The sequence below is a fragment of the Trichogramma pretiosum genome, unplaced genomic scaffold (genome assembly GCF_000599845.2).
Source record: "Trichogramma pretiosum strain Unisexual culture from Peru unplaced genomic scaffold, Tpre_2.0 scaffold48, whole genome shotgun sequence".
Classification (NCBI taxonomy): Eukaryota; Metazoa; Arthropoda; class Insecta; order Hymenoptera; family Trichogrammatidae; genus Trichogramma; species Trichogramma pretiosum.
In genome coordinates, this window is record NW_019641228.1 from 41,352 (window position 1) to 113,440 (window position 72,089).

Here is a 72,089-nt window from a genome sequence, read left to right on the forward strand (position 1 = left end):
TATGAATTCTATTCGCATCTGCAATGATTGGTCTAGCGTACACAATTAAATGCACGGAAACGATAGGCTAGAGTGTTGTTATCGTGCCCGTAACATTTAGAGATATCATGAAATTTAATTCAATTAGATGCAGGAATTTCGAATCCTGGCTTATTTTAACATCTAAAACGTATTTAATGTTTTAAAAGTGTTATACTTACCAAAAATTCATAATGCCATTAGTTAAAATTTGTTATGCCAAATAATAGCTATAAATGTTGGTACTTCGTAAAAAAATATATTTTGGTGCATTCAAACATATAATGTATTCAGTTAGCGAGTCAAACTTTCTTTTGAATTCATTGCGTAAACAGAAGAAATGAAAAGCGCGTCATCTGGCAAGCGTGTCGACAGCATTGAGTGATGCATTCGATCATCACATTGTATAAAAGCGGGCCTCTGCTTTTATATATAACATAATTTATAATTACCTTATAATCATTTTTCTCTAATTTACATACTCTTGTCAGTTACTACTGGTTTCTTCTTTAAGTCAATCGTAACATGAATTGATGAATGGACAGTGTGAAGCGTGGAATACAATCGTTGTACCCCAGTGAAAGATTTGATAATTTGATAATAAACTAAAAATGTGATTATAACATAGTAATCGCTCTGTGTATGCTAAGTTTTCTATTGTTGCAATTATTGTCGCGTATGTCAACATAGAAAACCCCTAATTAATATATTCACTTGTGTTTACATTTTCATGTGTCTGAAGTTTTGCGTTGCAAAGTTGTTTGCTCTTTAAAAATGACATATGAGAAATTATTTATAAGATTTATAAATACGGAAGACTTGAATGAACGTTTTATTCTAATTAATTTAAACTGATAACAATTTAAAATTTTCTCATAACAATTTTGGAATATTATATTGTTCTTCGCAATTTCTCATTCATAACTTGGCTATATGTAAGGAGAATAGTTAAAAGTACACTTGATTCTTGTGTATTTCTACAAAAATGAGTTCCAATTAAATACTTGGCTTTTAATATTTTGTACATAAATCTGAATGGATTAAAATTGAAATCTAATTGTTTTTCTTGAATTAAAATGTTAATATTGCGTATGTAAACTGCATTTATGAATCACTTGGTATTAGCGAAAAAACGCTTTTCAATTATCGTACATCTTATTATACATGTAACTGATTATTTCAAATACTCATGAAATTGGAAACAATCCAGAAATTGTTTTTTCGAGCTGAGGTTCGCTGCTACTTTTTCGGTTACTTCGATTGAAACATCACTGAAACCAATATCCTTTTTCCTATAATAATGTTTTGACTACTCTAATGAATTCGACGATTTATCTTTCTAACAACCTCAATAATAATTTACAAGCATGATCAATTTTGTCAGTTTTTAATACACAAAACCACACACTCGAGTTAACAATAGTGCATCTATGCCACTGTTTTATAAGTTTTCTGAGGACACCATGAATCATTTTTTAATTGTCCACGAGGAGCTACATCAAATAAATATCAAGTCATATAGGGTGACGGCACCAATAAATGAATGACCCCCCAATGAATGAATGACCAAGAAAAGATTAAAATTAAAATATGAAAGGAAATTTTCACCCATGTCAAAAAATTATTTTTATTTTATTGATGCTTGAAGTTTGAAATACTATGATCAGTTTTAGTTAAACTAGCTTCACTTTTTCACAAAAATTCATATAGAGTCGATAGTGAATGAATATATTCATTTACTGGGATAAAGCGACTTGGCATGGCGCGATACCAGTAAATGAAAAGACAATGTTTTTGCCGTCCCGCCAACGTTTGGGGTTAGGTCGCAGACGATGCATGCATGGCGCAGTGCGTACATCGTTTAGATTTACGTTAATTATAGGCTAATTTTAACTTAATTTAAACTAGTTATTAACGATGGCTACAACCGAAACGAACAAAGATGCTAAACGTAAAATAAAAACTGTGAAAAAAACTGGACATAATGTCGATAAAATTTCCAACCTCTCAATGCTCTCTCATGATATAATTCATTCATTCACTGGGTCCAGAGTATTCATTGATTGGTTCTTTACCATTCATTCACTGGGGTACTCCATTTTATTGAGTTATATCATTTATAACTTTATGAAATATTATTTTTTATGTATTTCAATTTTTTTATTTATGAAATAAGTCCCAACGAACACAAATTTGAATGCACGCTTGGAATTAATGCAAATTTAGATTTTAAATCAATTGATCATAAGCATAATTTTGTGAATCCATTCATTCACTGGTGCCACCACCCTATACGAGTACGTTAAAGGTACGTATCCTGCGAAAGATGCGAGAGGCGTGACGACCTTTTACTTATTAAAACGACAGAGCAAAAAGGCGTGTGTAGACGAGCGCGCACTTATGGATTATCCAGCTTGTCCCATCGGGAATCCGATTGTAGTACTAGCCTTTCTCCATGCGAGCTGCAGCGGAGCTACCTGTACTTTACCTGTCTCGAGCTTCTCGCTTTTGTGAGTGCCTAACGCTCCGTGAATGCTTTGGGCTTTTTAACTATTTACCTTAACTTGAGACGTACATATACTTTCTTGGCTGCAAAGTTTTCGACGGCGGAGAAGATCGTCTACTGATGCTGCTGCTGCTGAAACGTCGTTTAAGCGCCTTTTGCGGTCAATTAACGTCCACGTGTTTGGTGTCGTTTTCCCTAAAAGGTAAGGAGAAGAGGCGGATTTAAAGCAGTTCAAGCCGCTTCGTCGCTTATAAAGTGAAAATCGTCAGTTGAATCAACTTGTGAACAACCATGTTTCAACAACTTCGACACATGAATTATGACAATAATCGTGTACCGTTTTGTTTTAAAATAGTCGGAAAGTTGAGGTGCTCAAGGTACAGACTTCTTATCAAATTCCATCAAATTCAATCCCATGAGATAAAGATCTGTTCTTTCCATCAAATCTCATGATTCCCCAATAGCGCAATACTATCGTTTATACAGATCAATTGCATTCCATTTTTATTAATAATAAGCCACGAATTTATGAAGAAAATTCTTTAATGATTCGGTTTCACATTTTAGATCTTATCATCAATTAGGCGCGTGCGTGAGCTTTACTTTTATTTTAATTTACCTTTTCGACGCATACAACACATGTTAGAATTTTTCATTTAAATTTAACGCGTATGGCTTATAGTCTTTTACATATATAAATTTCTCATGAGGATAGCATAGAGCCATGTTTTTCTGACCCCTTTCTCTCAATTATACGAACTACATCAATCCACGTAAAAGAAAGATCGTTACGCGACGAAGCATGAAAATTGCCAATGCCTATGTGGACTTCACCCAGTACAAAGCTTTGACTGTGCTCATGAGCAGTGTGAGTATGTGTCGATTCACAACGGTCTGCTGAGCATAGGCCATAAAAAACATACATACTATACACTTGAAGGCGTGAATGTCGTCGATGCGTATATTGACTGTGATTAGGGTCGAATTCACGCCCAGGCTCACTGAATTCTCTCAGTGCACCAAATTACATGAAACTGATTCATTGTCTTCAAGGCTGACATAGTTATTACTTTGATCGATTGGACTGGGTCTTTGACCAGGTAAAATGACAAAAGTTTTTGAGTGTAACTTTCTTTTTAATTAATAATTTTTATGATTGATCGTATTGCAATTGCAGTATTAATTTTCTTAATTCTTCACCGATGCGTTCAATCGAAATGAAGAATTTCATTTCCCAATGAGACTTCCATTTTATACTGCTGCTGTATATTTTTCTCATTTTCAATTTATTTTTCATCTTTTTTCTGTTTAAAAGAAGAGAAGAATGAATGAAGTCACGCGTCGTCCGCTGACACCTTTGCTGAAAGTTGGAGCTTGTAAATCTCGGTGTTATATGCGCGCACGCCGAGCAAAATTTGGCCATTGTGACCGCGAGTATTATATACCACCTCCACAGCGAAGCTTCAACAGAAATGGATCCATTCGACGTTTCATTGTGGAAGATGCAGCACCAAATACAAATCCTGTAAATAATCGTACTTTTTTGAGGACCTGAACGAAATGAAGGAAGGCTCTGTTGCTGGCGACCACTGCCGTTTCTTGGCTGCTCCTACGTGCGCTGCCGTTCCTTGGACACATCTTTCATTCCCCTCGTTATGATATGTTTTATTCCTTTTTCTCTTCTCACCTCAGATTGTGCGTGTGTGTGTGTGTACATGTGTAATAATTCTTGGCACTTTTGTGGGTGCAGATGCCAAAACAAAAAAAAAAACGGAAGAAAGAAAAAACGGCGAGAGTCTCATGGGACATTTCAGCTTCTCGTGCGTACATGTACGAGTTTGTATGTTTTTACAACGATTCATCTCGGCTACTCGTACGTGTATGCAGTGCGCTTGATTCATTTGCTGATGTGCGTAAATAATTTTCTTCCCGAGAGCCTTTCGTTCTGCTGCTATTGCCTACCTGCCTAACGGCCTTATGGCCCGACGAGCGAACCACTGAGGTGTTGCACCGATGATCTCTAGTGTTTGTCGATATGCGCGCCCGAAGGAAATATTTACGCTCCTCGAGTAGGCGCGCGCGTTAACTCTTTTATAAGGGCCTTTTCTCACGCGAGTCGCTGCGCTGAGAAAATTTTTTCGCACCCGTGTAGTGTTTGCTCAGTAATTCGATTCTGCACGACAGCCTCGCGCCTAAACTTAAATTTTAACTCTCTTATAACGAATATCAAGCACGTTCCTGATGATCATTGAAATTTCGAATAATTTTGATCGATCGCTCATCGGTGAGCTGTAACGTGTGCCGCGTCAAATTGTCGTCGGTTATTCATCACATTGTATTGACACTATTAGAAAAAGCCGCAAAGAGCAATTAGAAATTGGTAACACCTCGGTTCATTGTTTCCCACAAACCAATATGTGGTTGCGAGCATTCAGTTGACTTTCCATTTGAAAACCTATGAAAAATTTTATTGAAAAGCCTTTTACCTGAATAGGATTATGCTCGCTTAGCTGTACACACACACGTGCCCCGATCATCTTGTTTAGCAAACTCATACACCTCTGACGAGCATGCGTGTATATGGGCGTATGCATTCATTCATGCCTCGAACATTTACATATAATATAATATGCATAAAAGCGTTAAAAACGATCGCTCGAGCCGTGAAAGGTGCTTCTGGCCAGCGTACATAAATAACGTCTCATTTTCTCCAGAAAGAGAGTTGAAAAAAAAGTAATCCAAAAACGCTTGCACATGATTCCGCCATATATAAGCTCACCTTTAATACCTACACATTTTCACACTCAGGTGTGCACGTTTATGAGCGGCTCAAATCGACATCAATAGATCATACGTCACAAAGCTTATGCGCGCGAGAGTAAAAGAGAGAAAAATCCGACGATTTTCACGCATTTCTCTGTGGCAGTCACGCCAGCATCCATATTGCTAGCATACAAAGCTATTGTATACATATTTATTAAAGAAGCCTCGTCCCATTCAAATCCATCATCGGATGATTATCTTTCGCATTCGAGTACGAGCGCGTATAGCTACTATGGAAGGAAAAATCCTCGTTGTGACGCAACGCTACTTCATACCCGTATACGTGTATAGCCAGCTATAAGTGTGTGTATGTGTGTGTATGTGTGTAAGACCTGTTGACTATAAGCGAACACTAAATCTGTCAATCAAAGGTGTGTATGAGCCGTGCTTAATCGCATTATCATTTCTCGAGCTTATATTATATTGCGCGGCTGTTCTTGCTCCTGCGCTGCCTACGCTACCAAGTTAAGAAATTGCTTGTGTTATACTGCTGCTTTTGCTGCTATTGACTTGAAAATTCGCACTCGAGTTAGGCTTTGCGGTGCGCGAGCGATGAGTTATTACGATCTCTATACGAAAAATTTGTTTCGATCGATGTTTCAATTGGTCGCGCCATGTACATGATATACGTATTAATTGCTGCGCGAATTGCTGCGATTACAATGAACCAATCAACGATTCCTCAAAGTTTCGTCTAAGACTCGTGCCGGCTAATATAATCTATAATGGGGTAACTGCTTTCATAACTCGTTGAAAAGTCGATTGTCATTCTTGTTGGTATTCAACTTCATCGAAATCGATCCTATATGTACCGTCGAGAATCCGATGATCAGCGCAGAAATTATTTGAAAGTCCGCTCCGAAGTTGGCTCAATTGGAGCATTGAGAAACGAAGGTGTGAATAAACTCGTCGATGCTCATTAATATAACCTTTACATAGGTGTTCGTACATAACAATAATAATCATTATTATTATTATTATCCGACGAGGATGAAACTCGAGTGGTCTCACGCAGGTGTCGAAAAATATACACGCCAGTGAGTGTAATATTGTTTATCGAAGCCGTTATACGCGATAGACACGATCTTGGCTCGCGTATAACTTCAATTGAGATCATTTCGTGGAAATATTCTCCAAAGTAAACGGGCCCGAGCGATCAAGCCCAGAAGAAAAAAAAACATAAATAAATTTTAATTAACCGCTATATAAGATGAGTACCGCGTAGGTAATTGATATTGAACGCGCGCGCAGATGCTTCTTCGTTCTTTCACTTTTTTCGCGCACCTCGATATTGCATAACGCCTCGTATAGTACAAGGGATAATAATCATAAAAAAAGGGAAAAAATTACAATCACTAGTAGTTTCGCGTAATATCACACGTAGGCTCGTAAAAGACGATTCGACTCGCGCTTTAATTGGCTTCTTCGAGCGCGCGGTACGATTGTCTATATAATTTTCATCTGCGAAACGCACTGCAATGTTTAAAAAAAAAAGAAAAAGTAATATCACGGTCGTTGTGAAAATCGCCACCCACAGTGCGATCCGGCATGGCAGTGCAAAGACGCGTATATAATACCCATACACACACACGCGCACGCACACAGAGTTGGTATTATGGCTGGAAAGGCTGCGGCGGGGGCTGGCTTCGGTAGCTGCAACGAGGAGCGTTTCGTTTCGCTTCGTTTCGCTCCTTTTCCCTCGCGCGCGCGCGCGCGCGTGAGCAACATCATCTCTTTCTCTCTAATACCTCGAGGCGCTCTTCGTCGTCTTGGTCTTGGTCGCGCGCGTACATACGCTACTCGCATCCTCTCGCCTTACCACTTTATTCGCACCATACGCGCATATATATACAGCTCCGAGTGCATCTTGTCTGTAGGTATATATAAGTATGCTCATTCGCGCTTCTCTGGGTGCAAACCGCGCCACACACGTACCCGCAGCTTCACGCTTATACACACATACACACGGCTCTCCCTTCCTCCGTCTCTCTCTCTCTCTTTTCTCTCTTTCTCACTTGGTCACTTCTCGCTACTTACTGATATTTATTGCCCGCGAGAGCGAGAGAAGAGTCCCTTCATAAATCTCTGGCATTCACACGCGCCACAGCGTAGCCTCTAATTTACATATTCGCCTGGCTCTGGCTGGCAGCAGCGCGTTCTAGCTGAGCGCGCGACGAGTTTCAGGATATTTTTTCACTGGCTACCGCTGCTACCCCTGCGCTGCTTATATATGCCTACATGCGTGCTGTGCCGTGCGCGCACCTCAGCTGCCTTCCACGCACACATAATGCGAGTATGTATTTGAATTTCTATTTCTACGAGTCAAAAGAATTGCAGCCACCGCGAGAGAGCTGCGAGCTGGGATCGGGTGGCATTTTGATATAATATCCGTCGGTGTAAAGATGAGATATTTCCCTTTCGCGTATGGTAGCAGCAGAAGCTTATATGGCTCTATAAGTTTGAGACTCAAGGCTTCGCGCTGACTATGTACGATATAAATTTTAGCCCAAGTTTCGACATTTTTTGCATAGCACCTGCACACGTTAGTATAAACGTGTATAACATATTTTTGACTTTATGAAAAGTGGTCGCGACACCGTCAACTTTAAGGCGCGCTGTATATATGTGCGATAAGTCGCCGCGGTAGGTCGAAAAAACATATCATCGCAATTGCTCATGCGACGTCTCGAGTGCAACGTACATATTATCATACTTACATATTGAATGGACACTAATTTTTCAAGTTGAAAAAATGATTGCTTTTACGGCAATCTAGAACACGATGAAAAAATTTATTTCAATATTAATTTTTAAAAATAAAAAAAAAACAATTTAGTACATTGTTAAACATTGAATGCTAATCACACTTTTTACCCTTGCAAGGTTTTTTACAAAATGAATATAAGCTGATTCAACTTATTTATTGTATTCAACTGTTAATTATTGATATTGATGCATTGCGGAAAAAATCCGTAAATTTTTATTAACATTCATGAAAAAAGTCACAAAACTTTACAATAATTATAGTAAGTTTAAAAATCTACGTTCAATATTACTCTCTGAATAGAAGCTGGCATAGTTGATACTTCATTTTTAGGCTATAAAATATATTTCGCGATAACAGCCCATATATAGATGAAACCCTCGACGCTCATATAGCCACGCGATGTTTTTGCTCGCTACCGAGAGAGTTTCTCCTTTTCGCGAACGCTATACACATACTCGAGGCTCTAGCGTATATATTCATTATAATACGCCACTCGCGCACTCGAAAGTCGGAGTGTATCCTTGCAATAATAACACGTACGGCGCGGCTGCTGATATATCCGCTTACACGCGCGTACACACATACACAGGCCCAAGCGTTTCTCTAATTCGAGTGATGCGAGACCGAGAGATATACCTAGAGGGAGAGGAAGAAATTACGAGCTTCTCCGTATTCGCTTGTATTTCTGCACATCGGTGCATGACTGCGCGCGTCATTTCTTCGCGATTTAATTAATCGACGCATCGATGTTGCCTTTTAATGATATACGTGTAAGGGCACATTGACATGTGCTGTGTGATAACAATTTATTCAACTTGTTGCGGATTGCAAAAATTATCAGAAACTGTTAGAAGCTACATAGTCTAAATCTATACGATCGGAAGCCTGAGAAATCGCTTCATAAATTTATCAACATCTCTGCCGAAGAAAGCTGCTTCATAACTCGAGAGCTTAGCATAGGTTGTGGATCAAAGAAAATTACGAAGCTCGCACGAGTGTACTAAATTGAACAAGTGCATTATGAACGTCCAAGCGAAGTACACATTTTACACGCGGGAAGGTCACGCGCGTGTCTTAAACATGTTTTAATTTTTCTCGGAGAAGCCCGTACGCAGGTAATAATTTTTTCACCGGCAGCAGTAGAAGCCGCAGTTGGGGCCTGAAAATCAAAAGTACGGTACACGCCTGTATAATGCGCCGAAAGGGGGCAAGAGTAAGGTTTCGCTTACGTACTTTTGGATTGAGTAACTCGCCGAACCCCCGACTTTTTCGGTTGATTTTTTTCTCTCTCTCTCTCGACACAATCAGGCCTCAGAAAAATAATTTCATCGTCGCGAGGCGATAAATTCAATCAGGATGAAATTTGTCTCGACGTATACATACGATAAAATCGACTTGCCAAGCGATTCATATCGCTATTCAGGCTATCTCTGCGAGAACGTGAAACTATTCACATTTTCCAAGTCGCTCGATCTTTGGCACGATCCCACGCAGAGCACAATCGGATTTTCTCGATTCGAAAGGCATAAGTACATTCGAGTGCGTATTTAATCGACTAGAGCGCGTCGTCGCTCGAGTGCGTCGATCTCGAGGAAAGTACATTTTCACCTGCCAGAAATAAATCAGTCGGTTCTGTCGGTCAGGCTGAGGCCAGCAGCTCCGGGAGGCATTCCTCGGTCGTGTGCGTGGCCGCATTTAATATGTTATGATTTATCGGGCTTTGACGCGCTCAGCTCGTCCCAGTCCTTTAGCTATGCAATAATTTGTATAAAAGCCTCGGCTATATATCGGTAGGTCGGTAAGAGGTTGCTGCTCGTACGCATTCCCTTGGACGAGACTACACCCAAAGGAGCTTACGCACGTCCCATTATAAGACCGTAATACGTCTCGGCTCGTTCGCGCTTGCGGAAAGAATAAAGAGTAAAAAAGGCGTGAGCGAGAGCGAGAGAGGGGCATGCTATGCATGAGATATCGTGTGTGTAACGCACATGTAACTCTGCTCGTCGCTCGCAGAGACTGCAACTGCACATCGGTGTCGGAGAAAGAAAGAACCCATTCACGCGTATAGCGCGGGACAGGTCGTCGTCGTCGTCGTCGGCGTCGGCAGCGGCGTACGCGTCCTCGTAAAATGGAAATCAATTACATGTGCACTTAAACTGGTTTCGCCACGCTGCCCGAAACGTTGCCGTTCATATATATATATATACGTGTAGTACAGGCGTGGAGTATATAAGAAGAAGTTGAAGGAAAAAAAGGGACAAAAAAGGAGCCGAGCTGCTCGTCGGATCCTCTTGGCTGCGGAGCTCGGGCGCGCGCGCATTTCAGTGAGTACTGCTGGAGGCGCTCACGGCGGTTCTCTCACTCGCTCGCCGTAGCAGATCATTCGTATCAACATAATTACAAGCCGCGGAAGCCGCCACAAGCCGCCGATTGCGTGCGCGCGTTATATTATGTATCGGCTGTAAGCGCGAAAAGCTGCACGCGCGTAAGTGTGTAAGTGCTATATGTGCTATATACACGAGCGGAGATCGAATACCCGCGTGCATACACCTACAGTCGATATAACGTATCCGTGTGAGTGAGCGTGTTGGGGGGGTAACACCCCACTTTCGTACCATACACCACGACGACGACGACGACGACGATGATGATGATGGTGATGATGATGATACGCGCGGCCCTGCGCGCAAAGTGCATAGGGAAGGGACAGCGAGCCCGCATATAGTATATGTAGAAAGAATAAGAAGAAAAGACGATTTCTTTTGAAGCATGCCGGCGTTGAAGCGTATGTTGTGCTACACCTATACCTATACCTGCCTCTATATAAGATGCATGAAACCGGAGGGAGAGAGCGAGCGCGAGAGAAGATTTCTTAATAGGGGCACATAAGTGATGGTCTTTTGTTTTAAATGCGGAGCAATTCACTGGTGAGAAAATTTGCAGTGGGAGTCGAGCTGGGCTCAGGGATACGCTAGGGCAACGACGCTTTACTTCTTTTCTTCGCGTACTTTTTGTTTTTCGAACGCTGCTGCAGCGGACCGGGTCCAATTTTTTTCTCGATTCGATATGATGATAGGTACGACTTTTTCGGGGATCGCGCTGTAACACATGTATAACACTTCGGCGCGATCATTTTCTAAAGATTTCTAAATACATTCCGTCGAAGCTTTGGGAACTATAATATCCTGGCGGCTCGGAGAAATTCGGACAATTTTTGCGCGAAAATTATATACGCGCTAAGCGAAATTTGCACCTCGATCCTCTCATACGACGACGACGAAGACTGTTATAGCCATAGGCTATAAATCGATACCTAGACGATCGACTATGAATGATAAACGCCGCATTAATTTAGTCCGTATATTAACGTCCTCCCTCATTTGCTCGCTTGTCTATGCTCGAGCTAGATTGATTAGACATGCTCCGAATCACATATGTATATGTACACGAGGGCACGTATGAATGTACGATTGCTCATTATTAATTCGACGTAATGTAGAGTTGGCTTCAAATGTGGATAATGCAAGGGAGACATTTCTTTGAAAAGAATAACACTATTTCCAAAATGTATATCACTTACAAGTATATTCAATAAATTTTTAATTTGGCAAAGCTATATAATTTTATTTGAGCTGAGCCTGACGAGTTTCAATTGTGCCGTTGCTTCCAATTTTCGATTATTGCATGATATTTTGAAATAAAATTGTCGCGTGCCACCTTCAACTTTCAATATAAATCCAAGTTAATAAATTTGAGATAGCCTCGCGTGGTTGAAGCTCATTCTGTTGAATCATAAAATCGATCCTTTCATGAATTGGTTCGATCAGACAGACCGGCTAATTACCACCCATATACACGCGAAAGCATCATACATAGACATAATCGAATTAATTCAGAGATTTGCGCGACGTATTATCAGACATTTGCACTTTAAAGCTTAATGGAATATAAAAGTATCTCGCCGACTTTGACGCTCGTTTTACATAATTAAGGCCCTTTAATCTTCAATCAGTGCGCGCGAGAAGCTTAGACTTCTAGCTCTCTCAACACCCTCGCATCATCGCAGCCTCTCACAGCGTATTGACGAGCCAATGAGCTTGTGTTAGATCGACAAAAGAGACGTCGTTCAGAAAATCATCGAGTCGTGCCGGAAAGAGATTAACTTCCAATTTCTCCGTCCTCACCTTGCGAACACGTTATTCTGTTTTTATTTCAATATTTTTAATATTTCAGCTCCAGCCGAGGCCGAGTATCCGGCCTATGTTTCTTTTTTCGTCGTTTCTTCTTTATTTCCAAGCTATCGCGTAATCGCTCGTGTCGATGGACGAAAGAGAAGAAAAAAAATCCTTGCGTAATCGAGCGGAATAATGCATCGGGTTAATGCACGCAAATATAAATATAAGAAGGAAATTCGGACGAGACTAAATACATCAACACTCGGTACCAGTCGCAGCTCGAAGGGATCATGAGATCTCGCGCTATGGGAGCCCATACGCGAAACTATATACGATAAATCACGAGCGAATCATCGTATCACGCGCATGAATAGCTTGCGGTACGCACGCGTGTATGTTACCTTTAAATCACAGACATCATAAAAAAACGTAATTATTCGCCGCGCAGTTCCTTGTGCGAGCGTCGGGCGCTTTAACCGCATGCCGCCGCCGCCACTGCCGACGTCAATCCTTTTCAATTGAAATGCGCGCGGGCCCCAACGCATATGTAGGCAATGTAGAGCTGTACATACATTAAATAATTCGCGTCGACGCGTGGATGATCCTCTGCTTCGTTGCATGTGTATATCTGTGAGTGTGTCTGGCTATATATAACTGAAACCACAAGCAGCAACAACAACAGAGCCGTACAGTAACAAAACGTATCAAGAAAAACGAGGTTATATCTTGAAAGCTAATGACCCGTCGGAAATTGACGTTGCAAAGCTTTGCCATGCCATGTATATCATAAGTATATGCGTATCTCTCGCTCGCCTTTGCGGTGAATTTAACTTGGAGCACGTGCCCAGATCTCCAGCTTGGTAATAGTTGTAGAATTTGAGGGACAGGCATCGTGACGATGTAGGTAGTGTAATGCTCATGATTACCGAATTAATTCGTGCCGATTTTATTAGTGTACTATCAAACTTTTAGTTATGACATTTTTTCAAAGACTTCAAAAAGCAACCGTACATACCTCATTACTTTTCAATAAATACTTTCAAAAATATTTTACGTACGTGAAACTCGAATAATGTTCATATTTAGTAATTTACAACTACTTTATCAGACTCTCAATTGGAATGTTTTTATTATTTTAGGCTCGCTTCAGGCTATATATAAAGAATTGAACCTTCTCAGAGAACACTTCATGTAGGAGCATTAAATTTTTAAAATGTCATGTTAATTTTCATACTGATAATAGTTCCTTGCGCGTGGCGTACGCGTTTTCTAGTGAAATCAAATGAACGCCGATGATGATTCGATTAAATACATAGTTAAACTTAGAGGGTACAGGGTATAGTAGACAACGAAAACATGTGTAATTTTTATTTTGATGAAAATCCATTTATTTAATTTCTGGTTGCTATATACATCCACAGATAGTGATATAATTTTATTTATTTTTATTTGTATAGATTGCTACAAACTAAACGACTTTATTTGATATATAATTCGCATTCGAGGACGATTAATGTTACGTAACACATATAGTTAAATATTAGCAACGATTATCATAATATTTACAATTACCATCTCTTATCCGTGTAAACTTTTTAGTTCGAAAAAAGATGAATAATAATACTATTACGGTATGGTACATACTATCACAAAATTTTTGTCTAAGAAAACTCACTATATTCTGTTAGTAAACAGACCCGCGTTGAAATTAACTGCCAAGTAGACCTTACCAGCTTCGAGTCCCAGATCCGAATCAAATATTTTTTGAATTCTCCTGATACGCAACAATGAAGCCTCAATGCTTAGTTTGACCAAATATTCAACGAAGACGAATTTTAAAAATAGTTTTCTTTTTTACTAAAAATCTTTGCGATGTTTTATTTTTAAAAAGAACGACTTTAGAAAAAATGAGATAATTCGAAATCATCTAGTGAATGATGGAAAAAAGAAAATTATTTAAAAAATAGGCCTCAAGACTTAATGGGTTAAATTAAGCATGAGAGTTTTATCAACAGGTTTTAGAGGAGCTCAAAAAAATTTTTGAAATTATCCGTGAACCGGAGATGAAGAGACATTTCTGTGAGTCCCTTCAGTAATTTTAGTCAACTGGGATGCCTTTGACTCAATTGATTTCTTGGTACACGATGTACACAGGAGTTGTTTAAAACTTATGAACTAATCATAAAATGATACGATACTTTAATTATAGTATCATTTTTATAAAAAAACACATCGATCTACTTAACGCGATTATTTATATTATACAAATGTTACTCTCAACGACGAAAATTATATACAATGATGAAAGCAATGAAAAAAAAAAGAAAAAAAACATTATACAACTTGTTGACCTTAACAAATAACAAAAATTCAACAGCCTGCGCGTGCAAAGCTCAGAACGCTAATTTCTTTTAGGAGCGACTGAAAAAATCTCTGCACTTAAACAAGAGAGTGAGTTCACTACTCATACAAACATCGACGAATAATAATGAGAGACGAAAAAAGAATCACTCTATGAGTCGAGGTAATTTGGCTTTCGTCGCGTCGTCGAGTTTATTTTAAAGCTTCGTTGAAAAACACTTGAGATTATCCTACCACGCCACACAGATATACACGGGCTTTCGTAGGCCTCGGCTCATACACACGCACTCATACGTACACACATCTATATTAACATAGTTTCTTGGTGATCGCTTTCATTTATTTATCCTTCATGTTTTTCTGTTGTTGTAATAACATAAATTGTATAAATATAATCGTCGCATGTACGATGTGTAAATCGGGCGTTCGAGAAATTTCAAGAGAATCGACCTATGTCTCGAACTAAATTTTCTATGCATGGGTAAGGAGGCGAAAACGATTCGCACCTCTCGTCGCACATACATTTTATAATATCTATATAATGCCTTGGCGAATAAATATTATCGTTAACCACGCCTGCACTCCATTATAGTCTTTGGCTTGGTTAATCCGTTTTATAGAATTGCGAGTAGCAGCACGAGATCAGTAATCGTTTATAGCTTAAAACTCGTTTAATAGCGAGCTTGCATACGAGAGCTCAGTTACAACGAGCAAATCGGAAACATTTGGTTGGTTAATTTCTACGTTAAGTAATATATGTGAGATTTTTCGGTTTTAACGAGACTCGTACGTAACGAGCAGATCTTTCCGGTCCCTTTAATCTTGGTATATACAAATTTGACTGTATTTACTCGTCCGCGCGAAACAACGCTATCCTCGTTGCATTACCTTCACGCGTAGATGCAACGGAGCTTCTTTGAGTTTACGATAAAAACACGGGTAATGAAAAGCCCAAAAAAAAAGGGATTCACAAGCGCTAAGTGCGAGTCGTCAGTACAAGTATAGAAGCAGCCTAGGATCGCAGCGATTAATTGGGGCTGACCGAGGTGCGGGGGTGCGAGAGCCGCAGCGGTATCGGACTGGCGCTAGGTGACGTCGACGTGGGCGTGTGGTAGGGCGCGAATCTCGCCGAGGGCGGCGATGAGGCGCCGCGCGCGACCTGCAGCTGTTGCCAGGACGTCCAAGTGGAGCCCGGCTGGCTGGGGTAGGGAGTGTAGCCCGGGAAGGGGCTCGCCCCCCCGCCTGCGCCGCCGCCAGCGCCGCCACCTCCATTGGCGCTGCCGTTGCCGGCCGAGACGGCCACGGCCGCGGCGGCGGCTCGCACGTTCGCGTACTGCAGCAGAGCGGCGGTCGATGATTGCGTCGCTGCCGCGGCCGCCGCGGCCAGCCACGACGGCGGCTGGTGATGCTGGTGGTGCGGATGGTGGTGCGGAGACGACTGGCTCGAGTGATGGTGCGACGGAGGCCCCTGCGCCGCCGAGGCCATGGCCAGCTGCTCGTACAGCCGCACCGGGGGCACGCCGCAGCGCACCAACTGCTGCTCCATCAGCTCCATCGGGTCCCTGCAAGCACAAAAACAAAAGCAACGACTTTGAGTATATCGATATGGAAGAGTGTAATTTTGAGAAATATGAGTAGGTGAGTTTCGCTGCGAAGAGAAAAAGAAGGTGAGGATGTACACGAAAGCTGGCCTCGCGCCTTTTAATCGGCGCGACCACCCCGCGAGCTACAATAGCAACTTGGCTTCTCGCGCTCGAGCGATGAAGCTGAAAGCGAACAAATATTATATATGCACCGCTCGCCGGAGCTCAGCTCGCGCGCGTGCAGCCGCGTAACGCGATACTCTTCCTGCCCTGTAGTTACGATGTGTCTGCGTGTGTGTGTGTGTGTGTGTTGCTGCACTGCTGCTGCTTTCTGCACTCGCATGCACACGCGTTCATACATACATATGTATTATATAGTTTTAAAGAAGAAAAAAAGCCTCGAGTATTTTTCTCGACGAAAGAGAGCGAGAAATAATAATCATAAAAATAAAATAAAAATAAAGAGAAAAGAAGAACAATTTCGTCTCGTTTCACGCTTTTGAGTAGAAATACGTGTGGCCTGCACTGCTTATTATATGCGTGCCGTAATATGTAACTCGATGTAACATGCCGCTGCTGCGTGGGTCCCGATTAATCCCCGAAGCGAGTAGTGTACAATGCGCGCCTCGTCTTTTCTTTCATCTTCTTTTCTCTTTCTCTCGTCGTCGTGCGCATCTCGCGAGGCGTTAGACCGTCAACTCACGAGCCTGTTTCAGGAAAATAGATTAAGCTGCTGCGCGATCTGGTGTTTCAATTAATGCTTGTTTTCATACGGCATACGCTCGCTTTATTGTTGCATGAGGTGTGCAGTATATAATGAGCAGATCAGGCGGCGAGCAGACACTCGGAAGTGCGAGGAACATTAATCATCGCTTCAACAATTACGCAAGGCCCTCGAAGCTATTGCAAAATCAACGCTGAGTAGAAAAAAAGACGGAGATTCGCGAGAGAGAAAAAAATACGAAAGCGCCTTATGATAAACGAGTTCTTTTCTCGACTTAAACAAACAGACGTTTTCCATCGAGTTATTGTAGCTGACGAAATAAAAAAATATATACGCGCTCTGTGTGTGTGTGCGATTTGAAGCTCAAACGTGTGTCGAAAAGAAAGGGACGAAGTGAGAGAGAGAGAAGGAAAGAGAAAAAGGAATTACGCATAATCCGATACAGGTATAAGGCTTATAGCTCGCATATATGTATTCGAGAGAGCCGAGAGGAGCCCTGAAACACCTACGCTGCAAAGTATATTTTATATATAAGCCGATGCGTGCCGAGAGAAGCCTCTCTTGCGCTCTCCTTTTCTCTCTCTCTCGAGCGCGTCAAGAGACCACACACCGAAATCTCTTTCGTGTATATATATGCTGACGACGGCTCGCGAAACGAAAGCCAGGGAGCGCATTTCGTTCCTGGAAGTGCATGAGGCGCGAGCGAGCAGCGAGCCTTGAGAATGGATTATTATATTGCACGGGCTGCATCGAGTGTTTCCTAGGAGAGGCCGAGAGAGCCGAGAGATCGCGAGTCTTCGTAGATGGATAGATCGAGAGCATCGGATCGTTTCGAGGAGCTTTTCGACGAATCCATCTCTGTAGCGCCTCCATGTGTCAATCGTCGATCGCGAGCGCGGTCTTGTACGAGGTTACGAGGTCGAATGATATAATTTATGGCGAGACGCGCAGATGCTGCCGCGTGTATTTTCCTTTTTTAGAAATTAATCACCCGCAACTAATATTGAATCGATTACGGTTTTGACGCAATCTGTGCTTTTGTCAACAGTCCTGACTTATAAAAGCGTCGATTTCCCATCGAAATCGATTGAATCGCCGTTAGCGATAACCGACACAGAAAATTCTCGATAGTCGAGTTATGTATTACGCGATGCACGCGTCTGTCATTATCGCGAGGCTAACTGTATCCGTGTCCGCGAGTGCATATAAAGCGCGTCGATCGCGTATAATACGCATTCGTGCAGGCGCGAGCTCGATTCTGCCTTCTAGGCATACGCACTCTCGAGCGTACAAAAAAGTATCGCAGCTCGCACGCGTTTCATGCCAGCCAGAGGCTCGTCCGATACGCTCAAAAATTATACCCGGTCGCGAATAAATTGCGTAAGGGATAATAGAGGAACAATGAGCGAAGAAAGTGCATTATTACGCGCGGCTGTTTTTTTTTTGTACAGCAGTCGCAAAATTACTCAATCGAAGACGTTTAATACGTACGGGCAAAAGTTGAAATTTGCGAATGAAATTGCGCGTGATGCACGCGTATGTAAGCACACACCTGTGGTTCTTTGCTTCCGGAAATGGCCTTGTATATTAAAATACGTGTGTGTGTGTGTGTGCGGAGGATATGCATAACGAACGATTATTAGCACGACGAAAGTTCAATTACGCAATCGGAGCGTCGCTACGTACGTACACGTGAAATTGCGCCTCTCCGCTCTGCCTTTCTTTCTCGAGTCGCTTTTTAGAAGCGAGAACGGGAAAATATCGTAGCCGCGCGCGGGAAAAATACCGACAAGTCGACGTCGATCGTGGCTTTTATTTTTTTTTTTTCTTTTTCCTTCCTTCGCTCTGAATCGCAGGCACTTTTCACTCTTTTACACTCGCGCAGTGCAGCAGTTGAAAATTATCAGCTTGCACGCGAGACGCGCAGCCGAAGGAAGGACGTCCAAGTATATCGCGTATATAATCGAGGCCGTGGAAAGGTATGTATATGTGTGTATAAACGCGTGCATAGGAATTGCCGCTCTCATCGTGGCGGATGCAATAGCTGTTTCTGTTTGTGTGTGTGTGTGTGTGTGTGTGTGAACTATGTATATAGAGTCGATAATAGTCTCTGCGCGCGCGCGCGCCGAGCGACAACAAAATCGCAGCTTGTGCGCCGTTGTTGTTGTTGTTGTTGAGCTGCAGGTAGAGTGCTCGAAAGCCAAGGATGCATGCGCAGAGCCTGATGTTCTCTTTGCGTGCACGCGATATGTCCCTTTTTCCGCACGGCACGTATATGTAGCGAGAGAAACGAGAAAATCGTCGTGCATTAAAATTGCAAGCTTCGCTTTTACGTACATAAACGTATTTTCTAAATCGTATACGTACTCGCGATGTGTTTGTAATTTTCCTTTTCTTTTTTCTGTTTTATTTTCGCCATTCTTTGTAATAAAAAGCTTTGCTCAACGATGATTAAGCTGTTTCACAAAGAGGCAAAATTAAGCGAATGTTCACGTAAACTGGCCTATGCAGAGCATGAATATATCGCAACTCGAGTAATTCGTGCATTATATATGCCACACATATATGTACAAGAAAGTTGGGTGAGCGCGGGCGGGCGGGCGAGCATCGAATGTAAAAAATCTCATTCTTTTAATAGTCACGCGATCTTCGAGTGCAGCTCACGCCAGGCCGTAAAATAAAAAGAAAAGACACTGCAGCAGGAGCGAGAGAATTAAAGGCGAGAGCGAGAGGGAGAGCTGCGAAATGAATTCGTTGTTTTCAGCCCAGGCCCACGTGATCGATGTCGGCCTAATCGCTGCCAAAACTCAGCTCTATACGAAAGCGGCTCTGCGTATTATAACACGTCGACTAATTACACACGTATATGTACGAGGCGAGGCGGTGCGCGGCCTGTATCGCGTACATACATATATCGTATAAAAGCTTTCAACCCCTTCTCGCGCGTAGTTTCGTTTCATCGTGTATAGCGAGCCGCGCATCGCACGTATAGCCGAGCGAAAGGCCAAAGGAAGCGTTTAGGTAAGTGGCGCGGATAATGATAGGTTGCACACACACACACGTACAATATATAATACACCTCCCTCACACCTCGGAGAGTGCGAGAGCCTTTTCGCTAATACCCTTCAGCAGCTACTTTTTCCTCATATATGCGCACACAGCTCCCTTCCCTTTTTTCTCTCTCTCTTTCGAGCGAATAACGAGTGCGCGCGGCACAGCTTGGCTTTATATACGTATTATGTATATAGTTTATTTTTTTTTGGTTTTTGTTGTTGCTTTGCTCGCTTTTTTCGAGGTATACGGAACGTAATAGCCGAGCTGCTATGCCGCGTGAAATCGATAATTCTTCGGGGTACATATAATACCAGCGCGTGCTACGTATAACACGTGAGAGAGAAAGAGAGATATGTATTTCGTGCGATTTTTTGCCGATAAACGCAGCGCGTATTACCCCCTTCTATCCGATATATGTACAGCCGATGCAATAATAAACGGTGCACACATATACACAGGTGCAAATCGCGTAATTAAATCGCTAGAAAAGCCAAAGCCAGCGGCTAAACGTTTCTCGCGATCATGCGAGCTCGCTCAGCGCGCCGAGAGAGAAAATTCACGCGAGCTGCACGCGTGAAAATCTCGTACCGCACATATCCGTGCTCGAGAGAGGCTATCATCTCGTGCAAGCTACAGCACACACACACTCACGCACATACGCCATAGACTCTCGGCATCGTGGAGATCGTGACGAGAGAAAGACAACATAATGCGCGAAACCGAATGACATGCATGGCAAATCGGCACGCACATATGGAATCGGGAAATAATTTATACTTTGTCGTGACGTACGTGCTATACGTGTCCGATGGCCAGAGAAAGATACCATATTGAACGGCAAAAAAGGAAAATACGACTTGTCTCGAGGCTCTATAACGGCTGCCTGTTTCGACGAATTTCGCCCGTTTTCCTCGCTGCGATGACTACCTGCATATAACGACGACGATGATGATGACGAGAGGTGTTGAGCTGGCAGGTAGGTATAACTCGTCGTCGTGCGCTGCCAAACCGAGTGATGACGCCGAAGGATCGACGTTGTGTGCGATGCATGCACGTGCACGCGACGCCCGACAAAAGTTTTCTAATCGACGCGAGCCCAACGATATCTTACCGATTTACGCCCTGAGCAGACGAGTTAATAAAAGTCGGAACTTTTCTCCGAGCTTACACATGCCCATGAGTAACTACTATATAGCCTATGATATTCATGCATGGAGAAAAGAGGACTGGACAGTCGTAATGCGCGTTGCGGATAGTAACAGTAAAAGTTTGTGTGCCTGTATGCGCGTGTGCAAGGGTTAGAGTAGCTCTCAGAGAAATTAATAGCCATAAAATATGAATAGAAATTAGCAGGTTCGCAGTGGCGTGACGCTCTATATCGTATACGATGCCGGAGCAGCTTCTACTTCTACTACTATTACTACTATACGCCCTATACACACTCTCATTTCCTTTAACGCGTTGAAAAACAACAAAACACCGAAAAATAAGAGGCAGCTCTCGCGTAAGTAAAACAAAACGATGCAAAAAAAGGGTAGAAAAAAAAGAAAAAGGGAAGAAGAACGACGACGAGAGATGAAGAGCAAGTGAAAAAAAAAAGGAACGAGCAAGACGAAAAGAAATATATATCAGCGGCAAGCCGAAGCTCTCGTTCAGACGCGCGCGCGAACTCACTCGAAGCCTGTAATTTGGACCCAAGTTGCCGCCACACACAGCACTGCTGCAGTGCGGCAACGGCGGCAGCAGCCAACAGCAGCAGCAGCAGCATCAGTGCACTTGTGTGCAGCTATGCTTCAGCTTGTAATCGCTCTCTCTCTCTCTGTGTTTCGCTCGCTCGCTGCTCGCGTTCATATTATATATTAAGTATATTTTTGCCCAACGCGCAGGAGCCAAGTTATTTCTGCGAATCGCGAGTACATGGCTACATGCGCGGCCCTGTTTGATGCTCCTTTTTTTTCTCTCTCCCGTAAGCATGTTTAATATCATCGATTGTATTTTTGGCGCGTGCAGTCATTATAATGCATGCGCGAGCTTGGCGCGCACAGCGAATCACCCGGATATAGCTCGGCGCGATCTCCAATGAACGAGTGTGAAAGGGGCATTTCGATATATATTATTGAGCGAAGACTTGGTGAGTTGGATTTATTGAGAGTTGAACGAGCTGCTGCCCTTTAATTAAGACGATCGTGCCGCCGAGCCATATCGCACAGGGCCTCACTCACTCTTCGCACTCCTCCTGCTCTCTGCTTCTCTCTCTCTCTCTCTCTCGCGCGCTCACTCACTCGTTCCAGCGAGCCGATGAATCTCCCAAATATGTTGAGTGAATTTTTCTCCTTCTACATCTCACATAATATTTCCTATATATATACACACAGGCCGAATTTTTGACAATCGCTTCTCGCCCCAATCCAAAAAGGTATTATCCTTCGCAGCCAATGATCCGGTAATGACCCTGACAGCCACACATTTATATATCTATAGGCAGAGAGATGCATCCGACTCTGGACTCCTCCTCGAATGCCGCTCCACGTGTATATGAATTGCGAGCGAAAAGGAGAGATGGAGAGCGGCGAGTTGCCTTTGTTTTTGCACGCTTTAAACGGCAGTTATTAGCGCTCTCCTTTTCTCTCTCTCTTTCCATCTCTCTTTTCTCGCGCCTCCTCGCTCTCTGCACAACGTGCATCGTATCGCCCGAGCGCTGCAGGTATACACATACGCGCATAATGCCCGTGTCTCGCTAATGGGAGAAAAGAAGTTATGCGCTCGGACTAAGAGAGAGATTGAAAATACCGCTAGTTGCGCGCACATCTTCTCTCCTTTTCTTTCTTAAAGCTCGCTCTCGGCTCGACGATAGAGAAATTATATACGCGTGCGTGTATATGGAGTACAAGTTGCGAAAAGCCAAAAGCCCGTACTTCGGCCAAGAGCGATGATTTCTTTTTGTTGTTGCGCTGCTACTGCATCGCTGCCTTTTGTCTCGGAGCAACTCGTCGTAAAAAATCGAGCGAATCTTTTTGCCTTTTTTCCCCGTCCAAGAGGCTGCGATAAACAACGAACGAAACAAAAAAAAAGAGCGGTATAAATTACCCAAGGTCTCGACTCAACACTTGCAAATTGACGCGAGAACTGATTTTTCTCTTGCGTGCGTAGCATATGAGTGCACGAAGCAACGCAAAAAAACTCGGTGAGTTTCGACTCATTCGTCGTTGGCTTGATTAGGCTTTTGCGCGCAGCAGCAGCGGCAAAAAAAGGGAGAAGAAAAAAGGGGGACGGAAGCTCGAGAGACATATGAGCGCGAGCATCGCTGCACACGCACTCGTGTCGCGTACACACACGCGTTCGATGTAGGTGCGCATACACGCACACGCACACACACACGTACACAACCCGTTAAGACTGTTAAGAGACAAGAGTGCGCGCGGCAATGTAATGACAGGCCACGGAAGGTTCTCTCGCAGTCTCCCTCTCTCTCTCTTTTACTCTCGCCAGCTAATATAGATGAATGCCTCGAAGGCATGAGTAGCAACGGCAGCAACTGCGCGCGTATATAAGGCCCGTGGGGCCCTTTGGCCGTGTGTGTGAGAAGCTCGCTCGAGCCTTTAGCCAGTATGTGTAAGAAGAACCGAGAAAAGAGAATGAGGAAAAAAAGTGGAAGATGAGGAAAAAAGGAGCAAGGGTGTATACGAGCGCACACACACTAACAGACACACAAGTGCAAGAGTTGAAAGTAGAGGGGGTAAAATAAGTGCGAGAGCACTCACACATACGCAGTCAGACAGCTACATACACACATCTATCTATCAGCGCCGGCGCGCGAGCAGCTCGAGGTACGTAACGCTTGGCGCGAGAAGTGGGCGTCGGCGTATGGCCTCTCATTAACTTCGCTTCGCCGCCGCCGCCGCCGTTGTTGTACTCGCTGCAGCGCGAGAGAGAAAAAGAGAGAGAGAGAGAGAGAGCGAGGTGAAGAAACGTGCAAAGTCGACGAGACTCCTCGCATCGTGCCCTGCGTACATGTATAATATGCAGTACACGGCACGCACGCGTCGATCCGTAATGACCTGTCGATTCGTAATTTCATACGAAAGCCGCCAGCTTATTACCCGCGTAAGGTCAATAATGCGATTTTCGCGATGACTGCGCGAGTACCTGCGTACACGTATTGGAACCCTGCGCATATGCATTGCCAACAATAATAATTTGATAATTAAAAAAAGAAAAGGTAAAGGTAGGAAACATTACTACATCGTTTTTTCCTTTTTTTTTTCTTTTTTAATTTACAATATATCGTAACGTACGCGAGAGCGTTAACGACCTCGCGAGCATGTATAACGGAGCGATAAGCATCTTGCGCTGCACGAGCTGCACATATATATATACGCGAGCTTGTACGAGTGCGAGTGTTTGTGTGCATATAACACACGTTGCTGCCGTTGCTGTTAGCCGCAGCGCAGAGCGTAGAAAGAAGGGAAGCTAAACGTCAAGACGTTATCTCGTCGTCAAGTTGAAAGAGCGAGAGAGAGAGAGAGAGAAAGATAAGAGAGAAAGAGATGGATTTTTCTTTAAGTGAAAAAAAGGCTTATTTATACACATCACACGTACAATATATGACTCGGCAATATATCGGAGGCGCGAGCATAAACGCGACGTGCGAGTGCAGGTGCCGATATGCTATTCGAGGTGGTCCCGAGCAAGCCCCAAGGACTTGCTGCGCGGCCCAACGTGATTGACACCTTTTTCAATTCGCTCTCCTTGATACGCGCCTCTGTGTATGCATACTCGAGCTTCCGTGCGCGCTCCATGCCCACTATATACTGCACACAACAAGCTTGATCCTCTCGACATAACTGGTTTGAAAAGGACCCGAGCTTATAGCAGTCCGTGTGTATGCGACTGTGTGGATATATATATGCAGGCAGTTCGTTACAAAGAGCGTAAAGAGGCAAATCTCATAATATTAGGTTTCCTTCGCTATATGGCAAGTATAGGTGTAGTCGTTCACGCCTAAGATCAACGCGCTAGTAGCTGCCTACACGTATAATATAATATATCGAGAGGAAAGAAGAAAAGAAGTAAAGTAACAAGCTCATTGTGCTGCGCGACTTATACTTCTGCCTTCTCTCTCGCTCTGTATGTGTTTTAAAGTCACACACTGGTATAGCTTAGCAAAATATTTCTTTGTCGAGGCCACCGACACACACTCATTTTGACCTTTTTGCATTTTTGTTCGTTGGGGTTCCGCACACACACACATACATGTATATAATGAACGAAAAATATATAAATTGATTGCTTTTTAATAGGCTCGAGCAAACGCGCAAATTCAAACAAGCCATATCGAATAGCACTTTTGCGACCATATAACGCGCGTTTCAATAGAAATTCTCTCTCTCGCACTCTCTCTTTTCTCGGCATCGTCGTAAAGAATAAAATTGTAAAAGGTCGAAAAAAGGCCAGTCGCACGCATATATTTACAATAGCGAATGAAACAAAAGATCGCGCGCGAGCGGCAACAACAGCAATAGCAGCAGCAGCAGCAGCAGCTCGTTCGCGCGAAAAACGATCTGCAGCGGCAGCAGCTCGAGGTTTTAGTTGCAGCAACGCGATATCGTGTTACGAATTTTCTTATGTGTATAAAAGAGCGCGCTGCACACACACACGAAGGCGCCAAAGGCACGCGGCACGAATTTCTCCAGCTGCTGCTGCTGCTGCTGCTCGCGCAAGGATATCGATCGTAGCTGTCGCCTCGCGGATAAAGTGAAATATCCAACTACGTCGCGTGTGAGAATCGCAGTCTGCTCTCTTTTCTCTTTTCTTTTCTTTCTTTTTCTACTCCCCATCGTACATAATACACCACATCCGAGAGCTGTGCACGAACTTTTTTAAAGCTCGCGCGCATGTCTATGATAGAGGATTGGCAGGACCTTTGCCGAGAATTTTCGTTTTCTCTCTCTCTTTTTTTTTCATGTTGTTACGTTGGCTGCGGAGAGGATGGGAGCTGCCGGCGTCGCCACCACCGCCAGGGTATTCGTGATATCTTGATCGTTTTCGCATGCAAAGAGTCTAGCTTAAAATTGAGTTATCAAGTTATCAACGCTAGGCGCGAGAGAGCTTCGACGCTTCCCCATCTTACCCTTTATGTTGCAGCCAGCAACGTGTGTGTATCGATTTATCAGTATGCAGTATATGTATATGTGTAAAGTAGCAGTAGCAATAGTGTAGCAAAGACGAGGGACAAATTTTGAACAAGAGCATAAGAACACGCGATCAGCCAATTAAAAAGGAGCTAATCAACGAAACTCGAATGTGTGCGCGCATGTGTCTACTCGTGCACGATATAATGTTGAGTAATGTGTACATATCGCAAGACAAGAAAGTCGTCGCTCGTCGATGGGAAGTTCCGAAGGCATACACGAGGCGCATTTCGTGGTGCAGGTGCAGACCAATTCGTATGTACATACACGGCCATTTAGCACTTTATATACATGCTCGAGCAGAGGATGCGATTTAATCGCGCGCGCATAATTTAGTGGACACCTTCGCAACGCAGAGCTGCTGCTGTTGCTGCTGCTGCTGCTGCAATTCTCGCTTGTAATACATTCGCTACTCCTTTTTTTTCTCTCCCTCTCTCTCTCTTTCTCTTTTGCTCCGCGCGTTTTAAAAGACTCGTCGAAACTCGTTTTGCGGAGAATGTGTGTCTGTGTTATACGTGTATGCCAATGTATAATGTAAAATATGTGCTTGTGTGCGTTATACGTGTCTGAGCTGATTTTCGACTTACCGATCAAAGTCCGTTAATCGTGAAGAGTCCCGGAAACCTTTGGCAAATGGATTACTGTCGATTTTTAGCCTCGTGATCTGCAAATTGAATCGCGACGATTAAACGAAATTAGTCAAAAAACGTTCGATCCTCAACAAGCTCGAATATAATATAATATAATGAATCATAATAAACGTACCAATTGATTTTGATAAGCCGTGACAGCTGTGAAAATAGCTTCAGGAAAGATGAAAGTTTTGTGCTCTTCGTTTTCCAGATTCGTTATGGGTACGTTTCCGTTATTATTGTTGTTGTGATTCTGAAGTTTGACCAAATGTATCCTCGGCTGGTATCGATGCATCGAGTTCAGGATAATCTGCAACGAGAAGGAAAAAAGAAAATAATCGAAACGCTGTCATTTAACTTGCACTGCTTGCAAGACGCAGTTATCATATTATTACGTGGTGCATATATGAGCCGCTTGAAAAAAGGCGTTTCGCTGCTGCGGAAATTCCAAGCAAATTGCCGCAGCTCGATCTATCCGCGTTGTACACGTGCGTGCGCATATATAGGCTCATTTTTCTTAACAACGTGTTTATCGATTTACATGTTAAGCTCGTTTTTCTGTCTCTCGCGCAACTCTCGCAGGCATTATACCGATTCTTCCGGGCAATTGCAGCGATCGAAGGAAAAAAGATTCGAGTTGCGAGAAAAAATTCCCGATGGTGCATGATTTTTCTTCTCAGTTTTTTTACAACGAGACCCAATACATAAAATCGCCAGCGAAATAATAAGGTCGTCGTCTACCGAGTGCAAGTTCACACTTTTGAAATTTATGGTAATAAGCAGTTGCGCACATGTCGCAGAGAAAGCGAGAGAGGCAAGAATTTATTAACAAATTATTTGAGCTGCTAGTCGTACGTTGTCGAGGGTACGCGAAAATTGAATATACATATACCTGTGCCTGCTGGCACGAGGCACACACACCGTACACGGCTCCTCCCTTTGTCCAATGAATTACGACGGAGATCTTAATAGAAATACTCCGAGGCCCGAGCGATCGTACGTCAGCAGAAAACAGTTCCAGCCCACCTCCGACACCTCTAGCCGTCCGATTCTCTCTTAATAACAATTAAATAAATGTATATAACCGAGGGAGGCAAAGGCCATATCTATTCTCGAGGAGGGGCCGTGTTAGGCGAGTCATAAAAAATCAACGAATATTTCTTCGCTCGGCTTTCGGCCGAATGTTTGGATATAAATGTGATGCGAGTGTCTGCCGTACTCAGCCATGCGCGTGCATATATATAATCGCGTCCGCGTCGATAATAATACCTTCCTGTCCGCGCAACACCTCGCTTTTGCCCCACACCCTAATAACTCTTGCTTCTGCGCGCGCGCGCACGTCTCTATAATTAGAGTAATTTTTTTTTTCTTTGCCTCACTCAATGTTCTTTTTTTTTTTTTTTTGCGAAACTCATGAACAAAGTTACTCTATGAGCACGAACGATTATCGACCTACACGTTTATAAAATGCGTGATGTGCTGCACTGCCAGAATAACACAGGTGCGCGCAGCAGCAGCAGAAAAAAAGGAGAACAGACGAGAATCTTGATAAACCTGTCAGGATTTCTCGCGAAGACGATGACTTACTCCTCCGAAAAATTGACGTTTTCAAAGCTCTCTCTTTCTCTCTCTCGCGTGCGCGATAGTTACATTGCTCAGCTTTCGAGGTCGAGTCTCTCGAGAACGATTATCCGCGCTCTCTCGCTCGCTTATATTCGTACATGCTCTGCATTTATTATAAAAATTGTTTCTTTTTTTTACCTCATCTTTTTCGTTCTTACGCACGCATTGCGTCGAGTTAAATGAGCGTTAATTTGCTTGTAATCCAGAGCAGATTATAACAACGCCTCGCGAACTGCCTGCCGGTGCTCATGCAGATGACGACAGCTCCGCGCGCTGATCGTCGCTCATTTTTTGCGTGCCTGCGTCTATAATACGCTCGACTCTAGCCGCGCGCATGAACGAGTTATTAGCATAAATTAATAGCGCGTATTTTAATGTGGAGCATATATACGCGTATCGGCCATGCGATCACGTAATCCGCGATTTTTTTCTTGTACAATTTTTTTTTTACACAAAAATCGAAATGATCGATCGTAATATACACATTAGCATGTGGCGATTTATCAAACGCCAACGATCGACGATGATAGCTGTTATTATGTATGTATACGCGCGCGGTTATGTATGTCCGACGCTTTTAATTTTTTCTACATTTGATCCAGATCGATTTTTTGCCGATTTAACTAGCCGCGCGCTTAAAGCTCGATCACGCGTCATAATCTCGCGTGTTTTTCTCCGTCGCGCGCAACGTTAATACTCGATGAGTCGATAGCGATATCCTCGATACTATACATAGATTGTAATCGATCGAAATTTTCATTTTTCTCCTTGTTTTTGCTGTTACGTTACGTCCGAAGTCGTAACGTTTCATCGCGCGCAGCAGCCATTACCATCCGTAATAAGTGATTGACAAGCTTCTGAATGTTATCTTTTACATCAAGAATTACGCGTGTTTCGATATGAGTTAATTTTTTTTCTGCTTTTTTTGCACATCGAGCGCGATAGGAGCCGAGCGCAAAAATACCTGCGCCGCAGCGATTTTTATAACAACTCTAGAATCTGCATAATTTCCTAATAACACGATGGAGATCGTCGAGCTCGTTGCCGCGCATAATATATTTATAATAATATAAGTGTAAAACCGGCGAGACGATATATCCATACATATGCACGAGCTTAAAAATCGCGAGCAACAAATAATAGCGTATATCTCTCAATTTACCGATACACGCAAACTTTCGTAATCTCCTCGCGCTGAAAAACAAGAATAATAATATCGGCGCGCGCACGCGGGAATATGCGGTTATAAATCACGATTATCACACCGTTTAATACACCACCCAAAAAACGTGTCTCGGATCGCACTGTAATATATAAATATATATTTTAGCAGCTCGTGATAAAAAAAAAGAAGAAAAGGAGAGGAAAGAAAAAGAAGGAAACAGAACAAGCAGATTAACCGTACGATTTATGAGTGTATGCAAATTTTGGTTATTATATCGACAAAGTCGACGAAAAAAAAAGGAAAAAAATAAAAATTAAGAAGACGATCGTAAGAAACTAGTGAGATCTACGGAAATAATAATTTGGCGTTGCGAATATTCGCTGACAGCTAAGTGCGCATCATCTTTCTCAATAAAGTTATATTGGCCAGCGGAAATAGACGTCGAATCGATTTTTATATGTGTTATTTCTTTGGAAATTTATAACCTCTCTCGCGCAAAATTTCGGAATCGCATGCAAGATATTCATAAGAAATTTATAGATATGTGTTCGTATGTGCTGGAAGAGATCGGTTTGTATGCGCGATATTGGTTTTTATTACTCGAAAGCGATAAGGTGTGAACGAGGATTTCCGCCGATCATGGATAATCATCGCGCCGATCGGCGGCGCAGAAATACGTATCGATGCCTTAACGACGTTTCTACGATAGCACAGCTCTCGTACAAAGTATAGGAGAGGCAACAGCCTCGCTCGCATAAAATGGAGGAATATCTCGCTTTTTCTTTCTTGCGAATCGTCGCATAGACGCTAGGTATTACTGCCGAAACGAGGCAAGTAATTTGGTCACGTAAGCTTTTTTTTTTTAATTCACCTCGCGGTATCGGCCAATCGATTCGCGATAAAAATGTAAAAGAATTTTTTTCCCTCGAGCCAACATCTCTCTTATAAACACCATGCAGATGTAAAAAAGAAAAAGTCACGCAGGTACATATAATATCTCGTATCTCTCTGGGCTTCTTCTCTTTTCAGCCTCTTACTCGTATCGGCCGCGTGTACGTATATAATTGATTTCGCTTATAAGTCGTGCGAGCGCGTGCAAACTTGTTGCGGCTGCAGGTGAGAGACCACCTCGGTCGTGTACACATACACACACACACACACACTTGCAAAGACCTCTCGAGCGAGCGAGCGCACACACGCATACACATGGCGTGAATGTATAGTAGCCAAGAAGTAGCTGGATCTGAAAAGGAAACGAGAGCCAGGCACGGTGTGTATATATAGTGCTATATAGGGATCCATTCTCCGGTGCGGTGCGCGATATCGCTCGTGTTATATTATGAGAGAGGCTGCAGCGCACCGGCTCGCAGCAGCCCAAGGAATCCGTTTGTGCGTTATATTACGCTGCATGTATATGGGCAATTCTTGGGCGCACGCACACGTACGTACGACATTCTCGATATGCTGCTTTATGCCTACACACGCCTATATAGCCTCCCGCTGTTAAGCCAACAGCAGCACCACGAACTATATAACTACTGTACTTTTTCTTTCGCGTTCGAGCTATACGAGTATTGCAGCCTCTATGTATGTATACAAGTACACGTATACGATGATGGCTGAGGCATTTCCATTTCTCTATTTCTCCTGCCACGTGACAGCTCCTCTCTTTCTCCATATAGTAGCATACGTACATGCATAATGCAGCGAACCCGCTAGCTTTTATTTCTCGTGTTGCGTGCAAAAATCGCCGAGACTCGGCGAGACGCGGGCCCGAGCGAGCTATGTAAGCCGGGAGGGGAGCAGTGGCAGCGAAAGAAGAAGAAAAAAGAGAGAAAAAAAATTACGCACGCACACGCCGAGCGAGCCCGAGCGAGCGTAATGCAGTTGCATTGCAGCTCTTTCACTTTTTTACTGCCGCGCGCAATCGAGCGTCGCCGAGGCGTATAACACACTCCCACCTACGTGCGCGCGATACGGATTCGCTTGGCAGCCATTGTTTGGCCGCGAGTCGAGCGCGCGACTTGTGTTGCGTAGGCGTACATACATATAGGCCTGCAACACACACTCACACATGTACCTTATACAACTGCTGAGCTACGATCGAGCTCGAGCCTTCGTCGCCGCTGTTAATATTACCTTCCCTTGACCATTTGCATACGTGCGGTAAAGACTCTTAATGAAAAATCGAGGAAAAAATTTCTCAGCCGTGTGTGTACGCGCCTTATAAACACCTCTAAATGAATTCCTAATGGCCTTGGTAAGTATAGGATAAGCTCGCTCGCGTCGTTAAATGACGAATCTTAAAGCGACCGCAAAGGACGCCTAATAGGAATTTTTCCAGCTCAAACAGCGTGCCTGCTATGGGCGAGTTTACGATTTGAGGTAAGAATTTTGCACGATCGTAGTCGATCGGACGCGTTGTTGCCTCGTAAAACAGACGGTCTCGCGCGCGCCTTCGGTTTTCTATATGATTTCGCACAACTGCAACGAAACGCGTTTATTTCTCTCTTTTTCCTTGTCTTCTTCGCGATTGTGTACGCGTACATTGGTGCAGACAATTTTTATGATACAGCCCGAGATGTATATTCACGTATGAAAATGTTAACACTTGTTCTCGAGATCGTTGAGCCTTGGCACGGGTCGAGTTCACCGCCTCGCTCAAATATATACATATGAAAGAGAAGGAGGAGGAGGACGAAGAAAGAATCTCTTTTTACGAGAAAATATAATCGATAAATTTCTCATAAGCCTATTTATACACAAAATGACACATCCACGGGAGATGTCGTTGTAATAATGATTCGCGAGTGCGCGACTCTGCCTTTGATATTCTCACGATAATGTGACACAAATCACCTCGATAACTTCTTCCCGAGAAAAGTCCAATAAAAAGGTTACTTTATAATCGAGAGAGGCAGGAAGAGAAAAGGTAAGCGTACGATTCGCATACAATCGCGTACGAACAGAAAAACTACATGGAAGAGCATACGTGTATAGAGTATGGGACTCGCATGAGTGAAATTATATTGCGACTGTCGACGACGCGGTTGGCTCACGCCTTCTTGTTATTGGACTAATGTATACACCTAATAATTTCGATACACAAATCTCGAGCGTCGATTTGATGCCTGGGATTAGTATGTATTTACATGACGTACGACATCCTTGAACCAGCTAAAAGATCGAGTCGGTCTCTGATCAAAAGTTCAATTAAAATCCATAAAGAGAAAAAGAAAGAGAGATGCGCGTCACATATGTCGCACCGGTCTCGACGCGTTATTCGGCACAGGTACCTTTACACATGTGTGAATCTCATTTACAAAAATGTCGATACTTTTTCGTAGCGAGAGCAGAACGAGACCTCAAAAATCGCGTGAAAGCGAAGCAAACGAAGAGAAACAAAACCAGAAAGAGGAAACGAAACGAGGCGATGACAGATAACACGTATAATATTATTATTAAAACTAATCATTGATTATTAATCATTAATTGATGAAACTCACCTGTCCGTGTTTGTCCAATTCGTTGTTGGTGAGTTTGACCTTTTCGAAGGACACGACCTGTTTCCTCAGCTGCTCGCCTTTGAACGGTGAGTCCGGATGCACGTAGAGTCGAGCAGGCGCGGGTGGATCTGCTTTGCCTGCGACCAACCACGAGCTTTTGTGATAAGCGTAACGATAGCGCTTGTTGTCCACCGGGACGATATCCATGAGGACGGCGTATTGGGCGTCGTTGCGAAGCCCACTGAACGAGACTCGACAAGTCGGGAACATGCGCCTGCAAACATAAACGACATATGGACCCCTCGTTATTATACAATTTGATAGAAATATTTCATGCGTGCGCGGGGCTAAATTATACCACTTGACGTGAATCGCAATTTGCGAGACTGTAGGTATGCGTAACCTCGAAATTGAATTCGCGATCAACTTCGCGTCGGCTGCCGCAGCTCGCGCCCGACGCCTCGTAAAATTGGTAAATTACAGTTTTAGTCTTGGCCAATCGCATATTTACGGCGCGTATTCAAATTTTCGCGGCATGATTCAACTTTCAACGAGTAAGTAATTTGTATAAACTTTGCATGACTCAAAAGTATCGACCGAACGAGCCCGAACGTAGTTTATAGAAACTCGCGAGAATGAGTTCCAGACGAGCGAGCGAGGCTCGATCGTCTCGCACCTGTGCAGGCTCGTGCAATCCGCGCACCAGCATAGCTGCCAGGCTGATGCAGCAGCAGCAGCAGCGCAGCCAAAACAACACACCCGGACCAGGGACTCCGAAGAGCAGCAGCAGCCTCGTCGACGGTGCTCGCCGCGTCGAGCAGCAGATCTACGAGTTCTCGATACACCCGAAACGACTGAGCAGCGAGGGAGCGTCGCCGATCCAATCCAGGCCCTGCAGTCCAGGTCTCTGCCAGGAGGACCAGCGCTTCATCGAGGGCCTGCAGCGACGGATGCAGCTGAAGAAGCGCCAGAGGGGCTGCTGCGTCGGTGGCGTTTACATTCGCAAGGTCATAGCCCTGCTGGCCTTCTTCTTCCTGCAGGGCCTCTTGTCGACGCTCATGCACAACTCCAGGGAGTACCAGACGTTCTTCGCGACCCAATTGTGCGGTTTCATCGTCATCATGTTCTGGGACTCGGCGGGCAATGGCTTCTTCTGATGTTTTCTCGCGCGACCCGCTCGATATTTTACGATCCGTGTATTACGTCTTGAATATTCCGACTCTTCGCGAACAAATGTATATTATAATATTATCTGTTCACACAGCAGCCATGAATCAACAATTATACGCATCGATCGAGATAAAAGATTAGGCCTTAATTTCATCGTAACCGGCCGCGCGTCGGGCCTCTTTTCGTATCAATCAATTACGTTATTAAAACAGCGAAAAAAATGAGCCACAGGAGAAGTTAAAAAAATACTCGACCCGATTAATTTAACTGATTATTAGTGCAGCGAAGAGCGAACCCCGGCCAGGTGCACACATCCACGCACGCTCCTGGCAGGTTTTTTCTTTCTTTCTCTCTCTTTTTTTTTTTTTTATAATTACAAGTCGGCGTACGAGCCGTTGCTGCTGGGGCGCAAAGAGGCAAATTTGCGAGCTTCATTTTCGACGAAGGCAAATGACGATGACATTAGCCGAGGCTCCTTTTCTGCCAGCCGACGCACACCGCTGATGAAGAGTTCGCGTGTGTGTATACAATGTGGCGGCAGTGCTTGCTCACCCCGCGCCTGTATGGTGGAGCTCGATCGCGCATCATCGTCTGCCTGTCTGTGCGTAAGTGCATTTTTCGAGCCGCTTCGCGAATGTAACGGATCTCGATAACAATGGCGCATGAGACTCTCTTTCAGCAAAGAGCACGATGCGATTGCAACCCTGCATTCACCGTACAACAGCTCTGATAAAAGCGTCTCTCGCGATAATGATGGCTAATATAATCGATGACGTCTTAATTTCTCCGCAGCTATGATCGTGCACTTTTTCCATCGCGAGAAGGCGAGAGGAAAGAAAGAGAGAGAGAGGAGTTGTTTTTTTTTGTTCGTTCATCGTTGGCTATTTTTCGTTCCAGTTACAAGCTATATATAATGTCCAAACGAGGCGTAAAAGCGTTGATGTTTCAATAATAATTTCAACTTCTAATAAAAATGATAATCATAATAATTTTTCTCTGTGTGTTTCTCTCTCTCTCTTTTGAAAAGTGGCTTAAGCTCGCTCGCGGCGCTGCAGAGCTCATTAATTAACGCGCAACAAAATTGATAATGTATGCGCTGCGCCTCGTGTAAAACGTCGAATTCCGACACGTTTTATTCACTGGCATTTACATTTTTATTGGCGCTGGGTAGAAAAAAAAGGCAACAAAAAGAAAGAGAAAATGCCATAAAACTGGAATACACTTTGCTGAACGCGACGAGTAAATAACAACGAACGCAGAGGCAAAGATGATGCTCGCTGCTTCTGCTGCTGGGGGACCAGCGAGCCAAGTAAGAGGCGCGAAACGACCCCCCGTGGATTACATTTTTTTTCGTTGTCATCGTCGGTGCTTCAGCTCACGAGAAAATCACGACGACTGCTCACGGATCTTCGTTTGGATCAATGAAGAAGAAGAAGAAGAAGAAGAAGAAGAGGCAGCTCCGCATTTGGTGGTCGTTTCGGTGAATATTCATGCACAACTATGTGTGCGTATAGGCAAGTATCCTGGCTTTTTGTCGATACACGCAGGCGATTATGGTCCGAGGGACAAATGCGGGATTTTGTTGCGACAGTCTCTGTTGGGCATATAGCACGTGTGCGCTGCGCGAGTGAAAATGCTTAATCTCGTTTTCGCGACGTGTTTCATTCAAAAGCCATTAATCATTGTTGGGCCAAAAGGAGTGAGGCGCAACGCGAGGAGTTAATTATCACACCGTCGGCGCCGTGCGAAATCGCTAATTCTTCCTTTCCGTTTTTCCATATACGTAGCACACATGTAGCGAGAATATTCGCGTCGTGTTATATGGCACATGTATAATGTCATATACGCCATATATTGGAGAATCACGACGATCGCGCGCGACACTGAATATTTTTGTATAAATTCAGGAATCCTTCCAAGAAAAAAAGACGTCGCCTGGCGCCGCAGCTCTATAGCTGGCTCATTTGAATTTTAATGATTCTCGTTTTCTGTTATTGCCCCGGACTCGCTCGCTCGCTCGCTCGTCGCACAGGCAGCAGCAGCAACTCGATGATACGAGAATGCGCGCACACACATATGCAGCAGGACTGCCTGTTGGGTGTTGTAACGCGTCGCTTCTGCTAATTTCTCTAACCTTTCCATTCGACACTTTTTATATGCGACACGAGCTTTTTCTTCGTTTCGTTTGTTCGTCCGGTCCGCGTCGAGCTCTTAGGCGCATTATAATATTTATATATAAATACGTATACTCGCGATCGTTGCAGCGCGCGCGTCCGTGATATTATAAATTTGTCCTAACACGACTGTTGATGGTCTTTATTACCCACACCGAGCGCACGGGGACTGTATTATATACGTATAATATATATGTGCTGCGCAATATAAGCACGCGGCCAGTGCTGAATATTCGATAACAAAACTGTTCCACCTTTAATTTAATGTAACAGTCACGCACACACACACACACACACATACACGCATATATATCCAACTGCAACTGCAGCTGCATTCGCGAGTCTTTCTCGCGAGCCCGTGCTTATATATAGGATTATTAGCATAGTCGTATAAAAATGAAGCGTAATGTGCTGCGCGCTCGTAAATAATATTGCGGACTAGCGAAAAGAACCGCTTCTTCTCTCTCTCTCTCTCTCTTTCTTTAAGTATCTCGTAAAGCGAAGCAAATTTTTTCTTTCGCTTTTTTTTTAATTGTTCTTACTGACGATGTGGTCCCGCTTTACAACGGTCATTTATCAAGGTCGGATGGTAGGCGTAACCCCCTTATTTTTTTTCTTTCTGCACGATACGCATGTAGTACGCATCATGTGCTGTACGCAGTCTCTCGCGTAATTTCCTCGGGTATTATTGAGTCGTCCTTACAATGTGCATCGAACTTAATACATTTTTTTTTCTTGCTTCTTCCTACCTTTACAATTATGATATTTCATTAAGAGTAAGATGCTATCGTCTTTATTATAAATTTCCCAAATATCAATCTTGCTCTTCTCTCTCCCTTTATCCCCTTCTTTCCTTCTCTCTCTCTTTCTTGCTCAGTCCGATCTTAACCCGAGGCGCGCTTAAGAAGGTTAAACCAACAACAATAAAAGCCCTATCAGAGAGATAAGGGACGGCCTTAGACGCAAGTTCGCGTGTTACCAACGTATTAATCATTCCATTCTCGCGCTCGCACGTACATAGCACGTATATATAGCATAAAGAGAGAGAGAGAGCGAGAGAGAATTGCCGAGCGCGCGGAAATTCGTAAGTCAACGCTTTACGCGCGTGTTTGTATACAGTTTGGCGCGTTCGCACTCACCTGCCGGTCTTGGTGATGATCATCTCCGTTCCCAGGTCGTTGAACTTATCCCACAGGTCTTTGGTTTCCAGATGACACTGGACCTCGCGCAGCTCCTCCGAGTTGCAGAGCGGCGCCGCCGGTACTTTGCGCTTTTTGCTCTTCACTCTGCTCTGTTTGTTGCTAGCCTTGCTCGACTGATGCTGCTGTTGCTGCTGCTGCTGCTGCTGGGGTTGCTGCTGATCGGCCTCGTCTTCGTCGATGTCGTCCGTGGCTCGGCGCTTGAGGGGATTCGGCGGCTCGTCGACGCTGCTGCACTCCTCGACGTCGATGTCGATCTCGTCCTCGTCCTCGTCGACGGCGGAGGACTTGTCGGTGCCTAGACTCTCGGCGTCGTGGCCATTGCTGCAGCTGCGGTCGTCGCGGTCGCTCTCCTCCTCGATTATCGATTCGTCGTTGCTCGTCGTTGGCGTCGTTGTCGTCGTTGCCACCACGGTCGCTGTGGCCATTACGTTGACGGGTGACGTGCGCGAACCTGCTAGAGAGACACACACAAGCGAATATCGATTTTTAGTACGGCAATATTCTCCGGCTGCCCAATGCTGTTTTACAGGGAAAAAAAGCGTTGAAATGTTTATATGTTGCGATTGCAAAAATCTCCTCGGTATATTACGTGCCAGAGAGTCCAGTAGAAGCTGGACTAGTATTCTCATAAAATAATTGCTTAGGCGCGTGCACTCGATGACAGTTTAAATATGGCTTTATGTATATGTACGCTTATACGCGTGAGATAGCCAAGCTCGAGGTATGCTAATCAATGACTTTACGGATTGTATTGCAGAAAACTTGCTGCTGCTGCTGCTGCCATTGGCTCCGAGAGACTTAATCACATTTGATTAATAGACTGGTAAAACTTGAAAATTCAATACGATATTGCAAATTTATGTCCGATCACTCGTTTAATATCTATATGAATCGAATGATATTCGCATTAAACAGAGAGAAAGAAGAAAAAAAGAAGAAAAATTAAAAAGAATAATAAGTATGTACACACACGATTAGATTAGCTGCTATTGCGGCTGCTGCTAGTCTTTTGCAAAATATATATAAAATGAGCGTTCTTATCTCAACGCTTTTCTACATAGAAATCCTCCGGCGGCGGCGTCGCTATATTATACCTTCATAACGCCGTATATAAACATAAACATGCATATATATGGGCATTAATGTATAGGTGTACAACATAGCAATTAGCATATTAATCCATTAAAAGAACTTAGCGCGAGTTGCGAACACGCGCGATGGGAATCTGAGCGTATAGAGTGTGTGTGTGTGTGTGTATAAATGAGCCGCGCGCGAGTATCAAGCGAAAAAAGAGGGAAAGCTCGTGTGTATTATTATCGATAAAATGTGCGAGAGAGAAAATTTGTACATTGCACGATTTCAGCGGTTTTGCATAATCCTCTATTTTATTCATAATTCTCCAGGTGTATAATAGTCACCGAGGTCCTGCGTGGATAGCAAAGAGCCCTTGATAATAAGTTATATTTTACGAGAGAAAGAAAAAAAATTACTCGAGCTGGGATGAACAATGTTAATGATGAGTTTGGTACGTTACGTTGTCAGCGAGATTCTCTCTCTTTCTCTCTCTGGCTCAGGTTGTGCAGCTACTGTCAGTGCAATAAACATATCGCTCGCGTCGCTCACTCATTCTACACGTACGTGCCTGGCGTTATTTACGATACGCGTTCAAGTTTCTTCCTTCGATTTTTATTTCCAATTTGATTGTTTTATTACAAATTGAGTTGGCGAGCTCACAGGTGTAAATGGTAGATTGAAGAAAAAAAAATTAGCCAAGCCGTATATTGATTTTTAACGGAATTATGTTGTACTCGCAGAGAGAGTAGTTCGCGCGCTGACGTCTATATTCGTCATCGACCGAGGAGTCGAGACGAAAAAAATAATAACGATAAATTTTCTTTAAAAACACTCTTTCACCGGAGGAATTCGAGCACTGTCACTGGTAAAAAAATTATGCGCGCGCATTTCTACGCGCGAGACGTGTCGCATAAATACTTGAACCGTGTCTGTTAGCTACGGACGAAAATAAATTTTGCACTTGTCGTAGACTTTTCAACGATATCCGCGTATTCGTCTGTATGCGTGCGTGTATTGCGCAATTTTTCAATTATCAACCAAAAAAGTTTAATTATTCGATCGAGTTTCAATCATTTTGCAGACCCCCTGAAATAGTATATTACTGCCCTAGACCGCGAAAAACAGAAAAGTCCCAGAGTACGTGTAAATAGTGGCCGAGGCTGATGACCACGTGCTCTGGGGCTTTCTTTTTTCGCGACATAGGCCTGTATACTATTTTTCATGAAGAGTGGCCCGAAAATCGCTCTTTCCGCTTTGCGCAGCGGTAGGGAAGTAGTCACTTTTGGGCCGCTGGTATGAAAAATAAATTTGAAGGTACCCATGTCTCTCACATTTTCATTAAATAGTTAAAATTTTACACATTAAAAAAATGAAAAGCATTTCGTTATATGAAGAAAAGTTATACGTTTTGACTTGTATCATTTATTGGTTTTAAATTCATGCTGTCCCTTTTTTCTTCAAAATCGTAGACCATTATGTTTACATTAACTATTTGATCTCCAACAAACAATGATAATAATATACTTTGTATTGCTTACTCATCCCTTCCATATTTAACTTGAAATCAAATCATCTGCCTAATATTGACTTCGTGGTCCAAATTTTCAAGGCATGGTCATCAGTCATTATTGAACCGTCACCATGAAAGCATTTCTAATGGGTCCAAGCTCTAGCTGTTTTTCATCAAATGGTAAATCTCGGGAACAAGATCTGGAGTTCTTAATTGAAGGTGGCGACTCCGTGAGTGTTGAAATTTTTGTTAGTTTTTCATCATCTTTTTAGTTAAAAGTCTAATAATCATGAATAATTGACATTGTGCAGGGTTTTGCCTCTCTAAGCTCGTACCAATCGAGCAAAATATCGGCACTATGGGACAAGATTTGCACTACCATCAGACGTCTACCCCATTGGATGATGTACGTCGCATTTATCGCTATAATGGCTCTCTTTATCTTTATTGGACCCATTATACGTGGAATTAGTGGCACGGCGGAGACCAAAAAGATGGTTGGCTAAATCTGGCTGAAAAATGCAATAAGTAGCCGATGGTAAAAGGCTATATCTCGGACGAAGACACGATGATATTAGCTGTTCAATAATAACATCGAACATAACGTGTGTGTACCACCATATACACACGTCTACCTCTATTGCCTATTCTTTCACTTATCTCGCTTTTACTTACAGTTACGCGTGTGTATTGTCACATACACATTTACTCAAATTGATTGACAATTTTTTATATAACCCAATTGTGTCTGAATTCTGAAATGTATAGCTACATAGCCATCCATGTAAAACTCAATGAATAAATCTTATCCGTTCATTGAATAAAATTGTTTTGTTTCGATTTACTTTATTTATTACACCTTATAATAACATTAAACAAAATTAGTTAATATGTACTTCACAATTAATTTGCTATTGAGTTAATCAATATATTGACTAATTCAAATTAAATTAGAAAATATCTACGTTTTAATCAACAAGAGAAATTAAAAATTCAACGGTTTATCTAAATTAACTAATAATTCTAACAAATTTGTCATTGTAACAAAAATAAAAATATCTTCGACTGATTTCAAAATAAATATTTACAAATTGACGGGTTAATTTAACGTAGACACTATGAAAAACACAAATACCACAAATATTAAAAACAGTTCAAACTTCAGAGGGGATTGTACAAGCTATTGATTTCAAGTATAGGCCCAATTAAATTGCTTATTTGTCCACGAGGTTTATCTCGTACGTATGCTATAATTAAGATAGTTGCTCCCTTGGAAACTGTCTTAGCTGTTAATATATTCAAATGAGCAAATGTCAACAATATACAAAAAGACCCCTCTCTGATGTTGTCATGAAAATTGTCTGCGGCTACTGGTCCTTCAATTCATCGCACGAAGCCGCGGTAACTAGTTTTCGGCGTAACGCGGCTATAATTTTTAACTGTTGTAGCTTATAAACTATAACTCCATCATGATAAAAAAACTTCGTGCGTTGAAATCCAAGAAGAAGAAGAAGACAAAAGAAGCGTCGAGCACGGCCAAGGAGAAAGTTGATAAAGACAGCGTTAAAACTAAATCCGGCAAAGGTTCAAAATCCACTGACACAAGTAATGCTGAAGCAAGCAATACTTGCACTGTGGGCTCGGAATATGAGTGGGCAACCGTCAAGGTACCAAATTCTCCAACGGTGATTCCTGATACTAATCCGGACAGCATAGATCAAGCAGCAGGTAGTTCGAATTTGCTGCCTACGAGTGGGTACCCGTCAGTATCTACCTCAAACCCCAGTCATCCAAAGCTGAGCTTGCAGCAGTGGATGCGTGAACGAGACAATCAAATGCCTTTGTCCGTGGAAGATTTGCCCGTGATAGCGAGGAGGAGAAGAAGAAGAAGCAGAAGCATACGGAATCGAGTCAAACGGAACAGAACTCCCCTTCCTTGCTTTAAAAATTCTAATATCCCTAAAAGTACATATGCTGAAACACAACGAAAAATCAAGGCTATGACTCAACGATCCGGTCTCACTATTCTAAAACCATCTAAAAAAGTTCGGCCGTTAAAAAAAATTTCTGAAAAATCGAATTCACCTATGAAGGTAATAAAATATACTCATTCATATTCAGCCAAGAAGACTCCAAAAGAGACTCCAAAAGAGACTCCAAAGAAGACTCCAAAAAAGACTCCAAAGACGACTCCAAAGGATTCTTCAATTCCTTTAGGAGGTAGTCCTGAACATAAGAAAGATTCCATTGAAGGGAATTTAGGTTCCGCTGAAGCTTCTGGTTCCTCTCCAAAACTGTGTTCCACTCAAGTCTTGGGTTCTCCTGCAATTGGGTCAAACACTACAAATTTGCATATAGCCATAGCTCCATCATCTACTGAAACTGTGAATTCTGATCATTCCTCCAAAGCTTCCAAAGAAGAAATTGTAGAGTATGATGAGAATCCGGACGCTTCCTCGACTCCAACAGAGCTTCTATTGGACGAGGGGAGATCCTCTTCAGTTTACTATTTACCAGCAACAGCCGTTGACATACCAGAAGAAGATGTAAGTGTTATTCATCTATTATTTTTTTTCTATTCATAATTTTCCATTAATAACTCATTTGCAGCCCGATGAGATAACATTTTTCACTTCAAGAGCATCCCGACACCGAATACAAAGGAGGGAGCAATTGATGAATAATAAGCAAAAGCGAACTTCCATCATAATAGCTATTATTTTACTGGCCGTGTTTTTTATATGTCTGAGTGTGCCTTTTATAATCAATCAATTATGATGAATGCAGGAGAAATGAAATTGCTATCGAAAAATCAATATTTTATGCTTTGAAACCGATGGGATGATTTTTAATTGTATTAATTTTTAAAATATATACACTTGTCGAAATATATGTATATAATAATATACATATTATTAATATGGAAAATATGTCCAAAAAATTATGTACTAAATATTTGTATAAATAATGAAAATTTACCAAATAAATGTATTTTGTTACTCCTATCGACAAGTTCATTATATTTTGTTCAAATCAATATTTTCAAACTATAGTGAAGTCTCTATAACATTCAAAGAATCAGTTTTATTTTCGTTATTATAAGCTATTATTTAATTACGAAGTAACTTTCAAATATTAGAAAATACCCCTTCTTCAAATTGAGTTAAACAATTTTATTCGTATTCCAGACATACTGATTTAATCATAAAAATCCTGACAGTCACTTCTTAGAGTTCTCTCGTTGTAGATATAGTAACGGTTAAGCATACAAGCAACAGTTCAACAATGAGTGACCAACCGAAAATTGTTTTTCGTGGGGTTTCAAAAAATACTTTAGTAAAGGCTAGAAAAGTATCATTATGCAGAAAATCCACATCTCCTTCGAATGACGCTCGAAAATTGACAAGCCAAGCTCAGACGACGGCAGAAAAAATAGAAAAAGAAGATCCCCGTACCGATGCCACTTTAGATCCAGAACAAGAGCTAGCTGACTTCAAAGGAAAGTTAGAAATGCGCAGAATTATACAATTAAAGCATTTAATTTTAGCTCTTGCTATTCTGTTTGTGGGACTACTTTTAATAATATCAGCTTACATTATTTTTTAAACTTTTTGCTTCAAGTTGGTCATCAAAAAGTTGGTGATGTCAAAATTAAGTTTTTTTGCACTTGCGTAGATCCAATTTTTTTCTTCCAAATAATGAAAAAGTGTATTTATCTTTTTGTTCGTGTACATGTACTCGTACACTAGTATATTGATATAAAATCATTGTAATATTATTATATGAATATAAAAGTATCATGAGGTATTAATCTAGTCAAGATGTAAAAGCACACATACTAATACTCTGATATTTTTATTGACTTTGTTCTGGTCGAATAAATGAAAACATGTCGCTTCGATGACTGACTTATAAATCGAATAACTTTTTTATGTATTCTATGCCTACATTTATCAATATATCATATTATTTTTCAATATAATCATATTATTGCCTCTATTTTTAAGAAAAATTTACGATCTGTTTGGATGGACAAAAATACTACTTGCATATTTACCGAGCAAAAACACTTCGCGTAAAATCTGCAAGCCATTTGTCGTATAGTTTGGTGCACGTGTTTCACTCTAGTTATCGTCGTTAACTTTTTAAAAATAATGCACGCGCAGCGCAAAATTTTCCATACAGTAACGTAAAATCTATCGACTGAAACCAGAGAACAAATCATAATATAATAATATTTTTAAATATCCCCGCTTGTCATTATCAAAATGTAGAGAAAATTGTACAAAAACACTCGGTATGGACTTTAACGTTAGCAGTTGAAGTTCATAAACGTTACGTATGTAGGTCAAGTAATGAGGTTCAATCCGTTTGGTTAGAAGTTTTCGAGGAGGACCCCGAAAAAGTTTAGAGTCAACATTCCGAAGACACCAAAAAGAAATGGATTCTGTAAGATCTTAACAATAGTCTTGGTCTGCTTCGCAGGTGTTTTAAGCGTATGGTGTATCAACTATACCATCAGAATGTATTAAAACTCGAAGGGCCGCGAGATAAATCACACAAGAGAATTCCCGTAATGGCGCTAATTTTCATTTAAAAATTGTATTTGACTACGATACGTTAAGAATGATCTATATTTAAAACTGATGTCTACTATATACGTTTACTGTCATATACGTATAAACTCATTGGTATTCAATGCACGATCCTTAGGATAAACTAAGCAATGGCATGGTGCAGAAAGTGACAATTTTTCAAACAGCAATCGTGTATTTTGATTCGATATAGCGTGACAGAAAACATTACTTTTACCATGAACATGCTTCGAGATTTTTACTTATTGTTATATCTCAATCATTTCGAATAATAAGTTCTGTGGAAAAAGAAATGTAATGCAAAAATTCTTATAAAAGTGACAAAACTCATACCTATATATATCTTTAAATATAGGCAAATGACTCTGAGTTGTCGCGACAAAGGCAATTTGATAGGACAAAAAAATTAAGTTTCGAAGTTTAAACAAAAATGAAAACACCTTCATTCAAAGATATCGATAACGGCTACGATTAGTCGTCACAGATAAGAAATGAAAAGTAAGTCGATATCTTTATATAATAACATTTCACATGCAGGCTTCTTATTTCTGCCCGAACTGGAGAAACTCGAAATCACAATAAGAAACTGCTGCTGCTGCTTTGGAGCCAACGAAAAATGCCTCGTCTCGTTGAGGGTGTTATTAATCGAGGCGCTTATAAAGGTACACATGTATAGGTGCAAAAACCAGTTCTCTCTCTCTCTCAGCAGGCTTGGGTATATGCACACAGTCAGACACGGCACACATGGGTATACGACTATATAACGCATCGTTGTGCAAGGATTAGCCGCGGTAGCCGTGTATCCTCTGCTGCAGCCGCGCGAACAAATCATAAATTAGTGCTTATATATTGAAAATATACCTGTCGCTCGTGGTATTATTACTGAGAAATCGTTGAAACTGCGAGTTAATTAATCGCCCCAATACAGCGACTACAAGGAGAGAAAAATGAAATTTAAACATAGCTCGCTGAGCCACCCGAGACGTACGTACGTACTTAACCCGATGAAAACTCAACTGTCGTTGATAGAGCGAGCAAAAAGACGCTTGCGTCAGAAAATATAATATGAACGAAAAAATGTTGCATAAGTGTTTAATCTATTGAAAGAAAGAGAGAGAAAAGAAATGTTCGTGTGTACAGCTTTCACGTTGCGACGAAAAGTCTATAATCTACGACATACGTTGCAGCAAGCGCAGCGAGCCATTTGAATTTCACCCGACCAGTCTCTTGGCGAGCGGACTGTATTGTTAGATACTTCATGTGCTGCAGTGTCTAACAATTTTATTTTTTATTGTAAATTCGACGTTGAAACAATGCCAATGACTCGAAAGTTTTTCGAAACGCGTAATATCGATAACTGCTGATATATAAGTTTATGTTGACTCAGTAAAGGCAAATAAGACCAATTTTTCTCATTTCATTCCAATTTGCTTTTGATGCTCGCTCGCTACGATGTTTAACAATAATAAAGCTAAAAAAACAGTCGATAGCACGTACACACTTTTTCGTTCTTTGGAATGAAATACTCTGCTACCTTGTGCACGGAGAAATTTACACAAGACCTATTACAACGAGGATATCAACGCCAAAATTTCGCACGATAAGGTACGTCAAGACTATAAACGCGCCTTACACGTAACGGGCGCGCGCACGAAGGGCCGAAATCAAGCAATCATTTTAAGTTACACGCGCAGTTCGTAGACGGGGAGAGGATCGAGGTATATTACAGCGGGCCGGGAAACGTCTCAATTGCTCGAAAATAGGAAACGATCACTGCCGCCGCCACTGCTGTATTATATGCGCGTATTTACGTATACGTGACTGCGGACGAGTCGATAAGCGGAAATCGTTTTGGCCTAGCCATTCGTCGGGGCTATACTGCACGTCCTATACGCCAAGTTATTAGAAGCGCATTTTAAATTGCATTTCGATTCGTTGCTATACTTCGTTGCATATGGTAGGAAGGCACATATAGCGCGAGATTCGAGCTAAAGCCGCTAAATTTAAAGCTATTGTTCGAATCGTAAACTCGTCCGAGGGAGTACGTGTGCGCGACTCTGCGAGCTCTTTAAATATGCGATGATCGGCCGATATTCCACGCGAATTTCCAACGAATTAAAGTAAATCGGGCCGCTTTACGCGTGCGTGCCTCGTAAATCACGTCCTGATAAACTCATCGTGCGCATATTATACTTCTATATATAGGGGAGATTACGATATCCGTGGTCCCGCGAGTTTATGCAAAATTTCGACCCAGCTCGACGTAACTAAGTATCTAAACGTGAAAAAAGTCGACTACAAGTGTTGTCGACTCAACTCGTGACCTGTGTGATGCAGAAAACACAACTTATAAGCAGGTAATGTGGTCAGCACAAAGGGTGTATTGGATGCTCCCCGAGTGAGTGCGGTCGTCGGGTAGGTGCCGGCGTGTGGAGCGAGGTCAGGGCGAGGAGCGGGTGCAGGGGCGCAGCCCCTGCTGGGGGAGCAGGGGGCGAAGCCCCCGCTGGGGGGTTGGGGGGGCGAAGCCCCCCCACTAAAAAAAACCACACACATATTTAAAAAAAATAAAAAAATAAAAAATTCAGAACTTTTTTTTTAATTTCATTGATTTATTCATTATAGAACTACGTGACAGAATTAAACTCACATCTTCCAGAAACTTAATCGCGACTTCATTAGTAGCTACTAACTTTTCAAATGAGTAAAAAATGGAAAATTTTTTTTCAATTTAGTATATAACAAAGGATTGTGCACTCATTTTTTCATAAACTAATTACCCGTCAACTATATCAAAAAGCACTGACAAAAAGCTATACAATTTACTGCCAGCTAAAAGTTGTTTAACGGACAAACAATGATCGTTCAAACGCATCGTGTTCGAAATTCAATAATTGAAAATTATCGTAGATGTTAAAAAATACAATTATAGATAAAAACTTAAGGAATTTTGATCAGAAAAAAGATACAGATAAGGGAAATATACTAAATTAGGCATAAATCCTTTTTTTTTACTCTAACTTTATTGTTATATAAATTGAAAATTTTCACATTACAATGAATGCAAAAAGTATTTAAACACTCCAAACGATCGAGATTGAGCGCCATCCATCGGAATTTTGCATAAAATCGCGGGACCACGGATATCGTAATCGTGCCTATATATAAAATCTGCATCGAGCCGGTTAAAATAAGTCGTTACAATGTAATCTTCGTAGGCGCGCGCGCGTCGTTGAATCGCTTCGATTTACCACACGCACTCGGGTGTTTGGCTAAAAAGTCGCGCGACTCGCACTCGAGGGGGTATGCAAAACAAATAGCGCGCCCGAGGAATTCCGTATAGTCATGCGTTTCAGCAAATGCGGAACCGTCGGAAAAATACGAATAGTACTCGCGCTTGTTAACGAACACAGTCGCCACCGAGCGGACATATAGTCTACTGAGCAGCGCACGGGCCCGAGCGTACTAATAAACTGCTTTAAAAATTGTTTTCACTATTAAATGCCAGAATTATGGCCTTTCCAAGCCATTGTTTTCCTCGAAGCATAAAGTTTCTAAAGCGTACGTTAATGACTTGTTCAGCGTCGTCGTATCTACTATATATATATAAGAGACCACTGAAAAGCCGGAGATTGAGTTTTGCGCAATTATTTTCCCAATATTTCAGTAGCAATATAATATAAGGAAAGTTTCGCGGTCGTCCGGACATGGAATGCTTCCAATGTAAACAGAACAAGTGACAGATAGTCGTGGCGCGACTTGTTGTTATCATCGCGTGAAACGACAACATAAAAGCCAGGCGATTTCAATATTGTCTTCTCGAGTACCATACAAAATTAAGGTATACAAACCGCAATTACGGAAATGGAAAATTGAATGGCATCGATCGAGTCGCAATACAATAAAAATGAAGCACTGCGCAAGATAATTCCTCGACTCGGCGAAATCCCAGCAGCTCCAGATTTTAGCAGCACACGACGACTATGACGACGGCTACGACAACAAGTGTACATCATATGGTGTGAGGCCTAGCTCATTTGCAGTTTCCGAATCCCATATATATGAGTATTATATATGTTGTCGAGCATAAGGCATATACATATGAATGTATGCGATATTATACAGACGTTAGTGTGCGTGTGTGTATAATACGAGCTCGGGCTGCCGGCGGCGAGGACGAAGACGAAGACTCGACGAGAAGACGCGGCGCCGACCACCCAAGAATATACCCTGTCACCAAGCTACAGCAGCCGGAGTAGCAGCCGCGAGACATCTTTTACCTTCGTGTCTTGTAGTGTAGCGCATATTGTACGCGCCGCAATTTGTTACGTGCAGCAGCTTAATTTTTTCCCCCTCTCCTCTCGATGTCTCTTTTTCCTTCGATCTCGCAGATATATATACCGCAATTGTACGAGCGAGTGCAGATTATTTTGACAGTCTATTCGAACGTCTATATAAAAGTATAGCTCGAATAGTTTAGGCCACATGCGTGGGCGCATAAAAAGCTGCTCCAACTTGGCTGTACATAGGGTCGGGGTTACAATATAGACTGTGGAACACAGCACGCGGGGCGTCGACTATGCGATCGTCTTCCGAGCTCTCTATTAAGTGACGGATCATCATTTGGTCGATGATATTTATTACAGCGTTGGGATATCGTCCGGTGGGAAACGACGCGTTTGTCATCAATGGACGCGTCGCGTCGTTAACGTTTCGGAGCTTTTGTCTTCTTCTTTTTTTGCGTACGCGCGCGAAATGGATACATGATATTAAATGCGTGGGGCAGTGCTCGATATTTACGAGCGAGATTTCAGGAAGCTCTCGTTATATTATGTTCGACTCGTGATGATTTTCTTTTGTGCTCGGGGCCTGCTGCTCCGTAGCTTAGGTGTTGATTCCATAATGGACCGTCGCGCGGACGCACCGCAAGAAAAATATAAGAAGGCGTTCTTTTACCTTACAAATTCATCGACTTGATTTTCGGAAAACATTTGCAATTTTCGACGATTCCGATATGCCGGCCATGAAATTCGTTAAAATTCGCTTGCGATACAGCTGATTTACCGTTCCGTCGGACGTCGCTGCGATTTGCACTGACTTTCGAAACAAAGCATTTTCATTTGCATTTTAATATTTATTCATTTTTGCATTAATTTTTTAATTTAAAGATATCGAAGGAGTGATCATAATGAAATTCATTTGTTATTTTTTAAATTTTTTGTTAAATTTATTTAAATGTTGTAGACAAATTTATACGTTATAATGAATTCTTTTACAGATGCAGATTTTATAAAAAAAACACTCGGTGAAATACCAGCGCGTACAATGTACATAAATGATACAATTTTTGCCTTTTACTGCGAGGCACATTTGTAATAATGACAAATTATCCGTCGATAGAATGAATTCTGTCGAGCTGGCTCGGTATCACTCCCACAACGCGTTGTGCAGTCGATACTGCGCGAGCCGATCGAATGCCTCGACTCGATTCGCTTCTTTTGCAGCTATATAAAAGGGGTAAGCGGGAATTCCGATCAACGCCGCGTATCATAACTCATCGAGCCGTCAATTGGCGTGCGTATGCACATATTACTATTATAAATGGGCGCTCGGCTAGGAGCATTCGTAGGATGCATAATCGATGTTCGCGACGCGCGCCCTACAGCAAGTTCACTCGAACTCATAATAAGCCAAATGCTTGTACTTACGATGCTCGAAATTGAGTGGTCCGCTCGGTGCGTAGGGTAGCTTGCTCGGGCACTCGAGTACCGCCGCTGGACTGATGTTGCGGATAATGGGCCCGTTGGCGTAATTTTGTACGAACGCGGGGCCTCGCGGGGCCATTATAGCTGCGATGCTGAAGTCCGTCGCCTTCGTGCGCTCACCTTTCGTCGTCGGCATCGCAATTGTTTCTTTCGCGCGCACTGATCAACAATACGACGCCAACAAAAACAAAAGGTCAAAGAACTAATTGGCAAAACTTTTATACTAATGTTCTATACAGTTCGAAGCAGTTTGTGGTACTTTCACTGGGAGGGTGTGGACGGTGTGTATAGATATACGATGGCAAACTCGTAAAACACTCGCGCACAGTAGATTAGCTTTTTACGTAACTGCTGCAACTGTGGCTACGGCCTGGCCAACAACTCGCGTACACACTCGGCATTGGTGGCTCGCGACAAAAACACTGCCGGCTCCAAAAAAGCACCAGTCAACTGAATAAAATTGCACACCACAATGGGCTATACGTGTACTCGATTATTAGTGCGAATATTCGATATCTTCGCTCTCGCCTCTTTTTGTGCGGCTGTCCTGGATTAAAAATTCAACACCTCTAGTTAATGCACTTTTATCTACAGTCAAGCTGTAACGATGCACAGAAGCGGCACAACTCGAAATGTTTTTTTTTTTCCTCTCGATCGATCTCGCTCGAGGCAGCGAAAATACGACGTTCTACGAACGAACGAACGTCTGTGCCACTACACAACACGATGCTGACTGTTCTCGGCTTGCAGCTACTTTACAGCGGTCTCTCATCCTCCCACGAAGAGCAAATCCCCTCCTCTTCGACAGTGGCGATTGCGCGCGCACACACGAGGTACAAGAACGGAACTCTGCGTTCGAGAGAGTCAACCATAGCCGTGTGGACGCGTGGAGAAGAGAAGGAGGCAGGGAGAGAGAGAGAGACGAGCGATCAAGGAAAAGGCGGAGTCATCGACGCGCCCGGTCTCTCGGATGCCATGTCGAGCGACTGCAGCGGTAGCCGAGCCACGCCCACTTGCCAGAGCTCCGGCATAAGCTTATCATCGACGCCGCGCTGTACTCGTACGCGGAGAGGCGGTAATGTCAAAGCGAAGAAGGGTAACCATTGTCTCTCGCTCTCAGCTGCTCTACACTGCTAAACTCCGCACTGACGCACACACGAGCACACGGACATATTTGCAGGCCATATAGAGCGGAGCGCGCTGAAAGAGATCGATCGTGCGAGCTAGAGGGTTGAAAGCCAGACGGAGGGGTGCACACGGCCGGATATAGCTCGAAGAGCAACGATAAAAAGAAGCTTTCTTGTTATAGCCAGCATGTGCACCTCTGTATACACCTATAGCATACACACGGCAAAGTGGAAGTGGTCGTCTCCCGATATATAGGGAGGGAGGTTACTGCCAGCCTCGTCGCTTATGCACGACCATCGGCTTCTGCTCTCGTCGTCGTGTGGCGTCGTCGTGTGTCGAGGAGGCGACGCGTTGCGCTGCAAAAAATAAAAACGGCCGAGCACGCCCGAAGAAAAATGGATGCGACGAGATAAACGACGAGTAATGGATTTTTGCAGTCTATCCTGCGCGCGCATAAGTTACAAATTGCCTCCCGAACTCTGTGCATTTATGCCCAAGCTTGTCTTTGTGACTTTTCCGCGCGGTCAAACTGAGAAAATTACGACGAGTCGATTTTCCTGCGTGACTTCTCGTATTCCACGGTATTTTTATGCATACCGTTGCCGGTTGAAAAGACGGAGTCTGCGATATACTCAGTGGCAGGAGTTGGAATGTACACGAGCTTATGAGAGCAAAGTGGAGAAGTTGGGGCTCTCTCCGAGCTCGACGTGCTGAGATAGTGGCCGCAGGCGTTGATAAAACTACCCGCCCACTGGCAGTATATCTGCAGCTAGCTACCTGCGGTGCAGCGTACTTTGGCCGCGTTGAACGACGAATGCGTCGGGCAAAAGTAACCAATGGACGCATCACTTTGAAATGATAAGGCCTTACAACTTTTGCGCTTTTTTTCTCTTTTATACTTTTATACTGTATGTATAAGAGACTTTTCAAATGAGTTGGGTTTATTTCCTTCTTTCAAATCAAACAACGAGATGGTAATCATTAAAACTTTCATTCATTAAAATTACGTACATCAAGATTGAAAGTAATCAGTAAATAAGATGAGAACTGGCTTATATGAATATGAATTTTATCAATCATGACTCATTACATTATTGGAGGCATAATTGACGCGTTGAACCGCGTGATCTTGATATTCGATGCTGTATATGATAGCATCATATTGAATATTTTATCACTTATATTAGTTTGACCAAAAATTAATATAGCCATGATCGAAGTCAGTCGAAGTTTATATTACCGAGCGTCTGTATCTCTCAAGTTTACGTTCATGAGAAACTTTACACAGCGAAAGTTTGAGGGAGTATCAAGACGAAGCGGCAGACGCGTGGATACTCGATAAACTTGAAACGTTAATTCTCGTAAATGGACTCTGATTTTGTGTAAAATTGTTCTGTGTGGACTCATTGGAAGCACTAAACTATATTGATTCGAAAAAGATCGTTTGCTTAGCTGCGTACTCTTGGTAATAAAAAAAGAAAAGGCAAATAGAAGCACCAATGCAGCCTGCAAAAGTCAGATGCGATTCTCTTTGGAGTACAAAACGCAGAACACAAGTGCCAAACCTTTCACTTACTCTCTCGCGTTCGTCTATGAGAATTATACGATGCTTTAATAAGCAGCGTTTAGAGCGAGACATTCGATATATTTAATGTACTGTTGTGTATGCGCGGCCAAGCGCGTGTGTGGGAGTACATGTGCCTGGTATCCATCTGGTATGTGCGGCCGGCGCTTATATTGTATGCGAGCCAATTAGACATATCAAAAGCAGGCGCTGAGTGTCGCACAGGCCTCGCTCAGGCAGCTCTATTATATGCTTGCTACATGGAAAATCTGTATCCCGCGACACTTTAATTGTTCAAATAATTAAGGATTGCGTAATTAAAGCGTCATTAAGCTCATCTATATTTGTACACAAACGCTTTGAAGAAAAGGCGTGAAACGACTCGGAAATATATATAATGTACGATCTGTACATTTATATAGATATGCTCTGCGCAGCACATCTGCCTTTTATACATTTAAACCGCACCGGATGGCCGCGCACGCGTGGAAAACAGAAGTCGACAACGAAATGATCCGCCGTCGCTGCTGCTACTGCCGATGTGTAGTTGCTTCGTTCGAGCTTTGACTTATCCAGGCACACACATACACGCGTTATACATGGACCACTCGAGTGGAGCAGGTTCAGGTATACTCAAAGACATGTGTGTGTGTGTGTGTGTGTATGTACGAGTGGGTCTGTGAGTGCACGTATATCAACGCAGTTGCGACCCATAATTCATAGTAAAAGGCATCGGATACGACGCTACGGAATGGTGTGTGGTGGCTATTGTGTGGCTACGAAAATGTCGTCGTTGCTCGAGTCGTATATGGGGCGCGACATATACTATACCGGGCTATACATACACATCGCACTGCGGGATTCCTGAGCACTGGACAGGAACGAAAAAGACTCGTAGAAATAATCGAGTCAATTGTCCTGCTGTAATATTGCGACTCGTCCACGACAATCGCACACCAGATGATCCATCGAGCTCTGCTGCTCCGCCAGAAACTTTTGCAAATCATAAACGATAACGAGCGCATAAATAGTCAATCCATCTCGTCTTAAGGATTTATAAAGAAAAAAAAATATTCGTGTCATATAGGTGGATTTTGAGACGCGTGAAAATGATTACAATTACAAAGAGATTATGAGGATTAAAAATTGGCCTGCGCACGACATATTTCATCGTGAAAAAATCATGAGCCACACGTCAGCTCTTGAGATGTATTCAAATCAACGCAGGTGGCATTTCATAATGTGACGGAATATTTCAAAATATCAATCCTATGATGGCTAAATTATTTTGAAAGGATACAGAAAAAAAACCCTCCACAAGTTTATATATTTTTCACCTCTTTCGCGCAGACGAGAACACCCATACGGCCGAAAACGTATAAATATATAAGCTTCATAAATAAAAAAATCATATTCTCATATGCGGAATCAATAACAGGCCTAAAATTCAAGGAAAGTCAAGGAGTGCTCGTCTTCCTCTCTCGCGGCACGGAGTGGCAATTTAAATGAGCTATCATCAATCTTTGGATAAGCAAAAAATTACTTGCAGCGCGTACTAATACAATTATTATAGCCGCGACCTTTCGCTCTTAATTACAACGGTACAATATGATTGATTTCACGAAATTCATTGGCTGAAATCTACGCGACAATAATAACAGCATGTACTGTCACTCGCGTATACAGCGATATAAGCAGATTTCGAAGCGTTTTAGGATCTAATGTCACGAAGATCCCCTCGATATCGATGACGCATAAAGGGATCGATTTTTCGCATTATGTTTCGCGTATAAATGTGTCAAAAAGCTATTATGTAGGCTAGGCAACAAAAAGGACTCGACCGCAGTGTGTAACACCACAAACATAGGTATATAGGTACGCAGCAGCACACCGAGTTGTGGCATGTGGCTGATATTTTCCATTTTTCGATCGATCAACTTCTGTCTCCGAGCTGAGCGTTGTTTTCTCTCTCCCTCTCTCTGCGTGAAGTTGTGCTGCAGCAGCGACGATCATCTCCGAACGCGCGTGCACATGCGTGCCGGTAGAGTCTGGGGCACACACGATTATGTCGCGGAGGTCTCTCGTCGAAAAGATTTACGATTTAAATGGCCCCGAGGGCACATTGTCGAGATCGCCTCTTTATTTTCCTAATTTCTTTCGTAGGCGCGTCACAATGTATTGCGGAGCGAGTCGCGTGGATGGTCCGCATAGTCGAGCTCAACGACAGGAGGTCCTGCAGGAGGCTGGCATATTCCGCGAATTTCGACCTCCACAGTACTCGCAGCGAGTACAGCACGCATCGTTGCAACATCATGCTGAGTCTCGAGATATTATTTTATACCTATGGAATAGATTTAATAATGGATCGATTGAATCGTGCGCACGCTCGGGGATGGTCGACTTTCGCCTCTCTTTCTCTCTCGAGGGTTTTGTTAGCACTCGTCGCTCCATTTAGGCCCATTAGACGTAGGCGCGCGTCTTTTTCGGCTGTATGACTTTGGGCGCGTGGGCTGCTGCAGCCGATCGTCTTGCGCACTTTTTTTATTTTATTATATGTATTATATTACGCGAAAGAGAGAAAATCGTCGCGCGTGTGCGGTGAAACCTCCCGGCGAGTGGTCAGCTGTGTTTACTTTACACATACGTGCGCAAAATAGCTTTTCTCGAATTAACAAAGACCAAAATCGATTTTGGTGCGTATTGTGTATAATGCCGTCGACGCATGGCTCGTTTATTTACTAGCCTGTCTATTCTGTTTTTTGATTTTTTTCAAATCCATAAGTTATAGTTCGGAATATCCGTATACTATGAGGTATACATATAATTAAAACGAAACCCATGGATTGATTTACGAGGCCGCAGTGGTGTGTACGGGCAATGATACAGTTCGGTCTTGTCGACGCACCTGAAAAATCAGCAGACTATCGTGTAATTACCGGCGAGAGCACGAAACCACGTTTAACGCACTTCTCGACCTGTCTTGTCTCACGCCGATAAAATCATGTAAAATAATTACACGCTTTTGAAGAGACGTTTTTCGCCCATTACCCTCAACCCATATATTATAATACATTTTCCGCATTATACACGAGCTCGTCTTCATTTTGTCTCACGCTGCGTCGAATCTCTACTTGCGCCGTTGGAAAGCATACTAGATTTGAATAATCATTTGTAGACAATACGTGTTAATGTATTTGAGATATCCGACGGCGGCAAGGCGACTAATATTTCTTCGGTGTACCACAAACTCATTTCAACATGCGCGTATACAATCGCAGCGAACTCGTGTGACATAATTATAGACTTGAAGCCATTTCCACGAAAAAGAAAAAATCGTCGTGTCGAAAAATTTCTCCCATCATCGAGCGCATTGTCGTATTGAGTCGGTATTTATGCGGTCGCCATTGTTTTTTTAATGAATCTAATAGCTGGCCTACCAACGTGCAGCAAGTGTATTGATTTATTCGAGTGCCTACAAAATCGTTTGAAATATTTCAAATTTTTGTCTCCAAAGTTTTTTTTTTTCCAAGAGAATGGTCTGCTCTTATACCTTCTGGTGTCTATATATTTTTACACTATATAAACGTCTATTTTCCGCATTTTGAGTACGGTACAGAGGCAGGTACTCGTTAAAACATTACTTTTACGAGCACAGCGAAGCTATTTTACGCTTTAATATTTCTAATAGAACGACGCTGTTGGCATCGAAAGCCAAGCGCACTTTGACGTATAATGGCTGGGATTGGATACGCTGTATAGAGGCGAGAGCCGCTACTGCGTATATATAATAACGCACCTATACTTACCTGCGCTATAAGTGAATCGATCGGATGCTGTAAGAAATTGATTTTTTTTCTGTATATAGCCAATATGTACAAAGAGAGAGAAAGATACTGGTCGGAGAGTTTCTTTATCGGAGTCGATGATCGTTGTGTGTGGCTACTCCAGAGCTTCTGAACCCTTTAGCGAATTCTCTGAATCGAAATAAAATATATTCGGCGTTAATGTATAATTGCTCAGTGGTTAAGTGATCTTCTTACAAGTGTCGATTCAAGTGCTTTTCGTCGTATTCCTCGTGCGTACGGGTAATAGATCAGTAGTACAAACCGAGCATCCGATCATCGCATATACAGAAAATTCATCGTGCATCTGCACCCGCGCACACGAAGACTTACGAATGTACGGAGTCGAGTTATCAAACCGGATCTTCGCCAATCCGTTAACTCGTAATTATCGAGCGCATTTAAGCATCCGAAAATTTGGCTTTATTGTATCACTTATTACAGCCGGACACGACTCTTTTAACCCTGGAAGAAAAAACATTTTCAAAATCATTAATCATGCTCATCGTGGATAGGAAAAAAGCCATTTTGAAGTCATTTATCGCTCGCCGAGCTGCGCGTCTCTTTTTACAACTTAATAATGCGGCCTCTTCGTCTTCTTCTTCTTTTTTTTATTCAATTCAATTCTACAAACCACAAAAAAAGATGAGAGAGAAAAAAAAGGAATAGGATCGTTGGCTAGTTAAACGAAGATTCTGCCCGGGTGTAATACGCGCCTTCGAGGAAGAAAGATCGCGCATGTGTAACCTACCGCAGATGTCGATGCCGATAGGTGCGTTAAGCTCGAGAGCGAAAGTTTCGGTATGTGTGTATCTGCGTACGAATGCAAATTCGACTCGTACCATACACTGCACGTGCGAGTCTGGGTATTATAGGTAGCTATAGCTCGCGAGAGCACCAGCTCTGCTTGTGTATTATGCAGCCGCGTCGGGAAATATAGGTACACATGCACGAGATAGGCGTGAGCTTAATATCGCGGGAATAAGCATCGAGCTATATAGCAGGGGAGGGGCGATGATGTATTATAATATATACGTGTATGTGTGTGCATATAGCTGCGAGGTGTAGCGAGCCCGTAATAGAGCTGCAGCAGCCATGTATAGACACGCTGAAGTGTAAAAGGGTTATAGCGCAGCAGCGTCGAGGGGAGACGGATGATGGCTGCGCGCCGCATTCGAATGTCTGCGTGCGCCTGCCCTAATATATATCTCTCACTCTCGATATGCACGACGCCGGTATTCTAAATTTAAGCAGCTCCCCACGATTGGACCTTCGTGTGTATTATATAAATTTACCAAAGCCCGAAGCTCGATTGCGAAAACTTTGAGTACTTAATCGATGCTACGACTAATGATTGCGGACAGCATTCATCCTTTGATTCATAGAGCCGTGAGAGATTCGCCAGGTAAAATAGATCAGCGGCACATTATATCTCTGCTGCCTATTTGTGTGTATATACTTGAAGCTCTGTTTGTATTCAAGCTGCTAGCGACCGATTCGCGGGGCTTGTATTGTGCCATCAATAATTGAATATTGCTAGGGCATAATATATCGTTTGCCGAAGCACGCAGGGCACCTAATGAAATTATCAAGCTTACTTGTTTTGGTTCGAACCAATCCACGAGATCTGCAGAAAGGTTTAAGTTAATTGATGAAATCTTTTATTGTTGTACGTTAAATAATGGTTGCTTCTTCTTTTATCCACCTTTCGAACTTTGATCGTCTTCCAAAAATTGTTTTTTGATCGATGATTTTGCATTCTGACTCTCACGGTGAGAATATTATGTAAAAAATTGTTCAAGAAGCCCAACCAAGGTCAATAAAAAGTTCAGAAATCGAGCGAGTCGGAATGAATGCAGTGAGTATAACAACGGTTGTAAGAAGTTTCGATAAAGCAGTGTTTAAAGCTCCAACGCGATTATAAATACAATAAGCGTAAAAACGTAAAACAAGATCCGAGCGAGAATAAAAGCGACGGTGGCCTGTTCCGCGCGTCATTGGTACCATAACAATAACGGCTTGTAAAGAGTCGCGAAGGTGCGGTCCCCGGGCGTTGCATATTACGCGCGTCGAACGAGAGGCCACCCACGCCGTTACTCGGCCACTTCGTATACGTACGCGTATTTTAACGCCCTGGCCTATGCACGACTCTTTTATAGCTACCTATATAATTGTGTGCGGGGCTGTAATAATTCGAAGCTGTCGCGCGTCACGCTATACGCTGGCTTTACTATATAGAACAAATAGATCAACAAATCAACAAACAAATAGAGACTCGTTGAAAGTTAATATAACAATTGAATACCCCATCGACAAATAGAATTAATGACTTATTCTTCTCATACCAAAAATAGATTATTTTTTTTATAATTAAATAATTTTAAAACCAATTATTTTGTTAGTTTTACGATTTTATGAGCTTTTTTGGCCCTATAGCTAAAACGAAAAAGTTTACTTTTGTTGAAAGATTCATGAAAAACAGTATACATACCTGAAACGAAAAAAGAAAGTCTCAGGTGTAATTATTAGCAAAAGCGAAGTCGAGTTCCAGATTTTCGCTCCATACGCACGTAATCTATTATTTCATATCTCATAGCCTGAAAATATCAATTTTTTGTTCAGCGCAGAAAAATGACACGTTCAGGCCGTTGTCATGAAAAAATTTTTTCGAACAGATTGTACTTAAGTGTCACGATTTAATTGTCTAATGTGTTTATTGTTAAATTAAATTGCTTATAATGTGCGAGGGATTTTCAAGTTATTCAACAATTAACAATTCAAGTTCTGATTAATAAGTACGAGGGCATATTATGCATGTGCCTGATTAATTCGAGAACAGGAGAGATACGACTTTATCTTTGCTCTTTGACCATAGGGCTTCTCATATGCGTATCGTTCTGTGCGGTCCTCGTTACAATACGCCTGATATGTATATTATACAGCTGACTCGGTGTATATAGAGTCATAAATACAAGAAAGGAGCAGTTCCTTGAATATTTATTTATATTATCGAGCCGAATTTATAATATCTCTGAAGGCCGTTGTTCCGCTCTCTCATGTGCTTGGCGCGTATGTGTGCGTGTGTATGTTAGTTGGTCGAATAGCACTCGAATATTTCCGCAATAAAACTAACACCTATGAGAATTGAAAGTGCCTAGCGTACGTCGACGCATTTTCGACACTCGTGTGACTGTGGCCACGCTTTGACGCGATAATCAGGCGTAACTCAATTATGCAAATGTTTATTTGAAAAAAAGGAAAAAAAAACAAATCTCGCGTGAAGAGCAGTAAAGAAAATATACACAGCAACGGAATCGGAAGGACGTTTTGGGTTGGACGCGTATTCATTTATGCACGCGGGTGGTCTTTTATGGCATATACATACATAAATGTATAATATGCTTGTATTCGTCGGTCGAGTCAAGAGTTTCTGGTGACATATTACCTAAACTTTCAGCTCTTTCCGGCTTGCTCCGCGGATCGCGTACTAGTCGTTTTCTTCCTATGCTCTAAGTGTGAATATAGCAGCGTGCAATGCGTATGCACATAGGCAAATATATGTTACATGTACGTATGAAGCTCACATATATGTGGGTAAATATGTTGTTTGAACATCATAATAACTATAGCGTCGCAACGCAAGAGCGTGTGACGCGTATCAAGTTCGATTTTACAAGCTCAGTCCCTCATATGTAGATGTTAGAACTCGGCCGCTTCCTATATTTTCTTTTTTAACGCTACTTGGGGGCTTTGCGCGCACGCGTGTACGTATGCGTAGGTATAGGTCGAGGCTCTTTTGTTAACGTTTCGAGTCATAATGATTAGTTACTTATATGTTGAACCTAGCAAAGTCGTTCTTCATTTGGCTTCTTGATTTTTTATAATAAATGTTTGTGCCAACATATGTAAGAATTCACATTTTCTTTGGCATTTTAAAACTGCAATGGAAATGAAAAGAATAATTTTTTTTTATTCTAGGTCCTCGTTAAACCCTTAATATATACAAATTATATTTCTTTTTTAAGGAGTAACGCATTTCTGGGATTTTCAAATGGGATATTTTTTTTCTTTGTTAAAAAGCTTCTTTTGGGACCTAATAATGTTACCCAAGTGGTTTTATAGGGGAAAAAAAATGTTCATATTCTTTATTTTTAATTTTTCTACAACACTTGGAATAAATGGGTATAGAAAACTTTAAACGAGTTTTTCTCGAAAGAACATTTTTCGACGCTACCAGATTAAAATTTCGGGAAATATTGAACAAATTAACCTGACATTTTTACTAAAGCTATAATATAACATTTTTAAGGAAAGTACGTAGCTGGTTTATGATAAGTTTATTATTGTAATTTTTAAAAAATCTTTTTGGAGATATTTTGGCGAAATACAAACTTTTTTGGAAAGCTACCAACTGCACAATTTTTACATTTAAGCTTAAATTCTACTTACTTCCACAAAAAAATCTTTAACTTTAAAAGGATGATAGTTTTTTTTATTTAGGTGCCATAGGAGCCGAATTTTGAAATTTTCAAAAAATCCCAGAGAGGTGTCTCTTTAATTTAATCAGAACATTGCATTCTGTCATCAGTATTTCCAATGGTATTACATTCTTTTACTCGCTCGGCCAACGTCAATTTCATACGTTTCTGTGAATGTTTAGAAATTATCATTTTTCACTCGTGCTCCTTCAGGTCGTGTATTATATATTCGTGTGAACGACCCGTAAAATGTCGACGCGATCAAACACTTAATGAATTTCTATATCTTTTTTGACCATCTTGTTGGCTTCTATCGAATTAGCACCCGAAGAGTCAGAATGAAAAAAGAAGAAAAAATCGTGCGTATTACCACATCCTAAGGCCCCTGGCTATCGGTCGAGTGTCATCTAATCTATTCATCGACAATCGTCACGTGAACATTATGGACACGAGGAAACAAAGAAGAAGAATTAATCATCGTCCAATGCGGATACGCTTTGCGCCATTGTTCGATGCATACATCGTTAAAAACTCAATGTCGTGTATAGTTTTTGCCATAGAATAAAAGAAGACGCTTATACAAAATCAATGAGAAGACCTCCAAGTCGAAATAGAAAGCGAAGAGTCGGCGCCCTTAGTTTTTACCAGTAAAAAAAGTTACTGACTAACATTCATATGCAACGATCCGGACAACATCTTTGATTCTTTCACTCTGAACCTCTCCTCAGTCAAATCTAACATATGAATCGCTCAAAGTGTACAGATTGCTAATGAGTGTCAATCAAATGTTATTGAAATTACATAATTGCCAAAATTAACAGGTTTTAATCGATGCCGCCTGTCAAGTTAAAATCGGAGCTAAGCGTCCCGTTTAATGAACTACATCCACCGGAACGGAAAAAAGGCTCCTATACTTACATATTCATTCGCGTGTCATTCACATTCTTGAAGAAAAAACGTTGAGCAAAGTAATAAAAACGATAGCCGTGTACGCGCGCGAGAGAGAAATTCCGAAACGAAACGAGACAGAAGATTTTAGGCGCTTGTTAAACATGCAATCACGCGAATATAATGCGCAATTTTCGTATGTATAAGTGCGATACTATCGTATATGCATGTCGGTGTAACGTCGACGCGAGCTCGAGCAAGGTGTTAAACGTAGAATTTACATTCCGCAGATATCGCGCTGGAATTAGACTTTGTTGCTACAGCTCCTTGGGAGTATTTTACATCGACACCTTGTATAATACGCATACACGCGAAGGTGCATTTGTGTTCTTATATTGTATATCATGCACAATGCAGCACCAGAGAGAAAAAAAGGCGCCCGAAAATGTTCTCATCTTAAATAAAACACTTTATATTCGCTCATTCGCTGCTCGTAAACACCTCTCGCGAGTATATTCCATTCGCCTCTCTCTCGTTATTATCGTGTGCCTTTTTATATGTATAAGCTGCAATGCGGTTGAAAAGAACTCGTTTTGCACTTTTCAAACATTATTATAAATACTCTGGCGCATTTGCGACCTTTTGCTTTCTCTCTCTCGAGTCGAGTTTTGCCAGATTCAATCGTTTAACGCTACGATATCGCATTATAAGATTTTGAATCTTATGCCCACACGCGCGTGTATATCATCGGAGGCGGATTCGTAAATTATATGTTAATCCGCGTGCCCACACTTTTGTATATACACCGCGACGTGTCGTATGTATATATGCACATTATAAATAAATATTAGACGCTAACTGACAAAAAATCTGCAGCAGCCTTTGCAGTTTTACCTGCACAATGTTAGCTCAGCAGTTTTTATCGGTCTCTCGCTGTCGCCAATATGCATGACTCATGCCTGCAGAGATTATCATTTAGCCAAGACGCTGCCTGGGCAAATTTCAGGAGTCATGAGATTCTACCTTTGCAAATAAACTCCGAGAGTTGTAAAATCGCTAAAGCATGGAGTAGTGTACACTCATTGAATTCAGAAGAGAGCTTGAAAATCACAACTATAATATCATTGACCTCGGCGTTATATCGATGCATTTTCACTTGATGCATGCCCACCGTAATAACATCTAAAACGATTTTTTCTATACACTTTAAAATTATAGTCTAGTCAAGATATGCGAAACTGCTTCTATTACTTCGAAAGAGCTCGATATGCCTATTCCAAAAGCTAATTTCGTAATTTTTTTCTCTTATTACTTTCCTAATTTAATCACATTCATTTGATTTTCGATATTCAATTAATGTGATGATCGAAATACGATTGAATGACAAAATTGATTTAATTAATATGTGAGTATGCGAGAAAATGTCGCAGGCGTACTCGACATAGAGCCAATTATTTGGCTTTTCACCGGATTTTTTGTTAGAATTTAACGAGATTTCCGTGAACGCAAGCGACGACTTGTCAAAAGTATTTAACGATTATCGTTGATTTTTCATAGAAGCGCGATCGTTTATTTTCCACCAAAAGTCAAAAATCTGTTCGCGAGATACTAAATATCATTGGCCAAATAAGGAGGTCGCGTGAAAACCGATAGCTTGCGGAAGTGCGACCGAAAGTGTGGCCACGGTTGCGTCCTACGTAAAGTGGTTTTCAAGAGTCAAATAGAAATTCCGTTCCTAGGAGCCCCTGTCTGCCAATACACACTCGATCGTTATATTCACACACAAATGAGGCCGCAATTAAATTGACCTTATTATAAACCGGGTTTACACCAATTGAAGAAAACAAAAGGGTTGAAGTATCGACTCGAGTACGCGTCCTTACGACGAACTTGAATTATTTTAAATGGACAGAGAAAAAAAAAATAAGAAGAAGAAGTATAACGATGCGTCGAACGCTCAATAAAAGTGGACCATATTTCACCGCATCTCAGCTTGCCATCTCTTATCTTTGAAATCAAGCGTAACTCTATACGCAGGAAAAGGAATTCCTCCGCGTCGTGGCGCATCGCGAAACCGAGGATAAAAATCTTTCGAGTCTCTCTCGAGAGGCACATAAAGGTGTGCATTTTTGCATTTAAATATCAAATATAGCGATATATCGTGGGGCTCGCGGCTCATATTTGTGTCATTACCGGTGCAATCTCTTGTACATAATTCGCGTGCTGCTCGCGCGAGTCGTGTTTGACTAACGAATGGCGCTATGCATATGAAAAGGAATCGGCAGGGTGCCACTGCTTGGTTGCATACACACACATACCTTGCATGAAACGGTCCTGCGTTTATGGTAAAAGATTTTGCGCGATATCCCGAAAATATTATTAATTGCCCGTGTAAATGAGCGAGTGAATTTTTTTGTTTTTACCAAAGGGCAGGCTAAAGATTTGCGCCAGGCGTGAACAGTCTTCACGCAAAAAAGGCCCACATTTCCATCGGATTAGACACAAAACAGATTTGTCAAGATTTTTGAATGGAAATAGAGTTGGCGCTCTGTCCCGCGAAGAAAGCCGAGCTCTGTCCAAGCTCAAGAGCTTATCACTCGTTTTTGAAGCAAAACATCTCGCGAAACAAAGTGGCCAGCCTGTACATTGCGATATAAAAATATATATGTGGAACCCAGAGCCGCGCACTTTGATAGTGCGTGCGAATGGTGATGCGTGGAAGGCTTCTGGTGTAGCTACGAACTATTAGATACACTAAAAGTCAAGAGCCTCTACTTTGCGTCACTCGGAGTTCACTGCGCATCCAGTGTAATATATTATATTTATAGACAAGGTCGCACGTAGTCGTAGATATAATACGCTTCTTTAATTTTGAAAATACAGACGTTAGGCACTGAGACTTTATAACTATATGTGCTATTATAATAATATTTTACATGAAAAACTTAAAATGTTGAATAAATAAATTTAAAATGTTTATTAACATCATGATTTTCACCAGTGTTGACTTACTATCTAAAATGAATGTTTGAGTTCCAAATCTAAAAATTTTTTTAGAAAAATGAAGCTCAACGTTAATTATTAGTCAATAATATGTGGAACCCCTTACAATGATAGCAATTTTTTATCACAACTCGGCTCATAACAAAAATAACTAGATCAATCAGTAGCCTCTTCATAAATTTTTACAAGTAGAAGATAATGATTAATTTAATAATTGCTGACGGATATATTTCAACAAGTCAAGAGTGATTATGTTTGTTAAAAAAACAAATAGTGGCAATTTTCGTATAAGTTGAAGACTCTGAAACCTGATGTTTTTTTATCAAGACCGATGGAAGATCAGCACTTCCTCGTCCAAAGGTAAAACGGCAAGAATCATGTAGGACGTGCAGATCACGCGCGTATTACGCGCCGCATGCGTAAAAAAGGATGCATATAAGTAGTTGCACACTGGTGCATAAGGTCCTGCGAGCAATCGCAGCCAGTCACAAGTGATAGCGACGGATAATTCGAGCGATTAACGCGCGAGAAAGCTCAGTTGTATGGTATGTGCGTGAGGCGTGAGGCGCGACACACATGCGCACACGTACACGAGCTCATAAACGTCGTTCTTCACGCTTTGCCATTATGATATACACGCATACACGTACACGCGGTAGTCGCTCGTGCTCCTAAAAGAATCAAAGGCTACCGCCGCGTACATATATATAATAATCATCGCCACGGTATAGGACGTATAATGATAATACGCGCCTGTGTGACAGGCTAACTTTTCTTTATTGCCACGCGTGTGCGCCTCGGTAATTTTGTTATATGTGCCGATAAACGATCGACTTTGAACAAACGGTGGCTCGTATATTGAGATGACTTCGTTTTTTTTTTTTGCAAGCACGAAGAATCGCATGCACAAGCGCGGTCGTAAGAAAAAATCACCTTTTTATCAATTTTCAATCTCCAAACGATAAGACATTGTACCGAGTTTGTATATTTCAAGATCTCAATGATAATAGATAATAATAATTAATGTTATTGATCAAAAATTACGTAAATCCATATTTTTAAGAAATCATTGAATTACACTATGTAATTCGGTACTATTTTTCGAGAAATGAAAAGAACGCATCTATTCCTTTAGATAATTGTATTTTTGTCCAAGTTTGCTCGAAAACGTTAGAAATTAGAAATTTTCATTGGAAAAGTTTATTAAATCCTCCGAAAAATAAAGGACTCGGAAATCAGGTTCTGGGTTCTGCAGGGCTTCTCGACGCAATAAGCTCTCTCCAAAGCCCCCCAGAGTTGATCGAGCTCGGCTTATCCGCGCACTGTGCCACTATACTATCCCCTGCACATCGAGCTTGTGTCTACCGACTACGCTATGTATACATACATAGCCTCTGTTCGTGTCGCGCCGAGTAAAGTAGCCCCCAATTAGATACGTCACGGGATTTCGACGTTGAGCTGCGCGGAGCAGGGCACGCGAGCGGACCGCTGTAAATTTCTCCCCCGAGGATATCCTCATCCTCGTCGTCGTCGTCGTCGTCGTCGTCGTCGTCGTCGTCTTTCTCGTCCTCGTCGTTGAGTGGGGAAACGAATCTTTATGTCTTTGTATGAGTTTTTGCAGCAGTGTATGTGTGTGAACGGAAAAATAAAAGTATGCTGTACCTAGAGCGGAGGTCTTTTCTTCTTAATTTCTTATTCTATCTACATATATATACAAAAGCTACAACAACTGAGAGTCAAGATGGAGGAGACAGGGCGAGAGAGAGAGAGAGAAAGTGAGGCTCGCCACGATTTATGGAGAAGTTTTTCTCGAGAAGGAGGGTAAGTTAAAGGACTTGACACTCGCACACGGGGATTTATTCGAAACGTTTAGGGGAAGATTAAATTTTTTTCTTCTTCTCATATACTCGCCTCTCTACGGTGAGGCCAAGTGGCTGCATGGAGCTGATTCAAATTGAGAACGATCGGCCTATTAATGTCGTCTTATTTTTGCTTGCCTCGGCTTTTCTTATTTTTATGCATATAATAAAGCGCAATGCTCGAGTTTACCAAAGTATTTCGTTTAAAGTGCTTGTCGCGTACAGCGTGGATAGCGTACAGCGCCCACACCCGCAATTTACATACGCAAATTTATCGATGAATCTCGAGGTTCACTCGTACTCGAGGCATGATTGGTCCGCATTTCTCGTTATTGACATTGTCATAAAGAGAGAAGAGCAGAAGCAGTAAAGCTCATAAATTTGCATATATTTTCGCAAAAGGCCTGAAGAATATCGTGTCCATCTCGTAGAATACGAGCGTACGGGTCGGCACCTAATCGCTACATCATATCATACACGAAGTACACGTTATATTGTGCGAGTGTATGGGCAGAATATCGCGCGCTTCGAGAACGCTAGATTAGATCTCACCTCGAGCGTGAAAATCTGCGAAAGTCAAGCGAGAGAGAGAGAGAAGGAGAGAGGAACTGATATTCTCTCTAGCCCAACGAGAGAAGCCCATTACTCTAAGAGATTACGGCCTCAAGTGACTGGGCTTGGGCTTTCTCTCTCTCTCTATACTTAGCTCTATAGATATATACATGTCGAGCACAACCAGCATACATAGCTGATGTTGAACGAGAAGGAGAGAGAGAGAGAGTAGAAGAAAGAAGGGTCGTCATGCAATTAGGGTTGGTTTATTCAACGCACTAGGGGCGGAATCTTGCTCGAGATGTGTACATAATATATGTATACCTTGTATATGTACGACCGTTTTATTTCGCCTTGGCAAGAAAAATAAATATGGGCGATATTGCTTGGGATGGATTCTCCTCTCGGGCGCTATGGTGTAATGCACTAGCATCACTTAAATTTCGTTTATACTTATGCTCGTAATTATAGCATCTGATTAAATAGATAATTCATTGATGTTTGAAAAATGAGCGATCGTATTGATATTAAAAAAAAGTAATTCGGAAGTCATTAAATAGTAAATAATGATAGCAATTTTTAGAAATATCACATGTTATATGCATTGAATTATACACTGATAAAAAAACCTGAAATTTCTGCTGATTTAATGTAAAAGTAGATATAAAAATTAAAATAAATGATAATGAATTCCATATACAAGTTCATTGAAAATTTCAATATTTTGATAAAATTAATATTTTCGTTCTGATTTAGTTGTTCGTTTTCAATTGTACAAAAAATAAAAGCAAACTTTCAAAAAATGTAAAATATTTTCTGGAATCACCCCAATGAAGACAGGAATTATGATACAGATATTCAAATTCTATATTAGTTAAAATAAGAATTCAGCGCAAGCACATAAAAGATGCTCAATGGTATTTGAAAACACATTTTATGAAAAAAACGTTTTTGAATATTATGTTTGTGAACTTTTAAATATTACCAAAGCGATTCTCACTAAATTTTTAAATTCCCAAAGATGTAAAACATGATTTTCAAAACTTTACTTCATGGGAAATGACTTTTCATTATTTACCATCGCCATCATTTTAATCTTTGCGATTGTTTATAAAACAATAATATTGAATAAAAAAATCTTGAACATTTTAGAAATTCTCCTTTTTTAGAATTTTGAAGTCGTATGGCAACGGATATTTTCATTTTCAAGTCTATGCAAATTTTAAATACTCAGAAGCATGTTTACGTACAAGTTAGTAAATAAATATTGTAAATGTCGCGAAGGAATGGTCACCCAAAAACGATTCGAAACAATATATTGTATGAAACGACTTGACTCGATGCCGCGATATAAAATTAATTTAACGTCCAAATATAAACGAAACTCAATTCCGTCTAGAAGTAAATTGAAAAAATAAAGCCGCAGAGCTTTGGAGCGTACGTATACTCGTGCCAGCAGCAGCAGCAGCTCACGCTCGTGGCAACCATTTGAAATTGCGGTCCAATTGTGAGGTATCTCGCGACCTGTGTGCGTATAGTACGTAAAAACGATGTATATATAAGACAGAACGGAATCGTTAATAAGCCAACAACGCCCGTCTCTCGGCTTTGTAATACTCGCGCCCGCGTCTCGTTTTGTATAATAATAAAGGAGAGCAAACGGAAGAGTCAACAAAACGTCGAGATCGGTTGCTGCTGCAGAGCCGCAGAATAAAAAGAGGAAAAAAGGGTGTATAGGAAAAGAAAGAAAGAAAGAGAGAGAGATAAATGAAAGCGACGCCTGGAGAAGGTGCCAGCAACGAATGAAAAACACACATACAAACATTTGTTTGCATTTGTGCGGAGAAACATACACGACGATGTTTGCATTGTATACGGGAATATTCGCGAAGCGAGCGCACAATAGGGAATGACACGCACACGCATATTATTTACGGATCTCGCATGCAACTCGCAAGGCCTGCTATAATATCGCATAGGCGTGTCTCGAGTTTGCCATTCGCAAATGAATTTCGGTTCTGCGGCCGACGCCGGCTGTATGGCCCTCGGTCATGGAATCGGACCGACAACACGACTCCTCTTTGCGTTTCGTTGTCTCATTACTTTAGAATTAGCCATTGGGATCGATAAAATTGTACACGTTGAGGCTTTGAATGATACGGACGCACAGGTGGTCATATTTTTATAATGTTTTTTACGGGGGCTTCAAGCCTTTAAGAATCTGTATTGACGTATTTCATTGACCCCACCGTCGTCGAATATATCGAACATATTCGAGAGCACAAATCGCCGAGGAAAATTACCTGGGCTCAGTTGGAAGTTGGACCTCGGCACGCTCGGAACGGGTCGTGATACGCAAGTACTATGTCTCTGAAGCTTTGGATACGCAAGGTCGAAAAGCAGGCGTCGATGCTGTACGAGCAGCGTCGCGACTTCATCGGCAGCGACGACGACGAGCCAGAGCAGCGCCGCATTTACGAGTACATCATGAGCCTGGTGGATCACTCGACCGAGTTGGCGGAGAAGTTTCTGCTTCTGCCCCGGGACCGGCTCTGCGATCGCGATCAGAAGCAAGAGGAGCGCTATCACGAGTTCGAGCGCGTCGCCTTTCAGCTGCTGCGTTGCGTCGACTGGCTGCTGGCCACGATCTGGGAGACGGCCACCAAGAGGCACTTTTTGCGCTCGCTCAACGAGATATCGGCCAGCCTCGAGAAGATACTCGACGCCACGGAGTTGTTGGTGCTGGAGCTGAAGCTCGACGAGTCCTCCAGCGGAGACAACGACGAGGACGATAGCCAAGACGGTGGGAACGGCAACGAGGGGGACGCCGACGACGAGTCGTCGATGGGCAGCGGATCGAGGAATTACGCCGTCGTCGAGTACGTCAACGAGGTGGTGACGAAGATGACCCAGCGCTGGAGCGAGAGGAGCCACTGAGCAGTCCAAAAAAGTATCTTCATTTTCGCGAAAAATTCCAATAAAAACTACGCGCAAATTTACACCAAAATGTCGTGTTTTAACGTTGTTGATTCAATCCTGCCAATTTTTACATAATATTAGCTGCTTATCTACCGGGACCTATCAAAAATACCCCGTATCGTCGTCAATATTATGCCGAAATTTTGCACCCTCGATCCGAAAGTATATCACTAAAGCCGTTGACATGGTGCATCGGGCAGAGCTCGTGGTAGACACATGACGAACGGCAAAGCGAATCAGCCTTTCGTGTTTGCTCAAACTGTCACAGCTATTGTATGAAAGGATGGGTGCAATAAAAGTGTGGTATAGCTGGTATAGTGTTCGGAGTCGTGCCTTCTCGATCTAAATAACTCTTAATCCAGGCTCTCGGTATATAGTCCGTACACCTACTGACGCTCGGCCGAGCAGTTGCCGCAATCGGGCTCCGTAACTCCTTTCTCTCTCTTTCCTTTTTCTCCTTACACGTTTATGTACGTAATACGTCCGCCTGTGTCTCTGCCTATGCGTGTACATAATACGCAGGGCAAAAAAAAGAATCTTTATTGATATAAAGTTTTTGAAAAGTCATTAGCATATTACGGGCCGGGCGCGCACAGCTGCTAAACGGCCGCGCGTGTGTCATAACACACAGTTTATAATATGCGAGCACTGCATCAGCTCGGCCCGAGCTCGTTAGAAAACGTTTCGGCTTACGTTTTTGTCTGTCTATGTGCTGCTGCTGCCGCTGCTGCTATAAAAAATATCGGGCCAAGTGCGTGTGGTTCTCGGCTGTATCATCGTATATCGAATGATATAATCCGATTAGCCTCACAGCTTTGCCGACGACTACGGGGGTGGCTGTGTGTGTGTGTTTAATAAACGACAGCCCGAGTGTTGGGGCACCGATGTATTATAATATGTACTTAATATACACAAACACGATTCGGCTCGTTAGACGCGTGTTAGGTAACAAATGACTTTGCGCCTGGTGCGGCCCCAGGCAAGATGTTTCTTCTATTATACACGGCGCATGTGAATTCGCTCGTTGACAATCGTCATCGTCGTGCGCAGCTCCCTCGCGGAAAAACCGTCGATATTTAGTACATACATAGTGCTTCGAATTCCGCGCATATACGTGTAAAAATGCTTTAAATTTATAGAAACGGCAAAATAGACCGATTTCGTGAATATCACGCACCTTC

At 42.2% G+C, this 72,089-nt stretch overlaps 2 protein-coding genes across 3 annotated transcripts; one reads left to right on the forward strand and one right to left on the reverse strand.

The window, feature by feature from the left end:
• Window positions 1–14,585: 14,585 nt before the first annotated feature.
• On the reverse strand, window positions 14,586–51,332 carry LOC106650202 (T-box protein H15-like). 2 transcript variants are annotated; one of them, XM_014368111.2, is made up of 6 exons: window positions 50,559–51,332; window positions 37,612–38,125; window positions 33,129–33,402; window positions 26,968–27,144; window positions 26,790–26,866; window positions 14,586–16,212 (listed from the first exon to the last, which is right to left on the reverse strand). In XM_014368111.2, exons 1-6 carry the CDS (start codon window positions 50,749–50,751, stop codon window positions 15,678–15,680), a joined length of 1,770 nt encoding a protein of 589 aa, XP_014223597.1. In that variant the 5' UTR covers window positions 50,752–51,332; the 3' UTR covers window positions 14,586–15,677. The 2 variants fall into 2 exon arrangements, with proteins under 2 accessions (XP_014223597.1, XP_014223596.1); XM_014368110.2 differs by having other exon boundaries at window positions 37,612–38,128.
• On the forward strand, window positions 41,488–43,133 carry LOC106650203 (WASH complex subunit 2-like). The gene is made up of 2 exons (XM_014368112.2): window positions 41,488–42,804; window positions 42,869–43,133. The coding sequence occupies exons 1-2, from the start codon at window positions 41,728–41,730 to the stop codon at window positions 43,034–43,036; spliced, it is 1,245 nt and encodes a 414-aa protein (XP_014223598.1). The 5' UTR covers window positions 41,488–41,727; the 3' UTR covers window positions 43,037–43,133.
• Window positions 51,333–72,089: the final 20,757 nt, after the last annotated feature.

What these genes read in the sequence shown, in the direction of transcription:
- LOC106650203 (XM_014368112.2), top strand. Translation starts at nt 41,728, where the DNA reads ATGATAAAAAAACTTCGTGCGTTGAAATCCAAGAAGAAGAAGAAGACA. An exon ending in TTGACATACCAGAAGAAGAT is followed by an intron (nt 42,805 to 42,868) that starts GTAAGTGTTATT and finishes ACTCATTTGCAG; the next exon opens with CCCGATGAGATAACATTTTT.
- LOC106650202 (XM_014368110.2), bottom strand. Translation starts at nt 50,751, where the DNA reads ATGCCGACGACGAAAGGTGAGCGCACGAAGGCGACGGACTTCAGCATC. An exon ending in ATCATCACCAAGACCGGCAG is followed by an intron (nt 33,403 to 37,611) that starts GTGAGTGCGAAC and finishes TTATGTTTGCAG; the next exon opens with GCGCATGTTCCCGACTTGTC. An exon ending in AATTGGACAAACACGGACAG is followed by an intron (nt 27,145 to 33,128) that starts GTGAGTTTCATC and finishes TTCTCGTTGCAG; the next exon opens with ATTATCCTGAACTCGATGCA.